This window comes from Glycine soja, chromosome 20 (assembly GCF_004193775.1).
Source record: "Glycine soja cultivar W05 chromosome 20, ASM419377v2, whole genome shotgun sequence".
Classification (NCBI taxonomy): Eukaryota; Viridiplantae; Streptophyta; class Magnoliopsida; order Fabales; family Fabaceae; genus Glycine; species Glycine soja.
The window spans coordinates 50,206,291-50,275,896 of NC_041021.1; the positions used below are offsets into that span (position 1 = coordinate 50,206,291).

Below are 69,606 nucleotides of genomic sequence, written 5' to 3' on the forward strand. Positions count from 1 at the left end.
AAGCTTGTAATCAACTCATTTTCTTGGGAGAACTCCTATGACTAGTTTAGGTGCAATTTTTTAGTTGGGATCGATTTTTAAAAATGACCTAAAAGAAATAAGTCGTGATAGGTGACACAAATTAAAATTAAAAGAAATAAGTCATAATAAGTGACAGAAATTAGAATTAGAAATAGTAACATATTTTCTATATTTTTTAATTAAAGTTATAAAATTGTTTATGATTAAATTATTTTTACAACTTTAAAGTTATAAGTAATTTTTTTTCTTTTACGACTCATATTTTTTTTTATTTTTTTTTTGTTTTACGACATTGAAGATGTAAAATCTTTTTCTAAAATTGTTTGATTTTAATTTTTTTAAATATAAAAGTTTATATCTTTTATGGTTTAATTTTTTTTCTAATTTTTTAAAATTATAAAAAATATTTAAATTTCAAATAAATAATTTTAGTTATCCTTATTAATAGTTTTTATTTAATATGATGTATATTTTTTATGTTTAAATTTTATATGTTATTAATTTATTTTAATATTTTATTATTTACAATATATTATATCTTTTTTATATTATTTTATTTAAATATTTTTATTTATTTAAAATTTAGATAATCTATTAATAAAAATATATAATAAAATTAAAAACAACATAATAAACTTTTACAATTTTAAAGTTGTAAAAAAAATTAACTCATAAATAATTTTATGACTTAAATTAAAAAAATAAAAAGTAATGAAATTGCTAACTCAGAAGTTGTATCACTTGTGCGACTTATTCTTCTTAGAAATTTTTTTTAAAATCGACCCCAATTACTCGTAAAATGAATCCATCTTGGTAAAAATGCCCTCCTATGATAGTACTAATAGGCAGCAAAGACAAACGGAAGAGGAGGCCATCTGTTGTATATATATTATGAAACAAACGTAAATAATTTTAATTCATGTAAAGCCATAAAGTAAAAAAAAATTCTATTATTCTGTTATTGAATGATCGAATTAGGTTTATTTTTATTAATTAATGAAAAATTAGCTTTTTAAATTGTAATCAAAATGAATCAAATTAATTTTAAAATCTGAAAATTATTTTAGTATACGTCAAAAATAAATAAAATTATTTGATTACAAATAAATCAAGGTTACAAATAGAATAATATATTATTAAATTGGTTAATTATTTCGTAATTGATTTGATTCTTATGTATTTTTTTAAACAAGTAGCATGCATATAAAATTAATTACACAATGAAAATAAATTTATATTTTGTTAGTACTTTTGAAAAAAAAAATAGAATGGAATATTGCGCTCACGTGATTAATGAATACATATTTTCTGTGAGGATGTCTATAATCTATCATTTATCTATTTATACTAATAAAATGATCAAAAGTCAAACAGAAAAATAGTTTAGGAATAAAGATTAGTCAAATTTCAATTCAAGGATTAAAAACAAATTTTTTAAATAATTGAAGGATTAAAAATATATTTTATTCTAAAAAATAAGGGACAGAAATGTTGTCTAGTCTAAGGTAAAACAAAAGTCTTTGACCTCAAAATATTTACAAATGTATTTACACTTTGCTCAGTCTAAAGAGACAAGTGAAATCAAGATGGAGTGTGTAATTGTAAATAGGAGAATACTTGAAAAACCTAGGTGATAATAAATTTTGCAATTGGAATTTAAGAGCCCAAAATTGCACAATCATAATTGAGAGATTAATATTAAATTTACTAATTCAAAAATAGATTTGAAGTCCACGTGACAAAATATTGTTGCTTTTCAAACGTTGGAAGTCACATATCTTCATTTGATGCTTTATAGATGTTTGGTTTCTACCAAATTCAAATTCAAGTATAATTAAAAGTGAATTATTAATAAGTTTATGATCATAACTTAAAGTTAATCAAACTTCCTAATGATCATAACTCAATAAATTGCAGTAGCGCAAATATATTAAATATTCAATCAGATTGTAATAAAAAGCATGCACCGCAAATATTAATATAGCTAAAGACCTAATTTTAAAACCAAAATGGCATACATTATTCAAGAGCTAACCTTTTGATAATCAGACGACGTAAAAGTAATTTCAGTTAATCCTTAGATCCTTTATTGTTCTTGAGAAAAACACTAGTAAGAACCATCTTTGATTGCAGAGAAGTCTTGAGCATATCGACACCCTGTTAAAAAAATAAAAAAGTAGTAGTATTATGACTATTATCAAATAAATAAATAAATACATCGTGCAAGATAGAAATTTTCACACACACAACTACACGCATTCGTGACAAATTCTTATTTATCCTAAGTACATATATATTAGCAGTAAAGCATGGTAAATCTACACTCTAAAGGACAGTTATAATGACATTTGCATATTTACATGCCCGAGTCATCCATAACTCAACCATCTTTTCTTGCAAGGCACCAACCTCTTTGATACTGAACTTGTTGAGTAAATTTATACTCGATATGCTTGACATGTGTAAGTTACAACCTCGTTCACAAACCCACTCTTATTGGGAAATACAACTTCTGCAGGAGGCTTGTTGCCAACATATATAATACTCCCGCACTCATCAGGACAAGGAGTCTGGTCCATGTGTTTCGACACTTTCATAAAGTCATCCATGCCATTCCTTTTTTAGAAACCTTTTGACACCCTCTTTTTGAATAGTAATTTTAAGGTGTGTTTGAAAGAAGAGGTAGCCATGTATGCTGAACAGAGAAGGTTACCCAAACAAACACTCAATATATAGATGTATACTACTCTGTGTTCTTTTAAAATAGTTGTGTACACTTATTCGCAGATTCAACGGTTTGTGGTTGGCACCCGGCAGTTGCAATATTAAATGGGAAACGTGGAAAGATTGTAGAAGTAAACTCATTTATGTTAAGCTTGGAATTTTGAAGGGCTAAAGCTATTGCTTTGATAGAGATTTTGTAATTTATCATTTAACTGTAGATCCTGCAATAATAGCTGCTTATTCTCGTCCATTGAATTAAAATATAACAGACAAAGTTGAAAACAAAAGGCAAGGAACTTCAATTTCGAATAACTTATTTACAAGTTTCAGAAATACCACAGGAAAAACAGAGATGAGAAGAACTAGAGTTATGACACGAAATTACAAACAAAACGGTTGAAGAATCTAATTCAAGTTCATCACAAGTAAATCAAACTCTTTCCTGTCTCAATATAAGCAAATTACAACTAACGGAGTCTTACATACTGATCCAATCATCAACATCATGGTTGCGAGTTTTTAATCTTCAAAAAGAGCATAGGTTCAAAATTCGTACAGATAATTGTAAAAAGCTTAGAAATGAAGATACTTGTAAAATTGGAGACAATTACAAATCCCTACTTCAACGTGATCATAGATAAATTGCAGCAGATCAAATACAATAAAATTGATTCAAAATATAATTGATAGAGCAAATAATATTATAGCCCTAGGCCTAAACTTCAAAACTAAAAGGGTTTAAAATATTTAAAGACAAACAACTCTAAATATTCGAAAATGCAAAGTAATTAAATCATTAAATTGCTGCATTGTTCTTGAGAAAAACCCTCGTAAGAACAGCCTTCGATTGCAGAGAAGCCTTAAGCAAATTGACACCCTGTTTAGTCAAGACAAAAATACACCTCAAAGAAAAAAAGTATTACTGAAATATATGGAAATAAAAGTGCAATATATAAACTTTTCACCAAGTTAAAAAGCATTCGTGACACACAGTGCAGTAACATATACTAGAAGTAAATCATACTATACGTCAATAAAAAATTAAAAGGAAGAGTAACATTTTGATAATTTATAATTAACAATGCATGACATATATACCTGAGTCATCCCCAACTCAACCGTCTTCTCTTGCAAGGCACCAACTTCTTTGACGTTGAACTTGTTCAGTGGAGAGATACTTGATATGGTTGACATTGGTTGAATGACTAAATCGTCCATGACCATGTAAGTTACAACTTCTTTCACAAACCCACTATCATTGGGAAACACATCTTCAACCTTTTTACCAACATAAGTTACTTTTTTATTCATAGCAGTCCGGCATTGAGGACAAGCAGTCTTATTATCACAAGTCACGTTATGACCACGGTGATGTGGACACGTGTAGAATGAAGCTTCCACGTTATGATTAGCAGAGTCATCACCATTGGCAGGGAGAAGGGCAGAGAATTGCTGGGAAGAAACGGGAGCTCTTGGCTTCAACAGTACATCCTTGTGTATGTCTGGTTGCATGTAAGTGTCATTCAGATTTTCAACACTTAGATAGAGATTGCCTAAGCTTCCAACCATGCCATACTTGTTTAGAAGCCTTATGACGGCACTCAGAGGCAAGCGAAGCAAGTTAAAGAGGAAGTCTACGACCTCCTTTGATGCTTCAGCGAACAACACTTTTTCACGCTTTGAGTCAATGAGCAATTTCACAGTCAGTTTGGTGGAAGCTGAGGAAGCCATATGTTGAAAAGAATCAGACACGTACTCAAGAGACTAGATAATTGCATAATACATTGTTGTATGAGGACTATATATACACACACAAGAGGCTTTTTTCACTTATTCGCATGGTGAAGGGGTTATGACGGTTGGCTGTTGCAATATTAAATGGGGAATTAATGCATGCATTTTGAAAGAATTCATATTTATGCTTATTAACTATTTTAACGTATCAACTTTAGACTTCCAGCAAGTGAAACGGCACGCCAGGGCAAGAAGAATCCCAGAGTTCAAAAAGAAAGAAAAAAAAACAACAACAACTAGTAGGTGAAGATAATGCAGAAACAAAAAGTTGAGTAAAACTAAAAACACCAAAAAAATATTTTCATTCTCTAACTCTTCGAAAATAATCACACATTAAACGCTGTACAGATCAAGAATATATTAAAGAATAAAAAAAACCACTCACTGACCCAAAATATTCTTGTCTAATGTCATATACTTTTTTTTACATAAATATCCTACTATACTTTTAAGAATTTAATGTCTATTACCATTACCACAAATAATATAATTAATATGATTTTAAATTTTCATTTAATTAAGGATCAACATTTACATTATTTAAAATTATTATTTTAAAAGTCAACAAATTTATTATATATATATATATATGATAAAATGAAATAATAATGAATATGTTTATAAAATTAACTAAAAATGAGTTGAAAGCTCATAGTTAGAAGTTAAAAAGTTAATTTATTAAATGTTAGGTCAAATTAACTTATGAAGTGATTGACAAGTATAAAATTTAAAAAATAATAAAATCATGGTTTATTAAAAAGGATAATCACACAATTTGAATATAAAAAGGATAATTCAAGGCAATTCATTACTCACGTTACTTAATTAGGTATATAGGAAAAATAAATAAATAAATAATAAATATTTTGAAATCGTAAAAAGATATCTCAATTTTTTCACCAAGATCTCATATTATTCTTGAGAGAAAACACTGATAAAGACCTGTTAAGAAGAGACAAAAATTAAGATATTCTTAATCAATTAAACCAATTAATAGACGGTGCAATATTATTGAAAGTTGAAAGTGGAGAAGAGAAATTTTTTCAAATATAAATATATGCATTCGTGACATTTTTCTATTGTAAGATTTCATTAATATTATGTGCCTATTTTAGAGAGGGGAAGGATGTTAGTTTTTTGTTTTCTTACTTTTAAAATTTTGTGATATTATTGTAACTAGTTTCAAATTTTAATTAGATTATAAACACTTTTCAGAAAACTTACGCACTATCAACCAGTCAAGAAACAAAGTATGACTTTTAATAGAGTTATTATAATTTTTTTTTTAAAAAAGTAGTTATTTTAATTTATTATGAAAGACAATAAATTCTTCTTCATACATGTTGATTTCTTGAATTGGTGTATACTGTTAGTACATAATCTATTAATTTTGGGTTTAATTTTATTTTTTATCTTAAACTTTTTAATTTTTGACAAATTTTATCCCAACAAATTAATTTGACACTTAAATTAAATAATCTTATTAAAGGACATAAGATGGTGCGCAACAGATAAACTATGTGCTCATCGATGGGTTTTTTTTTACTTACCAAAATTGTGAGTTTCACCAAACAAAAAATTGTTAGATTCACATAAGCAAGCATTCACAAGTCCATTAAATTTACGTTGCATGTAAAATGATTGTCATATCACTTAGATCTACTACTAATAAGACCGAAAAATCTAGAATCTTTCACGAGACAGCAGAAAAAAGATGAGAAAACCAAGATACGGTTCCAACTTTATGTTATTAACAGCTTTCTTATAGAACAAGCGCAAGCATTCACAAGTCCATTAAATTTACAATTAGAAACAGATCATAAACAAGTTAACAAGTATTATTTATTGAGTTCAACAATAACTTACAATGTGAATGTTGTAAATTCACCACAATTCACAAAGCTCTAACGTTCACTAACCCCAAGCTAGATAAACATGATAAGTTTATTGTTCAAAGCATGAGCCTGGACCAACAGGAGCAGTTCTTGCATTAAAATTATTGACAGGAGCAGTTCTTACATTAAAATTTCAATTTCAAATAACTTAATTACAAGTTTCAGAGTTTGTGATATGAAAAACGGGGATGCCAAGTAGAGTTCTGGCACAAAAAAACAAACAGAACGGTTGAAGAATTTGAGCCAATTTCATCACTGATGTAAATTGGCAACAATAATAAATCCCAACATCATCGTGTTCACAGATAAATTGCAGTAGAACAAAAACAATAATATAGATTCAAAATATAGACAGAGCAAATAATATTATAGCCCTAGGGCTAAACTTCAAAACTAAAAAAGACCTTAAGTTAACTAAAGACAAACAACATTAAATATAAGAAAATGCAAAATTGTATAAAACATTAGATTGCCGAAATGTTCTTGAGAAAAACACTCGTGAGAACGGCCTTCGATTGCAGAGAAGCCTTAAGCAAATCGACACCCTGTTCGGTCAAGACAAAAATACACATCAATGACAAATAGTATTACTGAAATATTGGGAAATAAAAGTGTTCACCATCTTAAAAAGCATTCGTGACACAATACTATTCAGTAACATATACTAGAAGTAAATCATGCTATACGTCTATGCTAAATTAAAAGGAAGTTGGAAAATTTATAAATAACAATGCATGACATATATACCTGAGTCATCCCCAACTCAACCACCTTCTCTTGCAAGGCACCAACTTCTTTGACGTTGAACTTGTTCAGTAGAGTGATACTTGAGATGGTTGACATTGGCTGAATGACTAAATCATCCATGACCATGTAAGTTACAACTTCTTTCACAAATCCACTATTATTGGGAAACACGTCTTCAGCAACCTTTTTACCAACATAAGTTATTTTACTAGTCATAACAAACCGGCAATGAGGACAAATAGTCTTGTTATCACAGGTCACATTATAAGCACCGGTGCAATGTTGATTAGAACACGTGTAGAATGAAGCTTCCACGTTATGATTATCAGAGTCATCACCATTGGCTGGGAGAAGGGCAGAGAATTGCTGGGAAGAAATGGGAGCTCTTGGCTTCAACAGGACATCCTTGTGTATGTCTGGTTGCATGTAAGTGTCGTTCAGATTTTCAACACTTAGATAGAGATTGCCTAAGCTGCCAACCATGCCATCCTTGTTTAGAAGCCTTATGACAGCACTCAGAGGCAAGCGAAGCAAGTTAAGGAGGAAGTCTATGACCTCCTTTGATGCTTCAGCGAACAATACTTTTTCACGCTTTGAGTCAATGAGCAATTTCACAGTCAGTTTGGTGGAAGCTGAGGAAGCCATATGTTGAAAAGAATCAGACACGTACTCAAGAGACTAGATAATTGCATAATACATTGTTGTATGAGGACTATATATACACACACAAGAGGCTTTTCAGTTATTCGCATGGTGAAGGGCTTATGGTTGGCTGCTGCAATATTAAATGGGGAATTAATGCATGCATTTTGAAAGAATTCATATTTATGCTTATTAACTATTTTAACGTATCAACTTTAGACTTCCAGCAAGTGAAACGGCACGCCCGGGCAAGAACAATCCCACTGAGTTCAAAAGAAAGAAAAAAAAAAACTCGTAAGTGAAGATAATGCAGAAACAAAAAGTTGAGTAAAACTAAAAGCACCAAAAAAATATTTTTATTCTCTAACTCTTCGAAAATAATCACACATTAAACGCTGTACAGAATCTACAGATCAAGACTATATTAAAAAAAAAAACCACTCACTGACCCGAAATATTCTTGTCTAATGTCATATACTTTTTTTCTTTACATAAATATCCTACTATACTTTTAAGAATTTAATGTCTATTACCATTACCACTAATAGTATAATTAATATAATTTTAAATTGTCATTTAATTACGGATCAACATTTACATTAATTTAAAACTATTATTTTAAAAGTCAATAATTTTATTATATATATGATAAAATGAAATAATAATGGTTTTCTCATCTTTTTTCTGCTGTCTCGTGAATGATTCTAGATTTTTCGGTCTTATTAGTAGTAGATATAAGTGATATGACAATCATTTTACAGCTTTCTTATAACATAAAGAAAATAGTCCATTAAATTTACAATTAGAAACAGATCATAAACAAGTGAACAAGTATTATTTATTGAATTCAACAATAACTTACAATGTGAATGTTGTAAATTCACCACAATTCACTAAGCTCTAACGTTCACTAACCCCAAGCTAGATAAACATGATAAGTTTATTGTTCAAAGCATGAGCCTGGACCAACAGGAGCAGTTCTTGCATTAAAATTATTGACAGGAGCAGCTGGAACCCCTCGTCTATTCAAGAGACATCTGAAGTAATGCAATCGCCGCAATGCAATTATGTTAGCATTTCCTGAAGTAGAATCTCTCTGACTCCACAAGCGTTCTGGGGAAAACAAGTAATTGTTAATTTTGCATGATCAGATCCAGCACCCTACATTTCCCAATCCCACCATCCTTTCCAGTTTTCCCTAAATTATATTTAATAATGGATAAATGATAAAGTGAAGTGAGGAAGTCAAAAGATTGACAGATTTTTAAGCATGCATACTCATGTATCAAGCAAGAGAGACAGAAGGAAACTTGTTTTTGCTTCAGAATTCAGATAGTGGTACATCAAGCAAGCAATATCGAATACATGAACCCTTCAAATGGCTTGCATATTTTACCTTCTATTTGAGTGAGACAGAAGGAAACTTTGTTTTTGCTTTTCTCTATTTTATTTTTATTTAAATAGAAGAGTGAAATGACACTCTCTACATGAACAATTGTACTCAAGGTAGGTTGGTCATTCCCAGTTAAGGAGGAAGCAATTAGTTATAGTTTATAAATAAGCCATTACATTTCAAAACAAAGTCTAGCTGTGCCAATTCCTTCATCCATCAGAACTAGCAATTGCAGTTAGGAAAACAGGTATTGCATATTCAATAGGCAAGGAATAGGCTTAAACAGTAAAACTAAGAAAATAATACAAGAATGGTGAACAACTTTGCATTAGTAAAGCAGCTAACCTGCTGCTGCCGCCGCTCGAGGCCATATTGTTTGCTGAATATCTGATGTATCAGCTGTCTCACCCCACATACAGACTTCTCCTCCAAGTACAAGTTTTTGTTCCGAAGCTTTCCGTATTCCTTCTAGCGGCTCAGCAGTATAGACATCATCCCAAGGTACATTTAGATAGTTAAGATACCATACACCTTGGTTACTGAAAATACACCTGAAACCTTTTGCAACAGCCTTTGGACAAACCCCAGGGCCCAACCTACAGTATTTAGTTGGAATACTTTATCCTGAAACTGAGATATTTGAGTTTCATACAAAAATACAACTACTTAGACAGAAATTCACCAGTTATGCACTACAGTCCGCGGATGGAGCTTAGTTGGAAAAGTATTGAAGGTTTCTTCCCTGAGAAGTTACATAAAAAATTCAAATCTAAAAAAGATGTCAACATTTTAAGAACATGATATAGTAAATAGAAATAATGTTTCATAGTTACTGTACTTTTCACAGTAGGAATAATATAGATATTGTCTTGTTTGTGAGCATGCAAGCTATTACTGGCATTTGAAATACTAGAAATCATCAAGGATCAATTAAGGGTATAAGTGAGTTTTTATGTTATGATGCTATACTTTTTTTTGGTTACAACGATGATGCTATATATGCATAGATCATACCAGTTTACTGGACTCCAATTTTTTGTAAGAGCTATGTTTTGAGCCTTCAGTACAAAATATTGATAGGCATCTTTAGCAGTCATGTTGTGATTCCGAAGCCTGCATCGGAGATATAATCATATCTGAACATTGGGCTTGATAGATTGACAATCAATCAAATTCATGGATCACGATGTTAATTTTCTGGAAATTGACTACCATCTTAATGCTCAAAACTAAAAATTTAGAGGCTGAAAAAAAAGGGAGGATAAATTTCTCTACTTGCTTCACAAGCAAATAATCCCAAAATTTCAGTTGATTCTGAAGTATGAAAACTGATGTGACTTGAATACAGCAGCAATCACAATCCCTTCCGAAATATCTTTTTCTCACCCTCAGATTCGAATAGTTAAATAAAAACAAATACTTGCCAAGTTGAATTTCATATTTTGAGTTGAGTTTCCATAGCATGATAACTCAATGCCTTTATCGCCCTAGGCAACTAAAATCATATAATGTAATGAATGAGTATAACAGGTTACGATTGGTACCATTTACTCACTGTAGAAGTATTACTCCAGCAATCTGTCAAAATAAATTGCAATTTCTAATCAGTTAGCATTGATACAAAATAGCTTAAAAATTACACTAAACTAAAATATACTTTTTATTATAGTAATTATTATAAATGTTGTGAAGTCAGTAGTCACTCACATGGGCATTGATACACATTTTAACAATATAATGGACAATATTAAGTGCAGTATCTTGTGTGCTTTTAGTGTTTTTCTCCAATTAAAATAGGAATTTTGCCCAGCAACCTATGCACTAAAACTCAATATTACAGGTTGGTGCCAGTTATCGACATAAAACATCAATTTTAATTAGAGAATACCACTATAAGCACCTACGGTACTATATCTAAGTTCTCTCCTATAACCATTAATCTGAAGTTGTGCTAACAATAAAAATGTTTCTCAGGCCATTGATTAATAACTTATTTAGGTCCAGCTGCAAGAAGAGAGACATGCATTACCTGTATTCACTTCATCACCACCCAAGTGAAATAGTTCAAATGGAAATATTTTTCTCATATCTGTAAAATTTAGAAAAGGCGAATGAAAAAAAGTTAATTATTAAGATCACTGCATACAGTAATAGAGAAAGATATGGGCATAACTAGGGATGGTCAGTAGGTGGTTTTAACAAACCCCATAATACTGATATTTTTGTAAGAGAGAGCAAGGGTCAAGGTAGAGGGGAAGAAGATATAAGCTAAATATATTGATGCATGTTTTATAGGAACTTAACCTGTTAGAATACCAGAAAGGACATCAAAAGTAAACTTCTTCGAAACATCTAGTGGCTCCTTACAGGAGGGTGATGGCCAAAGATTGGGATATCCAACCCCCCTAAACAGAAACGAAGAAAAGAGAAACCTTAATACATTTTTGGTCTACAATATGCGTCAGTAGAAATAGTAAATTGTTTCAGCAACCAATTTAACTACAAAATTTGTAAAATAAATGGATCAATGCTTAAATATTTTTTAAAAAGGTAGTGACTCACATCAAGGTCATAATCAGACCAAACAAATATGTAAGGGGGAAAATAATCAATTCCCAGCAGTAATAAACCAAATTGAAAAGCTAATTAATGTCAACGCATAGGAATCCATTGGGAGCAAAATTTGATAGCTAGCTACATTCAATCCGTAGCTAGAAAGCTTCAGCTTTCCTATGGTAAACATAAGTATTTCTTGAATGAAATATCTATACCAAATTTTAAAAGAAACTTTGTGGGTTTTCATCTACCAGATTATCATCTTAAGAAAAAATATGATCATGAGATACGCTTTACCATGATGCCGCATGACCAGGGATGTCCACTTCCGCCATCACATTTATGCCTGAGATAAACGATGCAGATACTCATCGTTTTGCATGATACTGAGAAAGATGGAAGGCATAAAAGGAACAGAAAAACCCCAAAAAATATAAAAGCATGGCCTAAAATGCAAAATGCTTCCAATAATATGAAACAAAAACTTCAAAAGGATTTTAAGACACCTCACCTCTCATTTTGGAAAAGCTTTATATCGAGGCAAAGTAAAACATGAAAAGAGAAACAAAGTATTAGTCCGGGTTAGATTTAGAAAGCCAAGTCAAAGATGGTAACTGGAAAGCAATAATGTAATAAAAGGCATGGATCAATTCATCACCATTCTATAATATTATTTTGGAATTACAATAATATATTTTCCACTCTCCTCCCTTTAACCAAGCTTCTAATACAATTATTTTTGTCTAAATTTTCCAGATCAAAACTTTTAAGGATTACAAAATTAGTGACAGATTTATAAATAGTTGCAATATTCTATGCAACTAGATAGTTTGAGGCGAAGATGAACATATCAAAGACTTGACAAGTAAGTTTTACTCTTTTCGACTTGTTTCCATTGGTAAATCCCCCTTGCCCATTATGAAGAAGTAGCCAATAAATTTCTTATGATTTAAAAAAAAAATGAAAGCTAATATATTGGTAGGAGATGGAATGGGGAGAGTCTTACTTGACAATTTCATATGCATCCTCTACTGTGTAACGTTCCCACTCTGTGTATGAACCTTTCCACAAATTTGGATAAGTAGGTACTTCAAGAGGAAATGACTGCTCGTCTATGATGTGCCAATGTAAAACATTCTATGGTGTACAATTTTTTTATGTAAGCATTACATGAAACAGAGTAGCATGGTGTGCTAGTTAGGAATTAGGATACACTTTATCTTACAAGTTTAGCGTAGGACATAGATTCAATTATCTGCTTAATTACGTCAACTGGTAAATAGTGCCTTGATGTATCTGCAAAATAAGTAAAAGACCAACACAAGTGTCAATAGAGCCTCAGAACATAGCACATGAACACTTGCAGAATGTAAATTTGTCTCATTTACAAAATCTTGACTCACCCAACATAAGCCCACGGTATGGAAATCTAGGTTTATCTCGGATGGACCAAGGTGCCTTGTATATTTGCACTGTTTTAGTTGTATAATCAAAAGAACACAACTGGCTGAATGTCTGGTGCATCACAAAAGAGGAAAAGAAATGAAGAATAGGTCATGCACAACATAACAAGTTTGCCAATCTTTCAGAAGGTAGTGATTCCTGTGCCCACAATGCATATTGAGAAACACAATGATAATAATAGTTCAGCTTTCATTTTGAAGGTGAAAAAATATATAATAAAATTAAGTTTAAGCAATTTACTGTGTATATACCAATAGTTATATATGTTAATGCTAGTTCATAATTTCACTGATAAGAGTGACAAGAACTGCATTCTTTCAAACTGTTGACATCTTACCCAATAGACATGAACAGAGCAGATTACAGATTTGGCCAATCGTATAGAGAAACACACAGACCTAAATTATGAAAAATGAGATTGCACACAAAATTTGAAAGTTATCTAAAAAAATAAAAAACAAAATTTATCCAGAAATAGCTAGTATGTACAACTCCTTTTATCCCTCCACTTCATGCTAAACAGCAAAGAGGACAAAGAGAATTTTGAGCTGACTGAGATGCAAATTCCATACATACCTCTAATCCACGCAATGCACCAAAAACAGTATTTGCCTACAATAAATAAAATCACAAAAAACTTAGATGAATAATGGCCAATTTGAAATGACTATTATTAAAGAAATAAAAAGATAAACCACATATTGCAATTTATTTGTTTCTGTCCATTAACCATAAGAAGGGAAGCACAACACCATAAGAGTCTTTATTCCAATTGCTACTATGTGGCATTTTAGAATGGTGTTGACGGATTGGTTGACTTGTTCATGGCACAGAAAATTACGGCATTAAACTAAGAAATACATATATAAAAGGAAATTAGTTCTAACTTAGGAAGGGAAAAGGACAGCATAACCTTCAGAGTTTAAGTATCCATTACCCAACAAACAACATAATCTCATTGAATATTCGAATCAAATAGCAAATAACACATAGTCATATAAAAACAAAACACACCTCAATTGTGACTTGCCCAGCACCAGAAAGCGCCTGGGCTCTTGAGACGAACAAATTGTAGCTTTCATCCACTCCAAGTTGAAGCTGCAACAGAAGTTCCCAATCTCAAAATCAAAACTTGATGAAAACAAAGAAAAGGAAAAACAAAACAAAATTTAAAAAGAAAAAAAGAAGAAAGAAAAGAGCCCACCTCCTCACTGTGGGAATGAACATTGATGCTCAATTTGGTAACATCATAGACAGGCCTCAGTGTTCTGAGAAAACTGAATCTGTCGCCATGCTTGAACAGGATCCCTTTGTATCTATCAAAAGCATCTCGAACAATGGCAGAGGCAGCACCATTGCCAGAGAGAGAAAGTGCAGGGTCAACAGAAAGAGAGTCATTGCCGAAGATGAATTTTGCAGGCAGAGGCCAAATGAACGGAAGAGACTTATGGGGTTGTGGTTGTGGGATTCTGGCCCCAAGAGCTTGAGAAACAAAGAATGCACAACAGATGAGGAACAATGTTTGAAGAACAACACTTGATGATGTTGGTATGCACAACAACCCCATGGCTCTGTGAAGACTTCGAGGAATGGTTGGGGTTTGAAGCGCTTAGAAGCACTAAAAGAGAACGTGAATGTATTAAACATGATTACTGGAGCAGTTAAGGTTAAGAAAAATTGAGGAATCTGACGCTGTAAGTAACAACCATAGTCATTAGCCAGGTAAGATAATGTAAGAATCATTAAATGTACACAACAGACAAGAAAATAATATAGACTATTTGAGATTCCAAAGAAGATTTCTCTTTGAGTGCATAAAATAAAATATGACTGTGTACGTTACTTCAATGTCATGGTATTGGCGTTGGTGTCACAGGTGTTTATTTGTGTCCGAACCACTTATTGTTCATGGTGTTCCTAGCCATATCGAAAACTAAAGTATAGTTGCTCGTACAATACATGAGGCAGCACATTGAACAAGGAGGCATAAGCAAGGGATGATGATAATATTATATGTGAAATAGCATATCATAATCTTTTGAAATAGCAAGGGATGATGATAATATTGGAAAAAATTATTATATTAAACATACAACAATAAACGGGACATACCCCACACCTAGAGAAAGGATGATGATAATATTATATGTACATAAAGATGAAGAGATAATTAAATAAGAAAAAACTGTCTTGGGTGTTGCTCTTTGGTCTTCACTACTCTCTAGTCTCTAGTGTGTTCTTCTTACACCTCCTACCTACTAAGAATACTCTCGGCTTTATTTTTCAAGTTTTATTTGTTCTTCTCTGCTTCCAAAATCAAAACCATTTTTTTTCATTCGTGTTGCTTAATTTATAGGCCATGCCTAATAATAAACTTATTTATTAATTATTGCAAATTATTACCCAGGAAATAATTTTCATCATTAGAATTTTGACTTTTCTAAACATGTCAATATGTATTTATTTCAATATTGTTATTTTTAATATTGCATGATTTTCTTTCAAGATTAGGTCAAATACCAAAACTAAAAATTAAATAATAATTTTGAAAAAAAATTTATAAATGAGATATTCATACCTTATTCAAATAGAACAAAAGGTCAAAAAGAAATTGAATTAATGTAGTCATAAGAGAGAAAAAAATGCAATCACAATAACTTATTTTTTAATTAAAAAAAACGTAATACTTAGAAGAAAAAAAAAAGACTTTTATATTTAAGGTGAAAATAAGAGTCAAAGAATCAATTATGAGTGAAATTTAATTATTATTGACTACGATTATTTATGATTATGATGAATGTATGTAAATCCAATAAATGAGTAATTAATATCTAAAAGAAATTGGGGAGAATAATGTGCAATTAATATTCAGTATTATTATATTGAAAATAATTTAAAATTTAAAATTAAAGAATACAAAATTATTCACAATCTATAAGTGATGAGACTTTAAAAAGTGTATCAGGTCATTGCAGGTAATAATAAACTTGGTTAAGTTCGAGTAAGAACACAAAGCAAAATGAGAAAAGTGTTGAGATTAGGTAGCAAAATGAGAAAAGCGTTGAGAATAGTGTTGAGATGATGAAAGCAAAGACATCTTTTTCCAAAAGTGGTAGCTCAATTAATTACTTCCATACTTCTGGTAGCTACAAATTACAATATTCATTACCCTTAAAGATGTCTGTGATATCACCTTAAAAAGTTGTCCTATTTAAGTTTCTAGCTAGATTTATAGTGTAATCATCTCAGTTTTTAAAATTTGCTCTGACATTCTCCATAAAATTTATAATTTCTGGATAAAATAATACATATATAATAAGCTTTTTTTTTTATTACTGCTTTCCATTATAAGTTCTCCAGAAGTTGGAATAAGGTACCCTTAATTTGTGAATTGTTACTCATCACGTGAATCAAACAGTGGGTCTATTTCTTTGATTTATTTATCTTATAATTAGTTCTCCACTCGCAGTTGTATCTTCGAATTGAACCGATCAAGTTTTCCCAATCCCGTGAACAACCTGCACATAGGTATAACTTTTAGACTTCATGCTATTTTTCTATCTTTAACCACTAGACTGGTGGCAATTGGCAAAACAAAGTTGATAATGATAATGATAGAATGTCATGTCATAATTTAAGCTTTTTACTTTGTTCACAAACTTCAGCACAGTAATGAACAAAAAAAAAACCTCATATGGTAGTAATTTATGATATCAAATAAATGTTTTTCTCACAATAATTAATAATTTGTTGTTGTTAATAAAAAGAAATAGAAAATTCATAAAAATACTTATTTTTTGTTTATATGAAAAATAAAGCCATAATCACACACGTTATCCAAATTATCATTAATTTCCACATGTCACAACTAAGAAATTAATAAAAACAAACCTACATGAGACCAAGTGGATTTCGACCTAAAAGAAAAGGACCATGTGAGATGTGACTCATTTAGCATTTTTCTCAAATCTCTTTCAGTGGCTGAATCTCAGCCGTCCAATAATGCCCTTTTATTTATAGTGTCCCTCTTCCATCCACTCATACCAATCATCATCCAATATAACTTTTTCCCGTGAACTCTTAGGCGTCTAAGTACTTGGATAATAATCGTAAATGGAATTACTTTTTGAAAATTACAAATTAATTTTATAAAATCCATTTTAAAGTGATATAATTTATGTATTGAGTTTTGTACTGAATTGAGTAACTTCTAAATTCTAAATTGTTGGTAATTAAGGTAATGATAATATGTTATTTTTTCAATATATTATTAATTATTAATATCGATTCATAAGATTTATTTTAATATTTTTTATTAAATCAAATTATATAAAATAAATAATTTGAATATATAAACCATCAATATTTATGAAACTTTCTTCTAGTCATCCCAACAATCCGATGACAAGGGATTTTTTTCTATTACCATAAATTTTATGGCTATTAGATGCCTTCCAGTACGAGACATTAAGACCTTTTGCACGAATTGTGAATATTCGTAAATTTTGTTTTTCTTATAAAGTCGTAATTCCATGTCTAGATAGTTACACGAGATGATAAGGAACAAAACGTAATAAAATGGACCGAAATATAATTTAGTAAAATAAAATTTTTATTTTAATATTTGGTTATTTTATGATGAAATAAAAAAAACATTTTCTTATTTTGATAATAAAAATAATGAAAGTAATTGTAAACACTAATATTTTTTTTATAACTTTGATAAAGTGAAATGTCTCATCCCTTTCTCTCCTTTTTACTGTTATTTAAGTAAAAAATAGTAGGCCTAAAAAAAGTAAAAAATAGTCCAAACACATGAAAGAAATTTATGTATAGATAAAGTCATGGATTTCTCAATCTTTCCATTTCATTTCTTCCATATTTTTTGATATAATATTTCTTACATATTTACTCATAGCTATCAAATACCAACTAGATCTTGCCTTAAAAAAGTAGCACTACCAAAATATGGTGAAACTATCAAAAGGGCAATTATTTTTGTAAGTTATCAAATGAGAATAAATTTTAAATTAATACTCACAGAGGAATAAGTCATAAGGTATTATATGACTGTTGAACAAAATCGTAAATTAATTCATAATTTTTTTTCTACTAAAATTGTAAAAAATAAATGACTTTTATTTTTTTTAATTATGATTTTGAAGTCAAATATTTTTTTTAAATAGTAAATAGAAATCATAAATTGATTTATGATTTTAAAGTCATATTTTTTTAAAATTAACTATTAACAAATTTAAATTAGTTTTATTTAATATTTTTTATATTTTTATATAATATTTTCTTTATTTTTGTATATTATTTTTTACCTAACGTTTTGTTTGACATAGCATATTTAGTTGCCTTATTTATTTATTTATTTATTTCACTTCTATTTATCGATCAAAATAATAAATATTTGGAATTAATATATATATATATATATATATATATATATATATATATATATTTGTCAAAATAATTTTACATTATCATCCAATTATATATTATCATTTGAATTATTTTAAAATTTAATCAACTTATCATATATGATTGATTATGATTTAACTGATTATATAAAATTTTTTACATACATAATCTTTTAATTAAGATAATTAATATTTTTAAGTATCTCTTGAAAATTTCAGTAAAAAAAAGTATCTCTTTAAACTTTTATAATCGTAAAAGATAAAACAAAAATTTAAATAAATAAGGTGCTTAAATAAAAAAAAATAGTAAATCTATAAAAACCAAATTGAAGATAAGTAGGTCATTCATTATCGCTGTTGATTATAAATAGCGAACCTGCACAGCTTCTCTTAGAAACTGGTAAGCCAAGTGGGAGTAGGTTCTAGAAGAGATGAAAGTGTTTGATCTGATTCTGCTCAAACTCAAAGTTGTCTGGGTTGAGGTAAAGTGTTGCTTCGTCTAAGTAATTAATGTTGCCTTCATTCATTCAATTTGAGTTACGATACGTGCATTACACTCAGAGGAAGCAACACTTGTACCTCAACTAATTAACTTAACTCTTGATGAGGAAATCAAATCACCCATTTGATTTTGCATTTGCTGTCATCTCTCTTCTATAAACTCTCACTCGCAGGTGCAGGTGAAGGTGCTTAAGTATTAATTTTTTTTTTTAGTATCATGCTATTCAATCTTATCTTATGCTGCAGTATTAATAATAATAATGTCGTCTACCTTTACCCTTTTTTTTACCTAACAGGTTCATTACTGGCAGAGGGTGAAACACTTATATCAAGTGTTAGATATGTTTGAAGGGTGGTGTTCTTTTCTGCAATAGCCAATTGAAATTCAGTTATGTTATATTATTGCAGGCATCCAAGTTTTTGGGCCAACAAGATGAAGGGAAGGTTAAAATCTGATGGAATAAGATAGGTGACGCAATGATGATGGTTTTTATCAACAAGCAAATGCTAGTTGTTAATTGTTAGTTCTCTCTTATTCTTTTACCACCAAACCAACCTAGTAACTTTGTGTCACTAGAATGTGATTAAGCAGATTGGCAGTTTGAAGGAAGGTACAGTTATGCTATGCAGTGCATGTAATCAGTAAAAGCAAATGGAGATATAGTGTTTGATTAAGATGATAATGTCAAATTGCTGTGTGGTGGATCTTATAATACTAGCATGGATGAGATGTTTAGTTTAAATGGGTTTGGTTAGGGAATGCTTGTCTAACGTGTCCAGTTATTGATGCTCAGAATGATGGTTGATAAACCTGTAAAATTGGTAGTGTTTTTGCAGGAAATATTAGTGATTGTAATTGTTACAGAAAAGTTGGAGGGATATTATAGGCTTAGGGTATGATGTAAGGGTTGAACTCTTTTATTATTATATTTCTCCTAGCTTGTACTACTTTGCTTTGCTTATGAGATCCATACAGCTAAATTATTTTCAAAAATTGATGAAGAAATCCAATCCAGATGCGATTCTCCTATTCGGTTCTGCATGTTAATGCAATATTGATGTCATTTTTTGCAAGAATTGTCATGCAATATTGTGGAATGTCATACCTAATAGAAGGACCTTAGAAACTGTAGTTGCCTAATCACTGATACTGTAGAATAAGATCTGATGGCTCTGCTCTCAAAATAATATTACCATATGATTGCTTTTGGCAGAACTCATATTTTCAAAGAACAATGAAAAATACAAGTTGTGTTCAGGGAGCTGTACAATTTATAAGATTCACATGCATCATTACAATTTAGTACTATATAATATATAATATGAGAAATTAATTAAATTACATATAACAAAACTCTTTTTTATTATTTTTTTCAAAAACAAAAAGGTGCCAATAGAGATGGATTTGACACTATATGCATTTTATTTGCAATAAAATCGCGTTTTTAATTTGAAAAAACATAACTAGTGTGGCTACAGTGATGGAGTAATGGACAGTTAATTTAAAAGAGCAATGAAGGTGGGCATTGTAGGCCCAGTCACCTTAACCCAGCAAGCCCATCATTCTTTTTGTCACAACCCATGGCAAAAATAGAAGGTAAGTAGAAAAGAATGAGGAAAAATGGACAAGAAAGGAGATTAGAATCACTAAAAAACACACAGAGGCAATGTAGATGTGGAAAAAATGAAAATTGATTGATGATAAAATTTTGAAAAAAATATATGTATGCGAAAAACTATAAATCTTGAAAGGAAAATAAAAGTGATACTAGTTAATTGAAATATAACTGTTATCATATTTAAAACCATGCTAAAAGTAAGATTATATTCAAGTTTAACATAATAATTTATCTCATGTAACAAAATATATATATATATAAGAATGGAACCTGAATGATATGTAAGAGTTAAGAAAAACTTTACTAGTGGAGATTTGACGTGACGTGTCATGTATTTTGTATTTTTGGAGAACTCCAAAAGAGTGTTTTGATTAATGCTCTAAAGGAATCTAGTCTTGAAAGAAATCAATAAATAAGGAAAATCATTTGTATTTCCTACAATGTTGAGCATTTTAAGCCCTCTAGTTTTTCGAAAGATTGGAAGGTGTCCTCTGATAATTTCTGGAAAAAAATAAATTGAGGCATGTCTATTTAAACTTTTTTTATAAAAAGTGATGATGATAATTTATTTTTGAAGTTTTGTATATTTTAAAAATTGTTTTTATTACAATTACAAATTTCTTTTATTTTAAAAGGTAGTTGTAATTATACTTTTTTCTCAAAAAAATAGTTTAAAACAATATCTCAAAATAAATAGAAATATATATATATATAAATTACATACAAAAATAATTTCTTTAAATTTTTTCAATGTAATTTGTTTCAAAATAAAATTAAAAAATGAAGAAAAATACTGAAAGAAATACTTGCTATTTTCAGAAGACCAAACCAGTGCTGCAGCGCTATATCTTCCGGACCATTCAGATCAACATAAACTTCGTGGGAATGATCGTGTTCAATAAATAAAAATTAAATTAAAAAATGCTCCAGTACTTTGGAAACTAACCAAAAATACTAGTGGGACTTTGAATAACCAAAAAACATATTCTGAAAATACCTATGTATTTATAAATACATATGTTTTTTTAATTAAGATAAAAACAAATATGCATTTAGTTATGCAATTTTCCGAAACATGTATTTTTCGTGCCTCCAGCTCTTGACCGTCTCTGTTATTGCTGCTTAATTTCAATAAACAAATTTAATTCCAAAAAAAGAACTTCACTAATATACATATATAATATAATGTAATGATATTATTGTATTCAATTTCTTAGAGAGAATATGTTGATGTGCTAGACACTGATAAAGAAAGCGAAGAAAAACAAACCTGTCCAGAAATTATTTGAAAAGGACGGAAAACAAGACTGATGTTACATTATTTATTATGTGAAAATATGCCTTCTTTAATTTAATTAATAGCACCTAGATAATACCAGTTTTATGACAAAAGACATGAAAATTTACCTTAACGGCTTAAGCCTTCAAATATCTAATTCATGGTCTTCCCATTTACCCTATCTTTCTCTCTCAAATTAAATTCCATTAAGTTTTAGATTCCATAATTTTTGGCTTATGTCTAATTTTATCGAGTTGTTTATCAGATTTTGAACATTTGATTGCACCATTTTGCTATTGATCACAATCCCCTTTGCAGACATCTGAATCTTCATCCTCCCTTCACTCTCCAAATTAAATAAACTCTTCCCACCATCTCATATTTGAAGCAGAGAAACGAGAGGGATCTTTTTCAAGTCAAAGATGTGAGAAGGTTCTAACTCTCATTATTACGAGTTCTTTTTCCTTAAGGCAGTAGTGGGTACTACCATTCGCATTATTTTGTTTCCATTTCAAATTCACAACTAACATGTTAACTTGGCACAAATTTGAGGTGGGAAAAACAATTTTGCATCAATCCTCTGCCATATGATCCATATATAATTCAATTGCAAATATGATCAATTTTACAACTATTCAACTTACTAGCTTCAAAGTTTTAACACTATAAATAATGAGCCCCGATATTCGTCCAACAAAAGAATGGGATGGATAGAAAAAAGATAGAGAGAAAAGAAAGAAAAAGAAAAAAGTAGAGAGCGAACATGATATATGTGATAAACAATAACAAATGCAGAAATTTTTATCAGTGGGATAAAAATTAATTCTAATATGGTTATAGAAAAAATAATTTTAAATTATTTTTATTCATTAGTGAATCTTGTTTTAGGTTCTTAATAATTTTTTTAATGGAGTTCTAATAAAATAAAATAAAATTAATCATTCTAATATATCTATTTTTTTCATTTTAATCTTTATAATTTTTTTCTATTAGTCCATAAATTTTACTTAATTTATTTGTTAGGTTCAATTTGATTAATTTATTTTTGAATGTTCATATTAGATCTTTTATTTTATGAAATGGATTCAATTTGATGTCATCTAGAATCAATTTTGATCTATTTTTTTTAGATAATCGAAAAAATAGAATCAATTTTTTTTAAAAAATGACCTAGTTATGCTTTTAAAAAGTGAAGCGGTCAAATTAAACCTAATAAATAAATTAAAGGATTAAATTAAACTTAAAAATAAATAAAATAGTGATTAAACCAAAAAAATTAAAAGGATAAAATGATAAATTTAATATTAATTTATTCTCTCTTTTTATTTTGTTTATTTTTTAAATTCATTTTAAAATAAATTATCTTATGAAGACAATATATATTTTTAATGAGGGCAAAAAAAATTAATACACATGTATAAATAAAAAAAAGATCTTGTGGGAACAATTGATCTCACACCTAAACACGTGCATCCGCCATTGGTAATAAATAGAGTGATAAAAGAAGAAGAGAGGTTTAGAGAGAAAAAATGAGATGGAAGTGGAATGGAAGAAAAAGTATATATATGAGTATCATTTTTCATTAAAAAAAAAAATTGTATGCTGAACTTCTTTCAAATATAAACCCAAACACTTGATATATCAAATTTCCTCTTGATTAAAAAAGAGAAAATTTGCAAAAGTGAGAAATGATCATTTATGCACATGTCAAAAGAGTTTTTACTAAGCGGTTGGAAGAGTTGTTACACGAAATGAACTACAAAACACGCACAAGCTTTTAAGAAAAATGGAAATTAAAGTAGGTAGGTCAACCTTTAACAATACAAGAGTGGTTGGAAATTAAAATAAGCTATAGCATTTTGACCTAAAAAAAGCGAGCATTTGTTGAATTATCAATAAAGTTTAATTTTTATTTATTGTGAATACAATTTTTTTATATTATCAACTATATAATTAAAAATCGCTTTAAATATAACTGAAAGAAAATTATTAGAAAAGTCGATAATCTTATTATTATAATAATATATAGATAGATGCGAATATAAAAATATTTTACATTTAGGTATTTTTTTTAAGTATTTTTTTATTAGTTTACATATTTAAGTATTTGATCAATCTATACTTTTTTACCGTCTCCCTTGTTGTCAAGGAACTCACTCTCTTCTCTTCTCATTTTGTCATATTAATTTAAATATTTTTGGAAAAGTTCTATTCCTTCAAAAATTTCTTGCATTGTTTGAGAGATATATATTATGGATAGATTATATTGCCTACTCAAGTTAATTTATGCAAAAAAGGGGTATCATCTTAAGTGCAATTTATATCTCATGTGTTTTGCTACTTCTTTGAGAAAGATATAATCATCACATGTTTCTATCTTGTTCAGTGACAAACAAGATGTGGAACGCAGTTTATGCATAATTTTTTTTTTATAGGGTTTTTCCTAATGAAAATTTTGCTCATATATCCAATTTAACGCTATATTATATATATTTTTGCTATTCCTTTGCGAAAGATAATGATCACATGTTTCTATGCGTCATGTTTGTCATTTTTATTTGAATGCAGTGTAATAATATTGTATTTCAGAATCTTTTATTTTATTTTATAAGTTGATAAAAGTTAAATTATAGACCTTATTTAAAGCCAAAGTTGAACAGTGCTCAAATATATTTTTTCTAAATGATATATTGAGAATGTAATTAATTTTTTAATACGTAAGAATCAATCATAAGTATTGAAGATTTAAAATAATTTACACATCATACTTAATTAATTGAACTAAATTTGATATCATAGAAAGTATTCTTATACTTTTTCACTTAAGAATGCTTTTCTTATAAATAAAAATTGAAGATGAATAGAAAATGATCTAAGAAGCCGCTGGACCAATGAGTGAATGGCATATGAAGGCATGGGCAGTTTTTGGATTCTGGTACGGATCGAAAAAGCATAGGTGTATAATTATCAAGGAGGGTATTGACTCTATATACACGCATTAATAATTAATCAGAAAGGGTTTATGTTTTGCGTATAGCAAGTGTGTGCCATCAAATATATATGGATCAATTTGAAGGGGGGTGTCCCACAAATCACGTGAAGGGGGCAATTGTACAAGACAAAGAATGGTCATTTACAATCTCCTCTAATCTTCTCCCATCCAATTATAATTTATCTCTCACGTGGGACTCTTGGTCCCACCCTTCTGCTCTTATTTCTTTCGTCTTCATACGGTCGATTTGTTGCATATATAAATATTTATTTAGTTAGTTTGCACTACTAACCATTTAATGCTAGCTAGCTAGTTAGTTATGGGAGACTCTTCTTCATCTTCTTGTCCTGCTTCATACATTCATATGGTAATATTATAGCTTTAAATTATTTCTTATTATAAGACCATCGTTTTGTTTTGACAAGTTTTCTACGAATTAATTGATATAGGTGCAGCATCTGATCGAGAAGTGTTTGATCTTTCACATGACCAAGGAAGAATGCATGGAAGCTCTCTCTAAACATGCAAATATTAATCCTATTATAACATCCACCGGTATGATCTTTACTCTCTATAAAGAGCTTAAACCAAAGAGCATGCACACGTGCAAGATCACAGTGTTCCTTGGCGTGTGCGAAATTCGGGAAATATGGATATGATCATCAAGATATTATATATATTTGAATAATATATACCTAGTCATGTCTCCCACAAGATAGCTAGCTCATGCTAGCTTTCTGATTTACAAACCCTATTTTAATTTTTGAATTTGATCAATTGGAATTTTATTGAGAATTTATCAAACAATGTTAGCTGCCAAGTAAGCTCCTTTTGATCGTGACGCACTTTGAAAGATATAGCAACTAATTGTTGAGTCTTTCCCCGCCGGTTCACGTTAGTAAAATTGATTTTTCATATGAAATATTTGAGAGCCAAGGTTTCCATTTGAAATCATTAGTTGAGTTATAATTTGGTTTTGCGAACTTATAATCTTCAATTCCTTGCTTCAAATACGAAGGAATCCTAAACGTCAAGTGACTTGCATGTTATATTAATGAGATATACAACGAGTTCAAAATCCTTATAGCTAATTTGATATAAACAAATAAAATCACGGTGCTACCAAAAACAATTTTCAATGACAAAATCATTTACGATTTTTAAAATTTTGTCACTAGTTCTTTTGCGACACCAGTATTAATAGTATAAAACAATTTTTTAACTAAATTTTGTTACTAATCCATTAGTTTCTCGTAGTGTCGGCATTTGTCTAATATCATATAGAAACCATACGTCAGTTTTTTTTTGAAAGAAACTATATTACCATTTACACTTAACTTAAGATCAGGAACGCCGAGGATTCAGACAGAGAAACCATCCAACTTGTGAAAATAACCTTTCAGTGTATCCATAATGTATTAAATAATATATTTCTTATCTATATTTGTTTTGTATGTTATTAAACTATTTGACAATGTAACAAAAAAAATACTAATAAAGAAGCCTTTTAATTTGTGATATTTTTTTAATGCTTCAAATTAGAAATTAGACATAATGGTTTGATGCAAGTTTTAAACTGGCCGCCGCATCTGGGTACACCAAAAAAAAAAAAATTAATGAGATGCTAGCTTACCTTAGATGATAACTTCTTTGTTTAAATTATTTTGTGTGAAACTAAAAGAGATGGACAAATTAAGAAGATAATAGGTAGGATATATAGTTAGTGTCTAACTTCAAGGACTCAATAAAAAATTTGAATTTTCAATTTTCAGTATGTGTTTCCTCATCATGCTTCCCAAACAAAACATGATTGTATATTATGCTTCATATCGGATATATAGCTTCCACTACCAACCTACCAACCAAAACAGAAGCATGCACGTGCATATGTTGAAAGCATACGATGATTTTATGAAACATGAATATAATACGTATGGATACGTGCTTCAGTGTGGAAGGAGCTAGAGAAGGAAAACAAGGAATTCTTTGAGGCTTACATGAAGTCGAAGGCTAAAGACGACAGAATGTCTCAGGAAGAGACAAATCAGATAATACAGAAGATGATCTCAGAGTCAGATTCCTCTAAAAGATGACTAAACAGCTATATAGCAAATAACACAATGCCATGTCAGCTATGTAATTTTATCTCAGATAGTATATAATTAGTATCAGTATGCATGCATATTATCACATATATGTGTGTATGGGATTAAAACCACACGTCTTTTGTGGTTGTGACTTAGTTTGGTTGTACCCAACAACAGGAATATATATTGTCTCATTTAAAATATTTACATGCATGGCTGCATATTTTGTGAAAATAAGAGACGTAGATATACAAAGACTATAGTTTTGTAATTTCATGATTGTTTTTTTCTAAAGGACACCTATTTCATATGGTTTGTACCGATAATTCTATATCTTAATTAACTTTTGTTATATCAGGACTTGTTTACTTCAGATTTTAACATTTAATATCTGTCATGACCATAAACATATTTTATGCATGAATATATCATATGTTACACTTCAGATCTTAATTAGCTTTTCTGTCGATCCCAATCATTTCACTCTAATTCTTTTTTATTACACTACATTAATATATCATATGTTACACTTATATGCCTTTCTTTTATCTTTTTTGGTCTCTCTAGTGTTAAATAATATTGAAGTGTTCATGGATTATTTTCCATCTCTTATTTCTATATGTTTACTATTGTGTTCAGTGATCGAGGCTACGAGAAAGTAAAAAAATAAAATAAAATGAAGAATCTCCTTCATTCAAATTTTGTGGAAATTAGCAAAAAGCACAACCAAGCACAGAATAATTAGAAGAAACTAGCAACCATAACTCAACAACAGAGCAGCAAGTGATTGAGTGTGCAACAAATTTTTAAAACTAGTGGGGTTCAGCAAACATTGATAAAGCACACAAAACTTGACTCATAAGTATGTTCTGATTATCTAAAAGAACATGGCATTCCTCTTTGGCGCATTTAAGCACATAATAATAATCATAATTTAATTAGGGATTAGTAGAGCAAATCAATGAAGGGTAAACTCACTGCGAGTCAACGAATGGAGTCGGCGATGGTGAGAACTGAGAAAAGTGGAGAGCGAGTTGAAGCCACACAAACTCAGAAACCCTACCAGTGTCTGTGAGAATCAAAAGGCAGAGAGACGCAAATTAATGTGTTTGTTGGGTTGGGGCCACGCGACATTTCCCGCGCGTGCCGGAGTTCAAATCAATACCATATGATAATGAGATATCGGTCGATTTTTTTTTCTAGGCGCCACGTCAATGGCGCGCAGAACACGGGGAATTTTATTCATTATTTTATCAAATATAATTATAAGGTATAGTAGATCATTTTAGTAGTAAGGTGAGTCATTATGTGATAAAGAGTTTAATAAGTTTATATTATTAATATAAATAATTTTACATTCAATTATCAATCAAAGAATAAATTTTAATAATGTAGAAACTACAAAGTCTTAGTACTTTTTTACTCATATAACAAAAAATACTCTCTTTGAGATATCCCCACTATGTGAAGTCTAACTTACGATTTCGTGGTGTTGAATGCTGGTTGATATGCCCACTGTGTGAAGTCCAAGTGGAAGATTCGTTCCATACTTTTGTATCGTGCCCGAGAAATACATGTTGCTGGGAGAAGCTACGTATATGGCACCAATTGTTGAGGAGATTATCCCTGCGGTAGAATCGTAATCGAGTTTCATGTTTAAGCTTTTTGCGATTCTGAATTTTTGCAGCAAAGGAGGAGAGTGGCAATGACGCTCTGGAGCATTTGGACAAGAAGAAACGATAAGCTTTGGAGTAATATCACTGTGAATGATTCCTCGGTTATCCATAGAGCAGATGAATTCTACCAAGTCTGGTTTGATGCAAAGGAGATGCATGGGAGCTCTGCAAGGGACACTACTGTTTCTAATACTGGAAGATGGAGTCCTCCCCGCCTAGGCTTCACGAAAAGTAACGTGGATGCTAGCTTCAAACATAACTGGAGGAGGGATGTGTATGAGGGATCATCATGGTAAAACTTTTGTTTTTAGAACTGATTTTATGGAGCCTTGTTTGTCAGTACCAGAAGGAGAGGCATGGGCGCTTGCAGCAGCAACTAGATTCATAGCTGAAAGAGGGTATCAAAACGTTATGTTTGAGGTTGGCTCCAAGAGTATAGTGGATAAAATCAATAGAGTGCAGTGGATAATTCTGAGTTGGATCACAAGATCCAACAATGAAGGAGTTTGCTTCTTAATAATCTAGATCGATCATATGTCATTGGATCTGTCAAGAGATAAGTAATTGGTGTTGTTCATGAACTTGTAAGGGTGACACTGTTTTTATCCTATAATCATAGGATTGATTGTATTGAATAATTAATTTTGAAAATGATATAAGTATCTTTCAGTAACAAAAAAAAAAAAAAGACATTAGTTAGTGTCATTTGAATTTTTTTATATCTTAAAAAAATTATATTTTCTAACCACTCTTAATCATATTCATTAGAAATGGTGCTCACATTTGAGTTAACTTAAGGTAACTTAAGGGTATAGTTTAGTCCACTAAACTTGGGCATTTTATATGTGAGTTTACAGGAGTACATTGTTGATCCATGCTATATATAAATTATATAACTTTAATAGTTAAAATAAATAAATTATGTTAAATTGAAATATTTTAGCATTATGTTTGCAAGTTCTCGAATGGCAAAATCATCACTCCATTCTGCAACAATGAATTTCATGTTTGTAAGTTTTCGAATGACAAAATCCTAACTTCATTCATCAACAATGATTTGTTTATTCATAATTGATAGTTGATACGTGGTGTTTCTTGTATTTTTGATAAAGCTTTTTCAATAGTTACAAATTTGTCCATATCTCAGGCAGACAATCGATAGAACGGACACGAATTCTCTCCAGTTGAAAAAACTTGGGTGTCCAGTTTAAGATCCTCACCATTAATACATTTTTTTATTCTTTATAAATTAAATTTATCTAACATTAAAAGTAAGCTTGACATTTCATCCAGTTTTTTTCTTAATTTGAGAGGATCTTTTTCCGACATTAAAATCTAAAACACTATGTACTACTAGTGACAACTGTTGTCACATCACCAATAAAAACACCAACAAACTACATGTTTATTCATTATTAAAAGGGTAACAATACTCTTAAACATCATGAGTTCGCCATCCTATTCTTAACCAGGTTCAGTCACAGTACATCACATATCTGATGTTCAGATGCCTCATAATTTAGAATTACTTCAAGCATTCACCTTAGGCGCCCATCCAGCAATAACATATTCCTCCTTTGGAGGCTTTGTTTTCTCAAATGACTCTCGGGAGAACAGCAGCTGTAACAGAAAAATAATTGTCCATTAACCAACTAATTCGTCTACAGCTATACTACTCAAATTTCAAACCAGCAATTACATCTTTTTCTTTACCAATTGCAAAAAGATTTCAGTTGTAGGAGTTGAAAATTCACAAAGCACCCAAGAAGTTAATGAGATGGATTTAGAATACATAATTTTCAGATCCATTCAACCAGAAAAAGAAGAAAAAAAAAAAACTGACCAGAGAACCAGGTAGTGGAAAACCATTAGAATTGGTCCAAAGCCAGTTAAAACTATAATTCAACTAAGTAGACATATAATATGATCATTAGTTAGCAAGGGCAGAAAAAAAAAAAACTCCATGAAAGATGCTATTTCCATCTACACAGTTAGAAGAACCATGTAAATAGTAGAAGTAATTTTCTTTGTTCACAATAGAATGCAGATTGACAGACAACATAATTCTCCAAAAATAGCCACACAGAACGCCCAAATGATAAAAATCATCAAATTCAGGAAATTAATTGACTTAGGTTATATGAATTTATAACATTTTATCATGTAAGAAAGGTTCTTTACTCCCTGACTGACCAAGGAAATCAGGTGAATTCACACGGCTTTAGTAACTTTATAAGTTTTTCAAACTTGGAAGCATATATGTAGTTTATTTTCACTTTATAGCATGCTCCATATTGGCCAATTTAAAATAGTGAGGGGATGTGTAGTAATATCTGAAATTAGACAAAGATGCACTTCAAATTTTATATACAGATGAAAATAACAAAAGAGGCCATGGGGAATTAATCTTTGGGCACCAACTATTTCATGACAGTTCTCAAGCAGATCCTCGATTTGATCTGTTGAATTTTTTGCTTATCAATTTTGTTTCTTGAAAGATTGGTGGCATCAAATTGATCCAATAATTAAATTTGTCATTGAGTGACATCAATTAGGTTTGAAGAAATAGTAATTTTTGGACTATTGTGATATAAACATTAATCATTCAATAATTAAATTGATGTAATAATCTTTTAAGGACCAAATTGATGTTCCAAATATAATTTGAGGAGAAAATTAGAGATTTACTCAACTCAATGCAGGATCAATTCACAATAGATAAATAGATTGCTTTTTATGCACTGTAGGCTGTAGCATAGTATTTATGTGCATGAAACCCTTTTTGCTTAAAATTACTGTGCACAATCAGGACTAGACTCGTTTATAAGTAAACAAGTAATTTTTTTCTTAAACCATTGACCTATCTTTTCCAATTGCGTTTACTTCTTTACTTTAGTCTCTCTTTTTAGCATTTTATTGTGACTACAAGACATAAAATTAGTATATATTAAATAATAGATTACTTCAGTCATTTTGTAGGAATTTTAAGCATATTGGCATGACAAGTTTGACCACAGAAAATTCTCATCACCAAATGCCAATCAATGTCACCGTTCAATGGAAATACAAAAGACACAACTAAATAGCTTCAAAAGAGCACATCCATTGCAGAAAACAACTGCATACCTTAGTGTAATTGTGCACATGTACCAAACTTTCTGGAATATTCCAATTCTTGAAGTGGCCCAGTGCTACCACAAGATGGTACAGTTTTGGTGCCAAACTCAGATCAACAGCAGTGACTTTCTCCCCAGCAATGTATGGACCCTGACCATGCCTCCAGCATATTAGCATTGACGATTTAAAGATTACAAATGGGTAACTAATTAACAAATAAAAAAAAAAAAACTGTTTCAGTATAAAAAAATTCACTTGCATACATGGGTCTTGAGATGTTCATCCAAGGCACTCAATTCAGCAACCAATGCTTGCTCAGTTCCATCGTTTGTATCCTTGCTCTTCAGAAAACTCACAAAAGACCCAAATATCTTTGATCCCCTGCAAATGTAAACATATTGTGTACACTCAAATTCAGTCCTTAAGAACAACTCTCAATTCAAATAATATTTTCTAAAAAAATTAGAACGCCGCAATGCATAAGCCAAGTATATTTTTCTCCTCAACCACCATTCACATAACCCAAATCAAAGCCCCCTCACCAACCATAAAAACAAACTAGAAAAGGACTATGGCTATTATAAATAGTGCATCGAATAAACCTGAATATATAAGTCAACATTCTCTTGAAAACCATTTCCCAAAGTGAAGTGATATCACCAACAACAGTGACAACATTTTCACAACAGGAATCAATTCCCCAAAAGGGTCAACTATTAAAATCAGTTCTAATTAACATTGAAACAGACACACACAAAAGTCAACACAAAAGAAACACCATAAAAAATATTCCAGACAGCAAAAAAGGTAAAGTTTGAAATAAGAAGAAGAAAGAAAGGGTGACGGATGAGTCATACACGGAGGCAAATTCAGGAGGAGTGATTAGAGAGGGTTCTGGGTACTTTTCCTCTAGTATCCCCACAATTACATCAGAATCAGCCACCCATTTGCCATCAAAAAGAACCACTGGCACCTTCCCTTCAGGATTCACACCCAAAAACCTAACAATAACCAAAAACAAAATTGATATTACAGTGAGGAGTGAGGAAGAAGAGACACACAATGGCACGTTAAAGTTCAACAATAATATACCATTCGGGTTTGTTACTGAGATCGATGAGGTGGAGTTTGTAAGGAATTTTCTTCTCCTCCAAAGTTAAGAGGACCCTTTGGGAAAATGGACCTAGAAACAAAATCAAGCCCAAAAATAATCAAAATCCAGAAACATTATTTCTATGGCAGAAAAAGTGGAAGGAAGAAACATACAATCTCCGAGAACATTTGGAGCCCCAACAGCAGCCTTAACAGCAACCTCGAGAGCCATTTCCGATGAATGATGCAAATATAGAGAGAGTGAGAGACACAGAGCGAACAACAACGTGGAACGAACTGCGCTTATGATCTGCTGTCGTCGGAGCGTATTATTATAGAAATCCGTACTTTGTCATCTTCCGATAATTAAATACGTTTCGTGTTTTTTTATATATATATATATTATATGCATTTCTTATTTTATTCAAGGCTTGTGTGATTTTTGTCTATAAAAAAATAAAGTCATTTTTTTATTTTGGTGCTCTAAAATATTTTGTTTTAATTTTGTTCCTTATAAAATTTAATATTTTTAATTTTAGTATATGAGGTGAGGTAACAGTGACGTAAGATACTCACAATTATTTCACTATTTATTTCCATTAAAAAGAGTGAATATATTGGATTTCCATGAGAATAATGGTTATTTTATACAATTACTATAGTATCCCACATCATTATTTCACATTTTTTAATTTTATTTTTAATTAAATAATTTTTTTTAATTTACTGGTGTTAAACAAACATGTTCATTTAATAATATTCACATTCCCTAGAATAAATTTGCATAGCTTTGAAACATACTCGTGCCCTTGTTCTTATATGTTTTTTTAAAAAATATGTGATTTTAATTTTTTTTATTTTTTAATTGAAATATATTATTTTTTATTTTTAAAAAATTTACAATTTTAATTTTTATGATTAATTTTAAACATTAATCATGTATTTCATTAATTGTTGATTAACACATGTCTACTTATTAGTCACATGATGATTTTTTTATTATTTAATTTTTTTAAGACTTTTATTTAATTGCTGATACGCTTAATAATAAAAAATAAAATTAAAAAATATACAATCAATATTTAAAATTGATCATAATGATTAAAATTATAAATTTTTTAAAAATTAAAAATAAAATATCTTAATTAAGAAATAAAATACTAAAATTACATATAGAAAAATAAAAGAAACTAAAATTACATTTTATCCATTCATTTATGTTGAGTAAGAGAGTGACATTAATTATTAATAGTAACGCTTTTTTTTAAAAGAAAAAGTAATGCTATCTTTTTATTCATCCCAACAAAAAGGATGAATATATGTTTAGAAAAAAAAAAAAAGAGATGAATATGGTCGTAAATTTGGCCACATTCATATTATAGCTCACATTTGCATTTTTTTAGGAGTCACGTTTGCATTAATTAGATTAGTAACTGTTACAGTGTTTGAATTTCTGTGAAAAAAAGGTGAAAAGGTATTTTTAATTTAATCATTTTTTTGAAATTGAGGCTTTTTAGAATATTGTTTTGCAAATTTAAATCAAAAGTTTTGTTACTTATCTTATTTTACTAGATTGAAAGTATTCAGATGTTAATGAAATGTATAAATATTAATGGTCTTAAGAATCTTGATAGCAATAAGCCAATAAGCTAATTAGATTCCTCTCATTAACATAACAACGAGTTTCACATTTTATCATGCGGGACAACTATAAGTTAAAATATTGAAATAAAAAAAAGGAAAGATTCTTTCGTTCTGATAAAGATAAAGGTCCTTTAATGTAAAAAGATGTGTTAACGAAGATGAGTCCAAAGCTCCACCACACGTTGGGAAATTATCACATTACCAGGTTGATTCTTTTGCCTTTAATTTCATTTTTTGGATATGTATATTCAATTATTCATATATTCTCTTTTTTTTATACATAAAGGTAGTGTTGTGGAGACCTGTACTGGTTTGCTCTTTTCTTTTCCAATGGTTGGACGGTTGACACTTTAAATTGCATTTAAGTTAGTACCTACCCTACCATAAAAAAAGCCAACCCACACACAGTACTCTGCATATATATGTCAGGATATATATTATTGTACTGAAATGATTATTAACACCATCCCTACCTACAAAAAAGCATCTACTTACTCAGCATTCATTGATAAATCAGATTCATGACCATACCACAATCTGCATTCTCATAATTCACAAGGGAATAAGGGTATCTTGGTTTAAAAGAATGGAAGAGATATAAAAGTAAAAAAAAAAATGAGATTAAAAATATTTAAATTATAGTAAAATCTAAAAGTGTGAGACTCATATTAATTTTTAATTTTTTTATCTCATATATATCTAAAATGAAAGTAATCAAATACTACCTGAGGCTGTGCACCTGCAACCTGTCCAAAAGATGCCAATAGCAAAGACAACAATACATGTAACACGACACGGGAAATACAATCTCCTTTAAATATAAAGTATATAGTATATGACTGGTGGTTGTCTGGTTATTCTCCCAGAACAAATTAACGTGCAAATCTTTAAAATAAATAAATAAAATAATTAATTAACTTACAATCGATATGAAAATAAACACCAAAATTTGTATAACATGAAAAATACTAACAAAAAAATATTACTAACAGATCTTAGTGTGTTTGGAAATGGATCGTGTATATAGTTTTTTACATCCGAGTAAACCGGTAGTAGTGTATGTTGTAAAAATTCTAAGGAATATTAGATTAACAAGAAAATCAACACAATTTTGAAATAATGTGTTTCTCTCATGTATTTTGATTTTTTAAAAGATAATAGAAATAAGATTTCACTTCCTTACTTTATTATTTTTTTTGTCCCACTAAATATGTGATGACTAGATATTCTAAAAAATATTTGTGGATAAAATGAGTATTAACTCCCTTTTATAATCACGATTTTCTATTAGTTATATCTAAAAAATTCTTCTATTTAACCTAATTAGAATTTAGTCCTTAATTATTATTATTATTTATTAGTCCTAAATCATATGTTTAGAAGTTGGTTTCAAGTTTGTGATATGAAAGCTATGATTATTAATTTTTTGAATTTTCACTAATGGATTGGAAATATAATTTTTCATATAAAAGTAAACGTTACTAGTTGTAGTGTGTTTGAAAACTAGTTAAGAATGGAGGAGTTACATTTGTGATATGAAAGTTATGATTATTAATTCTATGTTGCAAAGTGTGTTTCCAAACATGTGACCAAAGAAAATAAACGTCAAAGTTAGAATTAGAATAATCTCTTGCCAAGTAGGACATAGGTTTGCAACCACATCATATGCAAGTCAATTACATGAAAAATAGAAATAATAAATATAAAACACGTACGAAAAATGTGAAGAATCACTAGCGTTTTCCAAGGCCTCCCTAGAAATGCAATAGAAAATCAAAGTTAAAAACTAAAAACCAATATGAACAAATTAAAAGGAATTGATTGAAATATTTTATAGTTAAATAATACTATACATAACTAGTAATATTCCCCGTCTCATACAAGATTTAAAATAAAGAATTTTAATATATATATATATATATATATATATATATATATATATATATATATATATATATATATACACGAGAGAGAGAGAGAGAAAATGTCACCATTAGTAAATTTTTAAATAATATTGTGAGTGTGATTCGTCTAATTAACTTTTTTAAAGCTTAATTTCTCTCTGAGAGGTGAAGCTTATACAAAAAAGGTCTTAAAAAAGTAAGTAACTTATTTCAATAGAACAAAATTTGAAAACAAACCTAATGTGCAAGCAATGTATGCAACGCCCAAAAGCCTGATTAAATTTATCAGTCACGAAGAATTTGCAGAAAAATAAAGAAGCTGAATTGAACCGATTGGAGAGAAATCCTAACAATTGAAAAGATTAAGAAAAAAGAATAAAACTGTGAAAGAGATAGCAAATGCATGAAATGAAGATATGTTATTGTTAAAATTTAGAGAGAAATCAGAACTTTAGAAAAGTATGGTGATAAAATCTCTGTAGCGTGAGAATTTGGAGAATCAATTTTCGAATTATAGATACATAGTCTCAATCAGATGAGGAAGGTGTGGGATAGAGATGAAGGAGAGGTGAGAAATAAAAAAAGGATACTTTTGAAATTTACAATGTTGAAAATAACTTGGAAGTAGCAACCATGGTTAACACAAGAAATAAGGATGTGTGTTTTTTTAACCAAATAATTCAAGGGTGGATTCAAATCTTAGCTTTGGGGATGAAATAAACTCTGTTGGAAGAAAAACAACTACTATGGTATACTCACGGTTTCTAACAAATATTAATCACTATTTCTTGTAAGGACTATTTGGTATCAATCAATATCATAGTGAAGCAAAATAACAGCTGTGATGTGTGAAGAGTAAAAGGGTAGAAATAGAATGGATTCTGGTTTCGGACATTTAAGCCCGTTGGACAGGCCCAATAGAATCCGATAAAAATATAAATCCAAACCCTGTGAGGTGTAGTTTTGTTCTTGGACTTCATCGATAAACCCTTCCTTCCTACTATCTTCACTACCATGACGTTCACAGCGGAGGTAGCATGCAGCTTCTTCGGCCTCGCTTATCGCAATCGCAAACCCTTCACTCTCTCACTCCAAACCACTCTCCTCCCTCTTCTACGCAGAACAACCACTCACTCCCATTCCCAATCGTTAACATTCCCTCTTAGACCCTCTCGCCGCTTCTCCGTCCCCGCCACCACCACTGCGCCGCCTCAATCCGAGGATTCCGACGTTTCCACCCTCATCCCTCCCGACAATCGTATTCCGGCAACCATCATCACCGGCTTTCTCGGCTCCGGCAAGGTATCCATTTCTATTTCCCCTTTTTTTCTCATTCAAAGATAATTCGCAGTGTCTGAACTCCGAAATGGTTTTCATGTTGCCTTCAATTGATTATCTGACCAGACGACACTGCTGAACCATATTCTCACCGCGGAGCATGGAAAACGAATTGCGGTTATTGAGAACGAGGTATTATATATGTTTTGGAATTCGCGCAATTACGTGGCTATGTGAATTTGAATGTCATTGTTTCGGTCAATGTGTTGCTTAGTGTTTACTGTCTGCATTTTTTGTAGTTTGGTGAAATTGACATAGATGGTTCTTTGGTCGCGGCGAAAGCTGCTGGTGCTGAAGATATTATGATGTTGAACAATGGCTGTCTTTGCTGTACTGTGAGGGGTGATCTTGTTCGAATGATTTCCGAATTAGTCGCTAAGAAGAAAGGAAAATTTGACCATATTGTTATAGAGACTACAGGTAACTGGCAGAGTTTATTCTTGTTTAATATAAGATTTGGTAGACCTCCTTGTTAGTTGTTATGGTCGTGCTTAGTATGACTGACTTGTTCCCATGTTTGTACTTTGACAGGTTTGGCAAATCCAGCACCAATAATCCAGACCTTTTATGCAGAGGAAAACATTTTTAATGAAGTCAAATTGGATGGTGTTGTTACTCTGGTTGACGCAAAGCATGCTGGTTTTCATCTTGATGAGGTTAAGCCAAAAGGTGTGGTCAATGAGGCTGTGGAACAGATTGCGTATGCAGATCGTATAATTGTAAATAAGGTATTCACTGATTTGATCTTGTGGTAGAATGACTTTAGTTCTGCTGCGTAAATGAAACATTTGGATTATTTAAGGCTTGGTAACTAGCCAGCCAACTGATGGATAGATTATTTTTATTGTAGTATGGTCAGCCTTGTCTTTCCATGCATTCAATGTTGACTTATTCATAAAATTCTACATTCCAGTTTATGAAATGAATACTTCCTTTATACCTAAAACAGTAGGCTAATATTCTTTTGTCTATCTTGCACCAGACTGACCTAGTAGGTGAATCAGACATTGCTTCTTTGGTCCAGCGGATAAGGGTTGGTGTCTTTGTCTTCCTATTCTATCTAAGAGTTATTATTTTAATTTTATTTCATTATTTTGAGCTCCATATGAACGTGGCTGTGTTTTTAATTCAGAAAATAAACAGCTTGGCCAACTTAAAGCGGACAGAGTATGGAAAAGTTAACTTGGATTATGTTCTTGGCATTGGGGGCTTTGATTTGGAGAGGTAGTATTTTTGTTTTTGTTTCCTATTTCCTGAATTTGAATTCTTTAAGAAAAAGGCAATCTAACTTTGGGCTTTCCTCTTCTCTGTGCAAGGAGTTTCTTGTTGATCATATACCCCTTTCATATATAAACTGCCCTAATATGTCTTGGTCTTTTATAATGAAATTATCCTCATTTTTGTAGTTGACTGTTTATACTGAAATTATTTTTATCTGTCTACTATTCATAGGCCATAGAAATATATCTTTGAGAACTGTTGGTATTAATTATTGTCCTCTATGGTGACAATGTTCTTAGTAGTAGTACTCACTTTCCTTTACCCTTGTCAAATTTCTTGCTTCAGTGCTTTGTAATCCAATAACCTTACATGGATATTTCAAATTTTCTGCTTCAATAACCTTATATGGATATTTCAAATTTTCTGCTTCAATTATCATTATCTTTCCAAATCTTCATATATAAATTATGGGCTTTCTTGATCTTCTACAAGGATTGAGAATGCCATTAATGATGAAGGTGCAAAAGAAGATCATGACCACAGCCATGACCACGAGCATGAGCACCATGACCATGATCATCACCACCATGACCATGCTCATTCCCATGACCACAAGCATGGTACCTATTATTTTGCCTTGAGTCATAGCTTTTTAAATGCCATTTTGATTTTGTTTGTAGCACTAGTCACAATGCACTGGTTGCTTCTCAATTCATTCTGTCGTTGGCAATAAAAATCATTTTGTTTTGTGTACAGAACACCATGATCACCACTCTCATGATCATAGTCACGATCCTGGTGTTTCATCTGTCAGCATAGTTTGTGAAGGAAGCTTAGACCTTGAGAAGGTTAGACATTGGCGTATGCTTAATGCTAAGTTTATCAATTTCTCTTTACCATTTGGATGCTTCGGGAATGGCTTTTATTCCAGATGTTTATGTACATGTAAAATTTCAATATTGGCATTTGCATACTAAAAGGTTACATTTTTCAGGCTAACATGTGGCTTGGTACCTTGTTGCTGGATCATAGCGAAGACATTTATAGGATGAAGGGACTTCTGTCTGTTCAAGGAATGAATGAAAGATTTGTCTTTCAGGTAAGTCTATATTCCTTTACCATGGGGTTGCCACACGGATCTTTAAAGAATTCCCTAAAAAAATTTCATGTCTCGGCAATTTGTTGTTGTTATTAGCCCACATCAACTCTGACTACCATTGTTTATGTTCAGTTTCGCGGAATTAAACATAGTTTTTTATGTAACAGGGAGTTCATGACATGTTTCAAGGTTCACCTGAAAGGTTGTGGGGGCCAGATGAACCAAGGATAAACAAAATTGTATTCATAGGGAAAAAATTGGATGCTAAGGAATTGGAAAAGGGATTCAAGGCCTGTTTACTATGATACTAAGAAGTTCACTGCAGTGCTTTAATTATCTCTCTTTCGGCCAAATGATACACGTTGAAGATAGAGTGTGCCTATATACCATGTAGAACTCTGTACTACTGACGGATCCAATATTATAGTGAAAAATGTTCCATTTCTAGAATACCTTCAGTCTTTGATGTGGCTTCAAATGTGATTGCATTAGTTTTAACGATTTTTCTTGGTTTTTTCAAACAGTCAAGTGTTGTTTTAAGAGCTTGAACTATGTTAAGAAAATTCAACCGAGAACATCGAACATCGAACATGTACAAATCAAAGGACCCTATACTTTTCGATGTCATGACTATAAAAGTTCCCTTCTAATTATCTAGTCTTCTACTTTTAAACACCATGCAAAATTTCGTACACCAATCAATCATTCACAAGCAAACTAACACTACAGTGAAATTTATGGTGTCGAGTTCATCTGTGGTACGCTGGTCCTCCTTCAGAAGGGTCTCAAGTACAACTTATCCCCTAGCATATCAGTTCCACCAATTACTGCAACTTTGGAGTGTGGTGACACATTCAGCATTGATTTTTATTTTATTTTTAATAATTCTGTACTTTTAGGTACTTCTAAGTTCTAAGATCTGACTAAGATACACATCCAAGAAGAAGAACTTTGTCACTTTTCTCTTTTGTCCTAGATCCTACTCTGTTCATAAACTCAAATGCAGCATAGCCTTTTTTTTAACAAAAAAATGCAGCATAGCCATTCGCACCATAGTTCTCTCCCATGCCCTTCAGTAACGGCAACATATGACTCAAGAACATCAGTCCTGTATGTTTGGTTTAAGTAATGTGAAATACAATAGCTAGTTCATACTCATTAATGGATAATCATTTGTTTAAGATATGGTAGGTTCTCTTTTTTTACTGAATTAAGATATAATATACTAAACACCAAAAAATGAAAATTAAACTAAGTGTAATTTCAGTTTAATATAATATTAAGTTATTAATTAAATTAGCTCCTAAAAAATATAAAATTGTCATCAATTTTTTTTTATATAAAAACTAAAGTAATAAGATAAATATAATTAAAATTTTATTTATATAAGAGATCAATTTAACGGAAAAAAAAAAAAAAAAACCTTAATGCCTAACCCTCAACTCACTGAACTTGATTCATTTTTCATTTTCAACTTGGTGTGCCCTAACTCTGGTCTCTATCGCAGTCCCCAAATCGCCATTCCCAATCACCGAAAAACTGAAAAGGTAAATAATTTTCCTGGCATATCTGAAACATTGAGTTGAGGAAATATATTCTGAGCTAACCTACAGTGATATATATTGTAATTGCAAAACAGATTGCACCTGTTTCATCAGAATGTGAAAAATGCATGTTCTCTGGAATAATCTATCAGTAACAATTTTACGTGAACAATTATACGTGCAAGAATCTTGAAGTGTGTCCTAATTCTGAAAATTTTCAAATTGTGATGTGCTACATAGATGCATCCATGAAGAAATTTTTGTGAGTGCCATCAATGTTAGAAGCGACTTTTAACTTAAGTTACCTCTAAGTCAATTATGTCACTTCATTCTAAATTTTTAATAAATTTTATGCATTGTTTCAGTTTTAATGTTTTAGACTTCAGACATTGTACATTATGGTGAAATGTGAATGAATGCTGAGTGTTCTTTTCTTGTTTCCTTCTACTATGGACAGTGAGGATATAGACTAAATGGTTATGTATTTGGCTATTTATTGTGTTGCTAATTCATTATGGATTGAATGGTTTTCACGGAATGCACTTTTGCTTTATGGTGTGTTTGTGATAGAGACAAGAGAAATAATATTAGAGAGAAATTTAATATTTTTTTTATAAAACTCATATCTTTTACCCTCTATTTTAATTTAAAATTTTATCTTTTGTTTTATGTTTTTTATGTCTATCATTCAAATCAAACACCCTTAATTGGTATTTGTGTTGTGTAGGATTGTCCGGTTGGAGAGAATGCAGTTTGTTAGTCTTTAAGGATACAGCTGAAAATTCTTTCCTAACATGGATTAAATTAGGATATTTTAATTTAACTTCATACAAATAACAATAACAAATAATTTAGTTTAAACAATAAAATATAATAAAGTGATAAAACTTATTTATTCTGTATAATGTATGTGTTTTTCAGTTTAGTTTTTAATATTTTATTTGTATCTATCAATTTTTTATTTTAATATCTGACAATAGAGTAATTTTATTAAATAATGCGTGATTAACAGAAAGTAAAGAAAAAACTTTAATATTTCATAATCAACCGAGACAAAATAAAAAATGTTCTAATATAGAAAAATCTCGATAAAATTTTAAATTTTAGAAATACTAAAATATTAGGGAAACAAACTGAATGATAATCAAAATAAAAATTTAGTAGAGAAAAAAAGAAATAAGAAAATTTTAAGAATACTAAAAAAAAAGTACTTTGTCTCATTTAAGCCAAAATAACAGTGAAGAGAGCCAAATGAAAGGAAAGCCCAGGTAGGGTTTTGTTATTCCCGGTCTGCTCACTGACACTGATAACGAGTCTCTCTTCAGTCTTCATTCACCCTCTGTCAGTGAATGTTCAATTGATACAACAAAACCCCAACCTATACCCAACCACCGCCATGTATCTCTACAGTCTTACTCTGCAGCGCCCCACCGGCATCATCTGCGCCATAAACGGCAACTTCTCCGGCGGCAAGAGCCAGGAAATCGTGGTGGCCCGCGGTAAGGTTCTCGATCTCCTCCGCCCCGACGACAATGGTCGGATCCAAACCATTCTCTCCGTCGAAATCTTTGGCGCCATCCGCTCCCTCGCCCAGTTCCGCCTCATGGGCGCCCAGAAGGACTACATCGTCGTCGGCTCCGACTCCGGCCGCATCGTCATCCTTGAATACAACAAGGAGAAGAACGTCTTCGACAAAATCCACCAAGAAACCTTCGGCAAATCCGGTTGCCGCCGAATTGTCCCCGGTCAGTACCTCGCCATCGATCCCAAAGGTAGGGCCGTTATGATTGGCGCCTGCGAGAAGCAGAAACTCGTTTATGTTTTGAATAGGGACACTGCTGCTAGGTTAACCATTTCTTCCCCTTTAGAGGCTCATAAATCCCACACTTTAGTTTACTCAATTTGTGGCGTTGATTGTGGCTTTGAGAACCCTATTTTTGCTGCCATTGAATTGGATTACTCTGAGGCTGACCAGGATTCCACTGGCCTGGCTGCTTCTGAGGCTCAGAAGCATTTGACCTTTTACGAGCTTGATCTTGGCCTTAACCATGTTTCCAGAAAGTGGTCCGAGCAGGTTGATAATGGGGCCAATTTGCTTGTTACTGTTCCTGGAGGTGGTGATGGCCCCAGTGGTGTGCTTGTTTGTGCTGAGAATTTTGTTATTTATAAGAATCAGGCACATCCGGAGGTCAGGGCTGTGATTCCTCGGCGGACCGACTTGCCGGCCGAGCGCGGCGTGCTTATTGTGTCAGCTGCTATGCATAAATTGAAGAACATGTTCTTCTTCCTCCTGCAGACAGAGTATGGGGATATTTTTAAGGTCACCTTGGAGCATAATAATGATCGTGTCTCGGAGTTGAAGATTAAGTATTTTGATACCATTCCTGTTACAGCTTCGATGTGTGTGCTGAAGTCGGGGTTCTTGTTTGCGGCATCGGAGTTTGGGAACCATGCTCTGTATCAGTTTAAGTCTATAGGGGATGAGGATGATGTGGAGGCGTCGTCTGCCACGTTGATGGAAACTGAGCAAGGTTTTCAGCCTGTGTTTTTCCAGCCCAGGAGGCTGAAGAACCTTGTTAGGATTGACCAGGTTGAGAGTTTGATGCCGATAATGGATATGAAGGTCAGTAATCTTTTTGAAGAGGAAACTCCTCAGATTTATACTCTCTGTGGGCGTGGTCCTCGATCCTCTTTGAGGATCCTGAGAACTGGTTTAGCAGTTAGTGAGATGGCCGTGTCCAAGCTTCCTGGTATACCTAGCGCTGTTTGGACTGTGAAGAAGAATGCTATTGATGAGTTTGATGCATACATTGTTGTGTCATTCACAAATGCTACACTTGTGCTTTCCATTGGTGAGACTGTTGAAGAAGTCAGTGACAGTGGGTTTCTTGACACTACACCCTCCCTTGCTGTTTCTTTGATAGGAGATGATTCTCTCATGCAGGTTCACCCAAATGGTATTAGGCATATTAGGGAGGATGGCCGTATTAATGAATGGAGAACTCCTGGAAAGAGGACTATTTCAAAAGTTGGATCAAATAGACTTCAAGTGGTTATTGCACTGAGTGGAGGGGAGCTTATATATTTTGAAGTGGATGTAACTGGTCAGTTGATGGAGGTGGAGAAGCATGAAATGTCTGGGGATGTTGCTTGTTTGGACATTGCTCCAGTGCCTGAAGGCAGACAAAGATCTCGGTTTCTTGCAGTTGGGTCATATGACAAGACCATCCGCATCTTATCGCTTGATCCCGATGATTGTATGCAGGCTCTAAGTGTACAAAGTGTTTCTTCAGCTCCAGAATCTCTTCTTTTTCTCGAAGTTCAAGCATCTGTTGGGGGTGAGGATGGTGCCGATCATCCTGCTAGCCTTTTCTTGAATGCTGGCTTACAGAATGGTGTCATGTTTAGAACTGTGGTGGATATGGTTACAGGTCAGCTTTCTGATTCACGTTCCCGATTCTTGGGATTGAGAGCCCCAAAATTGTTTCCCATTATTGTGAGAGGCAAGCGTGCTATGCTTTGCTTGTCAAGTCGACCTTGGCTTGGTTATATTCACCAAGGACATTTCCTTTTAACGCCCCTGTCATATGAAACCCTTGAATATGCTGCCTCATTTTCATCTGACCAATGTGTGGAAGGTGTAGTTGCTGTTGCTGGTGAGGCCTTGAGGATTTTTACCATTGAAAGATTAGGAGAGACATTTAATGAAACTGTAATTCCATTAAGGTACACACCAAGGAAATTTGTGCTGCAACCCAAACGGAAACTTCTGGTGATGATTGAGAGTGATCAAGGAGCATTAACTGCAGAAGAGCGTGAAGCTGCAAGGAAAGAGTGTTTTGAGTCTGCTCAAGCTGGGGAAAATGGCACTGAAAGTGCAGACCAAATGGAGAATGGTGGTGAGGATGAAGATAAAGATGATCCACTTTCAGATGAGCATTATGGTTATCCAAAAGCTGAATCAGATAAATGGGCTTCCTGCATCAGAGTTCTTGATCCAAGGACAGGAAATACTACTTGTCTTTTGGAGCTTCAGGAAAATGAAGCTGCTTTCAGCATTTGCACCATAAATTTCCATGATAAGGAATACGGAACTCTTTTAGCTGTTGGCACTGCGAAGGGACTGCAATTTTTGCCCAAAAGGACCATAACTGCTGGATTCATTCATATTTATAGGTTCGTAGAGGATGGAAGATCTCTTGAACTTCTTCACAAAACTCAGGTTGAAGGTGTTCCTCTTGCTCTATGTCAATTTCAAGGAAGATTACTTGCAGGGATAGGACCTGTGCTCAGGTTGTATGATTTGGGAAAAAGAAGATTGTTAAGAAAATGTGAGAATAAGCTATTCCCCAACACAATTGTCTCCATTCATGCATATCGCGATCGGATTTATGTTGGTGATGTCCAAGAGGTATGTTTCTATTTTATATCTATACCTGTTGAATATCCAGGTATTTGAGTTGAGCATTCTGGCAATGACTTTTTGTCATGACTTCTGGTAGCATTTGGTTGATATCACGTCACTTTAATATGTCTGTGTCCTGCAAATTTTCATGTTCTAATTTTACTGATTTGGTTTTTATTACAAAATTCAGGGGATTGGAATTGTTCTATTTTGGAAAGACTTGACTGAGGCTTTTCTGTTGTGAATTTATATTTGTTTAATTTTGCAAATATTCAGCATACTATTTTCTCTGATTCAATGTGCTGCTGCTCTACATGTGTTCTTTGAATAAAATCTTCAGCTAACTGTGTTCTTTCCCTTCTCTCCAGTCCTTCCATTATTGCAAGTATAGGCGTGATGAAAACCAACTTTACATATTTGCTGATGATTGTGTTCCAAGGTGGCTTACTGCATCATACCACATAGATTTTGACACCATGGCAGGTGCAGACAAGTTTGGAAATATCTATTTTGTGCGGTTGCCACAGGATGTTTCAGATGAGATAGAAGAAGATCCTACTGGTGGGAGGATCAAGTGGGAGCAGGGAAAGCTGAATGGAGCTCCCAATAAGGTGGAAGAAATTGTACAGTTTCACATTGGTGATGTCGTCACATGCTTGCAAAAGGCTTCTCTTATACCAGGTGGTGGAGAGTGCATTGTATTTGGAACAGTTATGGGAAGTGTTGGGGCATTACATGCCTTTACTTCACGAGATGATGTTGATTTCTTTTCTCATTTGGAGATGCATATGAGGCAGGATCACCCACCTTTGTGTGGAAGAGACCACATGGCATATAGATCTGCCTATTTTCCTGTTAAGGTATACCTAGTCAATATTATGTTGTTTGTTCTTTCTATTCAGTTATTGGAAAGCATTATTTGCTATCTATATGATAAGAGCATCTTCCCTGTTATATTTTCGTTGCTGTTTTCTGACAAGCGCCTTTTATCTTCTGTCTGTGATAAAATAACCTTGACATATTAGATTGTTCTTTTTATTTATTGTGTTTTTTAGCCATAGCTTTAAATTTTGATCATTTTCTGAGAGTTCTGCATTATTGTGTAGGATGTTATTGATGGGGATCTATGCGAGCAATACCCAACATTGCCAATGGATTTGCAGAGAAAAATTGCCGATGAATTGGACAGAACCCCTGGAGAGATACTGAAGAAACTTGAGGAAGTGCGAAATAAGATTATTTAAGAAATGGTAGCCTGAGAGGTATGATTCCCTATTTCTGTTTATTTTTTATTCTACTGTTTTCATTATAGAAGGATTATTATAAGCAATACTTGAGATGTAATTCTATGTCTAAAAGAACTTCGATAACAAATATTACATACCAACAGATAATATGCATAAATATGGGGAAGGGGAAAATCCTTTGCTTGTCCAATATTTGTATGGTCTGATATTTTCAATGCAGTTGCAAAACATGGTATAAATCAAATGGGTGGTTTACCCTTTTCTCCCCTTTAAGAGTGGATCTGGAATTATAGGGTAGATAAGGAGAAAGAGAAACCTTCACTTAGTAGTTAGTAGTATTTAGTTGATAAAAGGGGAAGATGTTCTTTAGATTAAAATCTATGTAGCAGCAAATGCTGCTCTGCTTAAGATTTAAATAGATCATCACTGTTCCACTTAAACTACTGCCATCTGTTGCTATGTAGGTCCCGAGATGATGACAGTGATAGTTAGTTAATCTTGAATAAATTTGTAGTTGCTTTACTGTTATTGGGAATTTTGATTTGATGAATGTTTTATACTGTGTTTTGGTTTTGTGTGCAGGTCATAGTGGAAATGTGCTTTTCTGGTAGGTCATTTGCCCACAGTTAGGTCACTACTAACAAAGTGAAGCAAGCTTGTGTATCTCATTCATACGGGAACGGTGATTTCTTGTCCTATTGAAACGGGGTGAAGGACCGGACGGTGACTTTGTACTCTATTGAAGTGAAACCCATAAGCCTCAGTTGGTAATTTACGTTGTAATTACTAATAGTAGCAATTAACTGTTATCACGCGTTGTAGATGTGATAACATGCTCCATCTCTCTTCTACGACTCTCCCACTCAGCATCCTGTCTTGTACTCAATGAAATGTTTGATTTAACTTGATTTGAAATTTATAGTCTAGAATATCACCGTTTAACTACCATTTTAACGAAACCTAGGTTAGGTTCTAGTTCTACTGAGTTATCGTAGAGCAGTTTTTCAAAATTTAACACATGTAGTATACCCTATCAAAATACATCAACATTATGCATGAAAGAGTTGTTTGAGGCTAAATATTTATTTTATTGTTGTGCAAATGTAATGTTAACCGATAGATGATTCGGGTTTTGGTACTGAATTTGTGGTACCTGCTTTTTCCACGGTTTGTTATTGATTGCGACTACTGTTGAAATGAGTCTAGAAGCAGACTTTTCCTTTTCTGATTAGCTAATTCCTACAGTTAACACTATCATTTTTTAATTTCCATTTTGTTTAAGATCTGCAAAAGTAACTGAAAGGTGCACGTCTTGGAATGATTTCTTGCTGATAAGGGTTACGAAAAATTCATGCGATCCCTTATAATACCTGCTTGACCTTAATTGAATAATTTGGTATTCAACCCTGCCCTGTTTGGCGCAGACAGAAAAACGGAAAGGCGAGTTCTCCAAGTGACGACTCAAGCAGAGAATGTACCTTATGTACGGTCATGTGTTATCTGGGAAAATTATTGTGTGGCTTCTATTATGATCATGGTCAATCCTTACGTAAAACACAGTCGAGTTTTTTTTACTATAAAATAAAAAAACTTGGTTGTGTTGGAGAAATTGACTAGGAATATAAATGTGGTAGTCTTGAATCATACAACAATTCACCAATTACACATATTAGGTATTATTAACAAGTCAAATAAGAAATTGAGCCAATAATATAACCAAAGCAGGTGTTCCTTTATAAATTGACTTCAACTGTACACGGGCTTTAATGGGCATAGAAGAAAAAAAATACTTTTAAGTTATTTGTTCAGAACTTGGAGAGTAAACGAAATTGGGTTTCGGGACATACACGAGACGAGGTTATATAACAACCTTACCAGTCCATGTCGTCATGTCGTGCACACTGACTAGGCCTATTTATTCTTCCACTTGTTTTTCCAAAAACCTCCAAGGAAGACAAATTTCTTTGGTGGAGAAAAGCAAGTGGCTAGAGATCAGACTTGACCAAATGTTCGTGTTCTTCTTTTAGCTCTCTCTCCAATCTTGAATTTCCATGGTGAGTTTTCTGCTCTATCCAACCAATAATATCCGAGAATACAATCTGCAAATTTTCTGGTGGCTCTCCATACAATAGACCGTGCCACATCTTTGGATAAAACTTTAGTGTCTTATCTGAGCTTGCCGCCACATCATATAGTTGTTTGCTAACTGCTTTATCAGTCACTTGATCTTCCTCACCATGTAAAACTAGAAAAGGTAGTGATACCTAACCAAAATGGACATGGTTCGGTTCATCATCAGTTTTGCATTAAATTCATGACACTGAAGAGAGGGGAGTATTAGAAAATTAATTTGACAAACCTCATGCAGACTTTGCTCAATTTCTGTACTGACCCTCATAAGTTCGTAGGCTGTTCTCAAACGAGGGTTTCCTTTGTAGCAATATTGGTTGGCTCTAATCTGCAATACAAGAATAATAGATTTATCTTCTACCACAAATTGTAATCTATGGATCGTACTTTTTAGTTAATTAGTTACTTTAGTGTCTAGTATGTGCTACTAATTATATAGACACATGAATGATCAATTGTTTCAAATAGTTAGTAGTTAAACAAAATGACATTTGTCTTTGTTTTTTTTTAATGTGTAGTAATTAAAAATTTTAAATAACTTATTCATCGTCTTCAACTAATTAATTGAGTTTCACCTATTTAAGTAAACAAGTATCCATAAACTTGAACAAATAAAGTGTAACTATATATCTGTCTCCACGTGTATTTCAAAGTGATCCAGAAGTTCATTTTAATTAGCCATTATTAGTTCTGTGGAATAAAGTATGCTCAAACACCTCTTCTCTGACTTCAGGCACTTTAAAGGCGACATCAATGATATCTGGGATGGGAACTATTCTCCACGAGGGAACAACTTTGCTGAGTGCACTCAATACACTAACCACCACTGTGTTGGGTCTCATTTCTTCTGAAATCTGCATAACATTTACATATACTTCAATTACAAATAAATTACTTTATAGTAACGGTCTTGAAAATCAATCAAAATATTATTTTAATTGTTTGACAGAATAAAAAAAATTATACTATTAAAAAATAATTATTTTTCATTAAATTTAGGTAGAAGAGGGGGAAAAAATTCACCGTGGCAGTTGTATGCACCCAAATAAATCAATTCAGCATCGACAAAAGGTAATAACAAATCAGTTTAGAGGACGCATAAGTATTCTTGATTGGGTTTTACCTAAAAACATACATGTACCAAAAAATCAAGAAAAAATTATTAGAAATCAAATGCAATATTCAGAAAATTTTCAGGAATTAAAAACATATTAAAGTCTATTTGTAATTATATTTCATTCAAAATAATTTTTATTTGTTATTTAAAATTATTGTTTGAATTAATTGATTATAATTAAATTGTTTATATAAGTCAGGCTATGTATTCTACATGTGACGCAATAGGTGGGGACGGGACGACTATTATAACGGTTTAGCTTAGAAAATTCAACGGATCTAAATGGTCAGACGCCTTCGATGTCAAATAGTAGTATCGGTCAAACGGATCCACTGATTTTTTTTTTTTTATGCACTGAATTATTTTGCTTTAACGAATCAACTAAAATATAGTATATAAAAATAGCTCTACTTCATATTTAAGCATGACGTAAGATTAAGGTTTAAGAACATTTTCTATTTTTAGTATTTTTATTTGAATTATATTGTCAAATAATCATATAACGAAATTTAAATTATCCATTTATCAATAGTTAAAACAAAAAACTATATGTATTTCTTGAGATATATTTTCCGATTCTATATTATAGAGAAAAAATAATGATTGATGATAAAATATTGATGCACACAATTCAATAAAAAAGGATTTTGATGCACCTCATCTAGATAGAGTAATACACAAAATAAACACTTCATAAATCGTGACCCACGGTAATTTTCTTTTTTGTAACGCTTACGTGATCGTCTCGCAAACAATTTTGTGCACAAAGGAATTGTGATGCCTATAATTTTTTTTTTATCTTTCTGTATATCTTACGTGATTGACTCGCAAACAATTAATATAGAATATCTCTTGATTATTTCAAAAAACATTGTGTTGTAAAATAAACTTGAAGATGTGCTGAAGTTAAGCCAATCTTGAAGCAGTAAATGCAGTTGCAGATATATACGTATATCACACGTTGGATACGGTATTGTCAACTAATATGCCATTAGATAAGAGTATCAACAACAGTCCATCAAACCGACCATTTATAAAATATAAATTGTGATATTTTTTCTTTTAAAAAGATATTATGCTTGTATAATATATGCAGTTTACAACAGACACTTCAGATTGTTAATAATATTATATTATTATGTTAACAGATAATCACAGGATGGAAATAGACATTTTAGATAACATGTTCAAAGACATGGATTTTTTTTTTTTGGTGGGGGAGTAGGTAAAGACATGGATATTGAAGATGTGCATGTGCCCAAGAAGAAAGAATATATGTATTCTATCAAAAACAAATCTGACTTATGATACACCAGTTATTGCAAATTTCTTTATATTGTCTTTCATATTCTCAGAGATAAATAAAAATATATATTCTTTAAAATCAAAGAGATAAATAAAAGGGAAAAGAAAAAAAACTATATGTCAATATCTACTTAATTTTCTCCAAAAATAAAAAAAAAATATCTACTTAATTTGATTGGGCCCAAATATGCTGGCACTGAACATCACGGAATGCGCGCACCAATGACCAATAAACAACACCCAAAAGGAGAAATAAAAAAGAGTGACGATGCAATATTTTTATTTTCTAATTAAAATAAGATTTTAATAACTACGTAAAAAAAATTATACTATTAACCTGTTACCTGTCAAAACTCAATAAAATTATTATATACTTGTGATTGAATAATTATATTAACTTTTTTATATCAATAAAAAAAATTAGAAGTGATTGATTTTGTATAAAAAAAATAAATTCAAGAAATAAATAAATATATAGCAATAAAAAGAAGAGTGTGTAACGTATGAAGCACGTGTGTTAAATTTGATAGAATGAGAACAAAAATAATTGGAGAAAGGAATGGAACCTTGCACATGGGTGCAACCAAAATTGCCCCATCCCAGTATTGTGGCTTTTTCCTGTGCAAAAGTAGAGCCACAGCTCCTCCCATGGATTCCCCCATCAAGTACCTCATCTTTTTCTTGTTCTCTGCTTTCTCTGCAAATCAAAACATTCACCGATAAACAAATAGGCCACGTAATGGGGTTGGAAAATGTGTCCTTAGTTGCAGGCAACAAAAAATAGAGAAAGAAAATGCTGACCACAAATTGTGGTGAAATGTTCGGAGCAATCGTCGATTACAAAATCAAAATTCATAACAAGGCCTGGAACCCCTTCTGATTTTCCATGCCCTTCGTAATCAATCCCATACACTGCATAACCCGCTTTTGCGAGCCTTGTTGCTGTGCCTGTTTCAATATTTCATATTCATATCAATTATCATCACTATGAAAAATCTATATGACTATATGCAGTTTAATTAATTCTGATTGAAAATGAAGGAATTGAGAGGCCAATAAATTAATTACTTTTCATGGTGATGCTGCATTCCATGGCGTAGCCATGGCAGAGGAAGATTAACGCTTTTGGACTTCCATTCGCTGGAAGCCATCGGCATGCAAAAAGCTTCAAGCCTCGAGAATTCCAAACGTATTCCTTCAAAATTGTAAAGAAAATATGATTATATATATATATATATATAACCAAGTTAAGATTCTATTAGTTTTTTCTTTTCTCTTCATTGAATTAAGATAAGATATTGATGTTAATTGTTACCTCATCATATTTGATCTCAGCTTCACTCGCCTGCACACCATAGCACAAAGGAAACCCAAAACAAAATTAATAACGAATTAAGATGCATGATACTTAGAGAGAGAGAGAGAGAGAGAGAGAGAGAGGGAGAGAGAGAGAGACCATGAAGAATTATTAAGGTTGAACTCCAAAGTTTGTTTCGGACGGGGGTATTTTTCTTGTGAGAAGAGAGAAAAACAGAGTTGTTTGAAGAGTGAAGTGGGAGAGAGATTTTAGTGCATGAAAATTAGGAAATGAAAACACGTAAGTGTGGGGATAAGAATGACATTTAGCTTCCTCGTTTAATTTATTGACTAGCCAGATACAGAGAAAGGCGTGTTTTATTCAATCAAACAACGTTTCTACCTCTAGAGGCTTTGTCCACTCACAAATGCTTCTAATAACATTGTTCGCCTATTTTGATATTAATTACTAATTCTTAGTTAATACATAACTAATGATAATTATATACCAAGATTTTGGTTATTTTCTTTTCTTTTCCTTTGCATTTGATTGAATAAGATAAGATATTGATGTTAATTGTTACCTCTTCGTATTCGATCTCAGCTTCACTCGCCTGCACACGGAAAAGCAAAGGAAAATTAATTACGAATTAGGATGTGAAAATGATAATTATAAACAGATACAGAGAAAAAGAGAGACCATGAAGAAGGGTGTATTTTTGTTGAGAAAAAAAGAGGTTTGATTGGTGAAGTGGGAGAGAGAGAAATTAGAAAATGAAAACACTTTAAGAGTGGGGATAGGAATGACATTAGCTTCTCTTCATTTATATACTATGAAACAACGTTTCTCCCTCGAGGCTTGGTCCACTCACAAATGCTTCTTCTAAGATTGTTGACGTATTGATAACTAATAGTTATTTAACATAATTATTATGTACCATTATTTCGTTGATTATCGGGTTGGAAGAATTGGTTCAATTTTTTAATTCATAGAAGATTTGGTAAACAAAGAAAAATAAACCCAAATAAAAGTGGTTGAATGGATCAATAGAACAGGCAAAGAAGGTTGCATAGATTATATTTATATACTGTACGTTGATCCTTGACTTGAATCGCTCACGTTTTTGTGTATTCACATTCACAAGCAACTTGCCCTTAGTTTATTCAACTTTTCTTCGCGGGGGCGTTTCTTTTGACTCCTTTGTAACTATCAATTAAAGAGGGGACTTTGAGACACTACCGATTAAAGAGTTTATCACTTTAATTTTTTCACAATATGTGATTAGTGAGCTAAACTCCGAATAAATAATTTACACTTATGATATGATTAAAAGATATATTTTAAAAAAATAATATTGTGATTAAGTTTTCAAATGGTCATTTAATAGAGAAGTTACAAAGTATTATTTCTCATTTTTATGATTTGAAAAATGGAAATGCAAAGGGATTCCCAAAAGACACGCAAAGTTGCCCCATCTCCCATAACCGAGAGTAAGTCCAGAAGAAGCAACATGTTGAGGACAGTAGCATGACGGTATCCCAGCTTCTTGTAGTAGTACTTTATATTTTAGTTACCCTCCAATCACAAACACCACAGTGCAAAATATGATCCAGTTTCCCGTCACAGCTAATAAAAACATTTGAATCAGATTTAGAAGACAGCCATTTAGTTGCATACATAAATCACAAAATTTAAAATATATGATATGATTCCCCTTCGTGTTTCTCGAAGACGTCGAGTTCGTTCTCTTGCTTCTATCCATAAATCACACTATCACATTAAAAAAAATGCTAATTGAAAAACATTTGCGTCTTTTTTATTTAAACTTATTTCAGAGAAATAATTCTCTATAGTTATTAATTTTTTAAAAGTTATTTCTTCTAAAATAAATACTACGTACTAAACAACCCGTATTAAATGTTGCCATGTACTTCTTACTTGCATATTGTCATCTAATAATTAAAAAATTAAGAAAATTTCTAAAAAGATTTATATAACTCAACATGTGTCACGTCCAACAAAATCCAAGGAACTGAAACCCATAAAAACAAGGGAAAGAGATCATCACATTTGGTTAACTAAAGCCTGCTTCGTGTTTTACTTAACTAGTTTACTTTTCCCGGCCTCAAGCATTTGTAGCCTTAAGCCTTAACTATTCACATGAAAAAAGAAGGAGAAAAGGATGTGTATGTTTAGAAACAGGTTAGCCAGTTCCTTTGCACACTAGTTAAATTGCTGTACACCCAGTATAAGATTGACAATTCCAATATCGTTCTTTTCTAAAGTTGATATGGATTTATAATCAATAAGAATAAGCTTATGGATTCGCAATTAATTTTCATCTTATTATAATTAATTTTGATCTAATGATGTATTTTTTTTACATATATAAATTTTAAATAAAAATTTATATATGTAAACAAATTAATTATTACATCAAAATTAATTATCACAAAATTTATTATGTAAATTTACATGTGCATTAAATATATATTAAAAATTTTAGTGTTATATATAACGACATTAATTATTTTATAGCATAATTAGTCTATTATCTCAGTTGATTAAAGCGTTGGGTTAATAACCAAAATGCTCTTTGAGCATTTCACCTCATCCTTTCCTATCTTGTTACTCTTTTCTATTTTTCTTTCTTTATTTCTTTTATCCTTTCCTATGTCTCTTTCTTCATTCATTCATTTTTTCCTCCCTTCTCTTCGCTCATTCATGCATTCATGATTTTTCCAACCATTTCATGGCTGATGAGATATGAAAGCCTTGTTTTTGTTATTGAATAATTTTTTTGATTGTTTTGGGTTTGTAAGGAGTGCAATGATTTGTTAAATTAGGCTCAATGTCTGGAAAAGAACACGAGTTTGTGAGTGTGATTCAAAAGTCAAAAGTAAGTAAAGAAACATATGTTATATTAGGTTGCAAAAAGGGGGGGAAAAGTACAAACAATACAAAGACAAATTAGGATACAAGTCCACTAGAACCATAAATTGTAGGTATCCTTTTAAATTAAAAGGATTATCATTCATATATTAGTCATTTAAGCCCTAAAGAAAAAAAAACTATGGTTAACCAATTGACTAAAAACATGATAAAGCTAGGTCAAATTTTGTTAAAAATCAAAGATTAAGACCAAACAAATGTTGGCACCATCAAAACCCAATGAACGTCAAAATTATCATCGCAAACAAATGATACCAAGAACAAAAATACAACATCTGATGAAGTTTATAGAACACGACAAATATGTTTATTGGCTTGCACAACTAGACAATGAAGATGTCATCAAAGATATATTGTGGACAAATTCAAATTCCATCAAACTACTAAATTCATTTCCAATAGTATTGATTTGTGATACAACTTACAAGACAAACAAATATTGTCTTCTGTTGTTGAAAATTGTTGGTATCGCTCCAACAAGCATGACTTTTGTTGTTGCCTTAGCTTATTTAAGTTATGAGAGAACATATAATTTCGAATGAGCTTTAAGCAAACTGGAAGGATTGTTGGTGAAAGATAACGTTTTACCTCTGGTTATTGTCGGTGACAGGATCTTACTTTCATAAATGCATTGGAGACTGTGTTTCATTCTTCAACCAACTTGTTATGTGTGTTCCACGTTACAAAGAATGTCTATGCAAAATGAAAAATCATCGTGGATAAGGTTGAAGAGTGGAAAAATATCATGGATGCCTAGAAACTATTGTTGTAGTCTTTGGATGAAGAACCGTATAATGAACGCTTGAAAAACTTTACAAATCGGTCGCACGTTATAACGTATTTGTTGATTGTGTCCAAAATACATGGTTGACGTCTTTTAAGGAGACGTTTGCACAAGCATGGGCTAATCGAGTGATTCATCTTGAAAACACAACAACAAATAGGTATATAAATTATTTGACATTGATTTTTTTTAACGTTTCATTTTGTTAAATTTTTTTTTTTACATTTTATTTTGTTACATAATAGGGTTGAAGGCACACATGCGAGATCGAAGAGGTCACATCATGATAGCATGGGAGATTTGTGTAGTTGTTGAGATGCAATGAATAATATGCATGTCTTGCAACATATGGTGATTAAATGCATGTTTGGTTTGGTGTTAGGGAATTGATTATGAGTTCATAATTGAATTTGGATACATTTTCACATGTTTGATTTTATGATGATGAAGAATTCATAATTGATTATGGGTGAAGCAATTTTGAGTAGCTTTCGAGTTGGATCTAAAATGTTGTACTGAATTTTACTCTTAACTTTATTTTTGTATAAAACATCCAAACATAAACTACACCACTTCAAAATAAATTTTAACCAAAATTAAAATTTCATTCAAAATCAATTTTGTCAACGCTCATTCAAATACACACTAAGGGTTCATTTCATAAAAACACAAATGTGGTAGAGCACATGTTTAATTCCTTGCTATATAACAAGTTACGTGGCTTTGTATCAAGAGAAGCACAAGACATCCTTTTCCATGAATTACAACGGATTGACACCATAGGTATTGACTGTTTTCCTTGTGACTGCACACTTAAAGTTAATCACGGTTTACCATGTACTTGTGAACTTAAACAATTGATTAGTATATATGGTTCTATTTCCTTGATGTCTAGTCATGTACATTGAAAGATGTTATCCATTTGTAGTTCAAAAGACACAGGTGACTCTTGGGTGAACTTAATCCTAACACATGAGGTTGATGCATTGCTAAAGAGATTTTCACAATTAGACGTTTACGATAAAATTACCTTAAAGAGTAAAGTCTGTCAACTTGCATTTTCAAATATCACTTCAATGTGTCCCCTCCAGAGAAAGTTAAACAATGGTGCATCAAAGTCTGTGAAATCTGCTAGACGCAAACCTTCAATGTTGGATCATTGTCCCGGTAAGTTGCAACAGTACATTATGAACGCTAAAGATGTCATACTGGATGAAAATTATTGTTATAGGACAGTTACATCTTTGTTAGGCCAGGGTGACGAGTCTTGGTCCACTTATCTAGGCTTGAAGTTGGACCTTCTTTCCACTTAGGAGACCCATGTCAGCTGTATCTTGTCTTATTGCAATTGAATTTGTCAATGGAAATCACTTTCTGCATGTATACAATATTAAATAAAGATAACATTTACTTTTGTAAGTTAATATTGATTTATTCGTTAACTTAGACTTTTGTATGATAATGTACATTTTTTTAAGGGATGATTGTCCCTTGTCTTTTGTTGTACCACAATGGAAAAAATATTACACACCCAAAACCTGTTCATGGCAAAAGTATTACATGAAACACGTTTAAGTTTCAACTTAATAAAATTTCAATCAACTAAAGGATCTCAATATGTACTTGACGTTTATAAGGATTAAAATAATTTTAAACATTTAATATGTATCTAATTAATTTTATGAATGTGTATTTCAATACGCAGTAGACATTTATATGAAATTTTATTTATACATGAGTTTTTTCTTTTTGTGAAACCTATTTTGTGTAACCATTAGAAAAACAAACAAAAAAATGAAATCACAATTCCATTATGTAATTTTTTTATTTTCTGTAAAAAAAATTGCAACAGAAGTATGATTCCACTATACACTGTGCAACAAAATCACACTTCTGTTGTACATGTCATACATAGCTCTCTTATACAATAGAATCATATCCGTTGTGTATTTTAGGTGAGGGTAAACTTGGAATTTTTGAATGATGGTAGGGGCCCCTTGTATATTAAGATCTTGATTTATGCATCTCTCCATTCAAAAAATAAAAATAAAAGAATTGAACCGTTTTTTGTACTTTTTAAAAAAAAATTTGTTAAATGTTAGTTGATCATGTATTTTATTATAGTTTGATGATTTAGAATATGATTTCTTATTTGATGCATTTGAATTCCATATTTGAGTTGTAATAGAAAAATAACCGTTGATGTCACAATGAAAGAAATCATTGTAAAAGTAAGAAAAAAATCATATATAATAGTTTATGATTGGATGATATTGTAAATCTCTTTTACATTATTACTACATAACCTATTTTTTCATTGGAAAATTTATAAATAAAAAAACGAAATAAGATGTATAAATAAAAAGAGAGGACACAAAAAGGAATCCCCTTTGCAATTTGACGTTGGAGCCCAATTTAACGAAGTGAGCCTTTTCAACCCAAAGGTGAGATCCTAAATCCAACCCAAGAAAAAAAAAAACATAGGTGTTATTCAAACCGGGCCGAATCGAAACAGAACTCTATATAAATAAAAAAACCTAAAACTGAGGTTCGTCCCTTATTTAACTCTAGGGTTTACAGAGAAGCTAAGAGGCGCAGCCGTAGCAAAAGCTCGTGGAATTGCTAGCAATGGGTAATTTCTGAAACCGTTGTTCTGTGTTCGTTCGTTCATTGTTGTTGTGATGAATTGGTGTAAATGATAAAAGGCATTGTTTTTGTTGTGCAGCGAGGATCAAGGTTTACGAGCTGAGGCAGAAGACGAAGGCTGATCTGCTGAATCAACTGAAGGACCTGAAGGCGGAGCTTGCCTTGCTTCGTGTTGCTAAGGTCACCGGTGGTGCCCCTAACAAGCTTTCCAAGATGTAATAACCTAATCTAAATAAATTTTTGTTTGTTTTGCCTATGAGGTGTTTGTGTTAATTACTTATTTTGAAATTGGGGTTTGCAGAAAGGTGGTGAGGTTGAACATTGCCCAGGTTTTGACGGTGATTTCTCAGAAGCAGAAGGCTGCGTTGAGGGATGCCTACAAGAATAAGAAGTACTTGCCTCTCGATCTCCGCCCTAAGAAGACCAGGGCTATTCGCAGGAGGCTTACTAAGCACCAGGTATTGTTGTTATCATTATTGTCGCTACTGTTATTCTTCTTTATTTGAGTGATTATCTGATTTAGTTTTGTGTAATATGCCTTGAATGTGTGTCATCTTTAATATGCTGCTCCAGAGAAACTTTTATCGGTTATTTATTTAAGTTATCTATCCATTCTACTCGGATCAATTTGTGTGCTTGTTTCTGTGCGTTTTACGAAATACTTGTTTCTTGTTCAAATTCCAATTTAATATTCCCCAGTGCCCTTCTGCACTGTTTGGTTAGAGTGAAGGTGAGAGGCCAAAAGTACCTTCCATCTAATATTGGGGGTTGGTTTTGCATCCTTCCCCTCATTTGAAGCAAATAGTTTTGAATTATTATTCTTTTATCAACAAAAATAGTTTTATATTATTTTAATAATTTGGATATACATTGGCAGCTTCTAAGTACTAATTTCAGTCATAGCCCTAACTTTGTTCCAGGAATACCATTTAGTTTACCTGGTCCTGTTTGAACAACCTTAGTTAATCTTGTCTTTCTTTATTAAATTCAGTACGATCTTCATAAGGTTCTTATTAATGAAATTTGATGGGATCCGTAGAAGAAACTTGTCTTCCGTTTATCAATAGGATTCCAAGTACTTGGATCAACCAACAGCTTGATTCTAGCTGAGCTTCTCATTTTCTTAAGTTCACAAAAAAATATTCAATTTGAATTAATTTTTTAATATAATATAATCCATAACAATTTCTTCATTCCGACCACAAATGCTTGAAATTTTGAGTTTCATTAACTGCTATACCCGCAATCTTTGAAGGAGCTGTTATGTGGGTGCTGAAGACCTGAGTTCAAAATGTATTATAAAGTGTGTAAAGGGTAGCAGCAGTTCTCCATTCACGTTACCTAATCTATATGGAATAAATATCATGGTTGGGAATTATTATTTTCAGATGGATATAAATGTTTCTTTGTACTATTAATTTTAAATTAAGAAAAATAACCTTGATTAGGATTTGTACAAAGTCTTTTGAATTTTTATGGAAACAAACAAATCCTAAATTTCCTCATGCACTATTTTAAACAGGAAAATACAACTAGTTGTTCTGCTCTTTATTGTTAATTTTTATAAATAGTAATTTATATGTTACGGTTGTAGGATGTGCCTTATTCTTTTGTAATTGTCTTGCTTCTATATTTGTTGCTCATAAGCTTTTGCATTTCTTGTTATTCAGGCATCATTGAAGACAGAGAGGGAGAAGAAGAAAGAGTTATATTTCCCACTAAGGAAATATGCTATCAAGGTGTAACTTTAGAGCAATCTTATCGGTTAATTGGACATTTACCTCCTTTATACTCGACAAGTTTTGATATATCTCGTTTTGTAGTTTCATGTTTATTGCTTATTGGCTGTGTTAAACTTCATGTCTTCTTTAGACCTGGGGTTTCTTGAAGCTACCAGGATTTATGGGTATCGTTAGTTTCCGTTTAATATTGATGAATCCGTTGCATTTTTGTCATTTGTTTTTATCAGCATTTCCATCTGCATACATTTAGGTATAATGTCTCCACACATTTTTTACGTTTCACGATAGTACCTAAATTCCGCTCTACCAAGCATCTTCATATGGGTTATTTTCAATAATCATCTCTATTCGGTTAATTGAAAAACAAATAGTGTTCCAAGTAGGAAGTAGAAAAATAATATATTATAGGTTAAAATATGTTTTTCTTTCTTGTAACATAATAAAGTTTTTTTCCATTCTTCCATTTTTTTTTCCCATTCTTTGTCCTTGCAAAATTTCAAGAGTTTAATGTCTGATGGTGTGAAATAGTTTTAAATTTGTCACTTAATTATAAATTATTATTTAAATTATTTTGAATGTTAATAAACTTATTATACTATACATCATATGGTTGTTTGTTTGGAACACATTAAAAAATTTTATCCTGTTAGAGTGTGTAATTTTTTTTCACAAATTTTAATTTACTTTTTGGCATTTTTGATGGCTGTATTTTTTAATACAAAACGATCACTTCGCACCACCATCTCTTCCCTAAACACCACTGCACAGTAAATCCATCACTTCGACAATTTTGTCACCTCCTTCCTCGTGCGCACTGCCTTGACTTTGAGCCTCGCGTGACCCACCCACCATCACTGCCATCGCGCACAGCAACCCAAATCACCCAATATTTTTTTAGATGGTTTCAGAATTTTCAATTGTATGTACAATTAGATGGTGGACATCTGTTTCTGTTGTATGTAGTGGATCAGTTTCAAGACGAAACCCACAAAAGAACCAGGGGATCAAACAACTCAAAGAATAGGTCAACGACAAAGAAAGGAGATGGAGCTGCAGTAGTAACATGTTACAGGGGGTAATTTCAGTTTCATATAAAAGGTAAAATATTGTTTCGAATGGTGCTGCATAGGGATGGTGGGCGCCAATACTCCCTCAAATTTGGGATAAGTTTGTTTTTAGTCTTTCAAATTTAAAATAGATATTTTTAGTCCAGCAATATAAGAAATGTGTTTTAGTTCATTTACTTAAAAAAAAGGGTTATACACTTATAGTAAATTTTTTTTACATCGCCATTCAATTAAAATTAATATGTGGTAAGGTTATTAAATTTTATGATAAATTGATAATTACATTAAAAATCATATTAACAATATGTGATTAAATGATAATGTAAATGTGTTTTAGTTTGTTAACGTATGACCATTAAACTTTTACTCAATCATCTTTAAAGATTTTATATTTTTATTATTAAACACTTTATCACATGTATATACTTTTCTTTCAAATTTCATTTTGACGACGTTAAAGTAAAGGGGCATAGGCAAATAGAATGAAACAAGTTTGTTTTTAAATAACAGGACTAAAAAAGTCAATTTTAAATTTTGAAGGTCGAAAATAACTTATTCTAAATGAACAACTAAAAATATATTCTATCGCTTTTCATATAATGTGAACTTATAAATTTTTAACTTTTTTATTCTTAATATCTTATTTTCAATTTATTCTCTACTATTCTAGTGTTTAAAAACGTTTAATACTTACTCATTAAATATTATTTCTTTATAATATTAAATTAATAAAAATTTACATTATCTCATTTCATTTTATAAAAATATTTTAAAATGAGAATAAAATTAAAATATTCATTTCTTAATTTTTAAAGATGGTAACTTATTTGAATACACCCCCCAAATTTCAAGTCCTAGCATCATAATTTATTTACACTTATTATTGCTAGTTCAATAGCTAGTTTTACAATCAATTAATTAGCTTATAAAGTTTTAATTTCTAACTAATTTTGTGCTTTCAACTAGACAAAAACGCTCTTAATGTATCCTTTTGAAATCATCAACATAGATAAAGTGACCTTATTTTCATACTTCACAGACTTGCGTAAACAATCAAAGCCAAGGAATTTAACAATGTAAATTTATACGAGGTATATATAATTCTCTTGCTCGATCACCACCTCTAAATACTGCTAAAATAAAATTATTAAAAGAGGCTTGCCAGACCTCAAAAATTAGCTAAATATTTCAAACTTGAATAATCTGACAATGGAAATTATGATTGGGGACAGATATAAATACCAAAATGGAAAAGTGTCAGAACCACAAAATTGACTATGTTTACAGAATACAATAAATATGCTAGTACTACTCGAATTAAAATAACGGACAAAGTGAACCTTCAATCTTAAATGTGCTTGATGTAATGTCAATGGTTCCCACATAAACCAGAAGGTGTAGTCCTGCAATGCAATGAACCTTATTGAAGGACCATATTATCTACTGGCCTACAAATGGATTGCCAACCTGTACATAACAGGAGGACCTCTCTGAGAGAATGTCCAGCTGCTTCCATAGTCCATGTTGGGTAATATTCGCTAGGATGAAACATGGACTCTTCTCTGTTTTCTGTAAGCAAGCTTGGCTCAGCACCATTCAGAAACATGTCTCCTTCTGATATTATGAAGCCAGACTTCTGCTCCTCTTTATCTACCGCCTAAGGAAACATTTTCATCACAACCATTAGTAGCCATTGGGGGGGATACAGTGCTGCCCAATATGGCTGAACTGAAGAGTAAAAACTAAATGTTTATTGGCATTATTTGAGGCACAGCCTTATCACACAACTGTGTATTTGCCAAAACAAATATATATAATCAAATTGAATATTTCAAGAAGCAAGCCCAATTATTTACATATTACATATCGGGAACCATAACTAAGAAACATATTCATGACTCAAAAACTGAGTTATGTTATAACAACAATAATCTTATCTCACTAGGTGAGGTTCATTGTATGAAACACACCATGCCATTGAGTTCAGTTAAAAACCAAATTAGAGCTTCACCTCATATATTATGCTGACTTTAAATGTCAGCCTTTATTGCATGACTTATAAAGATGAAACTCTAATCTGAATTGAAGAACACTGAAAACACCTAAGGAATTGCATTTTAGCATTGTTCTCAGAGTAAATTTGAGAACATGATAGGCCATGAGCTGATGAACCTAACCAATTACAATAAAATGAAGAGAATTATTTTACCTTCTCAGTATAAAATTCAAAAGTCTTTTTCTTAGTTCCTGCTTCATATACATTACACTGAGAGTATATCTGTAAAATGATTTTCAAGAAATCAATTAGTCTCCTAAATCTTGCACATCAGTTAGCATGCAAAGAAAATTTTAAAAAAAGATCTAAGGATGATAGCAGCACACTCACCTGGGATTCCACACTGGCACAAACAGCATATATCCCCCAGTTTCTGGTGTAATTGTTGTACAGATGAACTTTTCCAAATCTCACACGAGGCTGTCTTTGCCGTGTTCCATCAAAGAAACAATGGTGAATGGTCACCCGGATGCATCTATCACCAATGTGAGTCGGGTCAGCTCCAATGAGCATGGTCTTGTCATGCTGCCCAAAGCAACACCTGGTGCCACAAAGCCAACTAAGTAACCCATTACAATAATGCACATTTGACCAACAGATTCAGATCCTCTAAAATAAACTGAGCAGCTCTCTTGAAAGGATAAAGTAAGAAATCTCAATGCGTGTTTGAAAATACACCAGTGATCCACATTTCACTAAATTATCACGTCAAAACACACTAAAAGCAACTAATGGCATTAGAGTTGTGTGGATGGGGATCCAAACACACTGTAAGTCATTGATGAAAAAATCAATTATTGATAGTATAACAAATCAAGCATTAATTTTGTCATCAACAACTGAGATTGCATACGTTACCCTTACTCACTTAATAGGAGTCGAATATGTGACAAACCACTATTGTAATACAATTGAAAATGGAGAAAATAAGCCCACCTAGATACAGTGATATCGGTGCTTTGTCTTGTAATGTCTATGAGGCCATCATCGTAATCACGAAGGGTGCATCGATCAATCCATATATGCCTAGAATTTGGTTTGATTTGAATGCCGTCTACATCATGACCCCTGCCACCCTCAAACTCAAGGTTGCATATGATTATGTGTTCACATTCTTTGAGCCTCAAACCCTTCCCAGTCAATTTGACCCTCTGCCCTCGGCCATCTATTGTCTTATATGAGGACACACTGAGGTACGATGAAAGATGAATCGTACCCGAAACCTCAAACACAATCCACAACGGTTCCTTTCTACGACAACCTTCGCGAAGGGACCCAGGGCCATCATCTGAATGAGTGATCACAATTCACAAACTATAATTCAACATATTGTTCACATTACACCATTGTCATTATTAATCTTCTATTCAATTGATTGATTAAAGGAAGATAACATATATAGATGCAATTGATTAAGGTCGTAAGTACTAATTAGGATTGTCATGCATACAATTAAATAAAACGCAGAAAAGAAAAGAGCATAAGGTGACCTGAAAGAGTGGTGACGAAATAGAGAGGACCGTGGAGGCCACCAATGGCGAGGCGGCCGAAACCCTCGGCGCGACCGGCCAAGGCCCTCAAACTGGAATCAACGTCGCCGTATGGCAGCTTCTGCATCCCCGCCATTTTACATAAGAAATTGTTTCTACGAATTTAATATAGCCCTCACAAAAATGAATTTAATATAGCATTTTATGCCACGTAATTTTACTGTCCACAGGCATGAATAAAGTTGGGTTTTTCACCAAAATGGTGCAATTTTCTAAATTAATTATTAGAATGAGTTTATTTTAAAAAATACTTTAAACATATTTTTAATCCTGATCAATATCTTTTTTAGTCCTTCCGTCATAGTATTGTTAATGAAATCTATCATATTTTATAGTTTAATCTTTAAATATAATTTCTAGTGACTAAAAATAGTTAAAATATGTCAAAATACAAAAACAATTTAACTCTCTCTCCCTCCCCATCGTGGTATAGTTCTTCTTTTACTTTTTAGTTAAGAATAAAAAAAAGCCCAAATTCCAAACCCTATTTCTCTCTCTATCCATTGTATTTAGATATTTTCTAACAGGTAAAAATTGTCAAAAATCGTATTGAATATTAAACTATAAAATATCACAAATTTTGTGAATGACACTTTAATGGAATAAAAAATATATTGATCAATTTTAAGAAACTAAAAAAATAACTTTTAATTTGAGGAACTAAAAAAATTACATATTTAAAAGATTAAAAATATATTTAAACCTTAAAAAAATAAGATGATAAGTAAGTCATATTTTAAAATACACTTTCATATAAAGAAGTAGTGCACTCAATGAGTTGACTACATATATTAAGTTTGTAAAAAAGAACCTATTTTAATCTCCATAAAATAAACTCTCGAGAAGAAACGAAAAACTTTAAGTGTGACTTAATCCTATATTAAGGATTTGTCTCATCGGCCTAAAGAAACAAAACTTGTGGAGATAACTCAAATCCCATAAGAAAGTAGTATTTTAAAACACCAATTTTCATTTAAGTTTTTTTTTTTAAATTGTGAGGGTTAAAAGCTATCAAAAATTGTTTCTTAGCTGCCACAAAATGGAAACTTATGTTTTTTTTTCTTAGTGAAGCAATTTGTGATAACTTTGTGCCCTCACAATTATTTTTAAAAAAAATTGAAAAGAAAAGTCGTGTTTGACTTCATATATAAAAAAATGTTTTGAATTTTTTAAAAAAATATGATTGTCCATGTTTAAAAGATTTCAAATTTAAGCACATAAACTTATTTTATTTAGGGTTTTTTTTAAAAATTAAATGTAGGTATAATTTTTTCTTTTTGGACTATTCGTGCATAGAATATTTTCTCTAAAACAAAAACACCGGAAGTTTTTTTTTCCTTTTTATATTAAATGCATGTCATCCTTAGATTAACACACAACCATTAAAATCATTAAATTTGACAATTTAATCAATAGATTTATGCCTTAACATTAGTGGTCATTAAGATGATAAAATAGATTCAAACTTTATGGGTATTCATAAAAATATCTATAAGTGGAAAGAATAATTATCGGTAATATAATTAAAATATGTTACTTAAGTAAATAATTTACATTATACATATACTTTTCTATAAAAAATAATTATATTTTCATAATTTTATGATTAATTGTAACAACCTAACAAATAATTATGTATAAATTTGTTTTACATTCTATTTAAGAATATTTAATTATTATTTACTTTTATGTATGAATTTATGAATTTAAAAATTTATGAATTTATTCACATGTTTTTTTAAGATTGTCTTCCCATTGTGAGCTCATATTTTTTATAGTTTAGTGCTTCAAATTATTGAATGACTTAGCTTTTTGATGTTATTTATTTATGATTTATGTTTGTACAAATTAATATTATGTTTGTTTGTTTTTATTACCACATTCGGTCTTATATATAAGAAATAAAAATATTTTCTTGATTCTAATTATAAGAAACATAAAATTATTTTATTGTTAAATTTCCTTTTTATCCCAAATTAATTATGAGATCTGTTGATTGTATGCACTCATTTCTACACGAAGGTGGATGCAGTGTTTGAGCTATCAACAAAATAATATTATATGTGGATAAAATTATGTTTGAAAATAATTATATGCACTCATTAAAAAATTGTTTGAAAATAATCACCTCTTAAATCATTTAATATCAGGGTAGTCTTGGAATAAAATTAAAATTTATGACAAATTGACCAATCTAACCACTTATATTGGTGTTGATGAATTAGATAATTATTTCTTATATATATAGGACCAAATATAATACTATATGTGAATACTTTCAATATTATGTTTAGATTATTTAAGAATAAACTTTCAATCTACTTGTAGTAATTTTTCTTATTAGTGTTTTTTATTAATTTATTAATTATATATATAAGTAAAGTGCAAGTCATAGGTATGAGTTTGGTATGAGCATATAGTTATCCAAGGAATAGAGATATGAGAATAAAGTTGCCACCCATACGGATATGAGATTGGGTATGGATAATTTTTTAGATGCAAGTATGAAAACAAATACTATATAATTCTATTTAAACCTTACCCATTATCATTCCTAGTAGTCATATTTGACAAGTTTTAGTAATATTTAGTTAGATAATTGAAAATAACAATCAAATTGATTAAAATAAAAACAAATTAGTACTTAGCAGAAAGACCCACTCTACCTAATTTGGTTGACCTAACAACTTAAATTCAATACGCCAATAAAATTATTGTACTAGAAAAATATCTTAAAACAAAGAAGAGAACTTGTATATTTATATTATTTGTAAGTAATGATAAAAATAATATATATGTAAGTACATTTTAAATATGTAATTTTTTTTAACATTTTTATTAATTTGTAGTTTTGTAAACACACACATTAGATATTTTTAAAAATACTAGAGGTATTCACGAGTCGGTTTTGACCAAATTTAAGATTCAATTCAATCAATTAAATTTGATCGCTTTTGTTTGATTTTTACATTTTTTAAACCCAACATAATCCAACACATTCATGAACAATTTGGGTCAATTCGGACTAAGAGTTACTTATTATAATTTGATTTTTTTTCTTAGAACTACTATTTTATATAATGATTTATCCAAACATTCAATACAATTAATACAATATTATCAAATGTTTGAAAGCAGTAAAATTGATTCATTTAATAATATTAACATAATATTATAAAATAGACTAATACAAATTAAAACAAAATATTCTTCAATGACATTTATTATAATAATATGAATCACAACTATTTCCTATAAACTAATAGTATGAGTCACAATCGATGTTACTCTTTCTTTTTAAAAAAATTACCAGCGTGTCAGATGCTAATTAATGATTTTCAAAAAACCATTTTTTATTATTAGTGTCGAGTCCAATAATTTTTCATTTGTGCACAAAATCGAGAATGTACTCTTTCCCACCTCCCTTGCCAATTCTGAAATTGAAACCTCAGCAGCCTTCCTTTTCCCTCGCTTTTTGAATTTGATATTTTTCTGATTGCTCTTGAGTGCGGGTTCGACAATGAAGCTGAGGA

At 31.4% G+C, this 69,606-nt stretch overlaps 10 protein-coding genes and 1 long non-coding RNA gene across 15 annotated transcripts; 5 read left to right on the forward strand and 6 right to left on the reverse strand.

Annotated features, from left to right (window-relative positions):
* Positions 1-3,230: 3,230 nt before the first annotated feature.
* LOC114401595 lies at positions 3,231-4,559 on the reverse strand. Its single transcript, XM_028364144.1, has 2 exons — positions 3,844-4,559; positions 3,231-3,622 (listed from the first exon to the last, which is right to left on the reverse strand). Exons 1-2 carry the CDS (start codon positions 4,474-4,476, stop codon positions 3,542-3,544), a joined length of 714 nt encoding a protein of 237 aa, XP_028219945.1. The 5' UTR covers positions 4,477-4,559; the 3' UTR covers positions 3,231-3,541.
* A 1,802-nt stretch (positions 4,560-6,361) lies between these two features.
* On the reverse strand, positions 6,362-14,981 carry LOC114401546 (beta-hexosaminidase 1-like). Of its 4 annotated transcripts, none has more exons than XM_028364067.1 (16): positions 14,441-14,981; positions 14,251-14,334; positions 13,813-13,848; positions 13,176-13,287; positions 12,998-13,068; positions 12,779-12,909; positions 12,284-12,300; positions 12,070-12,118; positions 11,521-11,621; positions 11,246-11,305; positions 10,761-10,794; positions 10,231-10,329; positions 9,899-9,958; positions 9,562-9,812; positions 8,790-8,936; positions 6,362-6,509 (listed from the first exon to the last, which is right to left on the reverse strand). In XM_028364067.1, the coding sequence occupies exons 1-16, from the start codon at positions 14,801-14,803 to the stop codon at positions 6,484-6,486; spliced, it is 1,641 nt and encodes a 546-aa protein (XP_028219868.1). In that variant the 5' UTR covers positions 14,804-14,981; the 3' UTR covers positions 6,362-6,483. The 4 variants fall into 4 exon arrangements, 2 of the variants coding, with proteins under 2 accessions (XP_028219868.1, XP_028219867.1); XR_003664298.1 differs by lacking the exon at positions 6,362-6,509 and adding an exon at positions 7,796-7,813 and having other exon boundaries at positions 8,686-8,936; positions 14,441-14,977; XR_003664297.1 differs by lacking the exon at positions 6,362-6,509 and adding an exon at positions 7,948-8,086 and having other exon boundaries at positions 8,686-8,936; positions 14,441-14,977.
* Positions 6,733-7,826, reverse strand: LOC114401547. The gene is made up of 2 exons (XM_028364069.1): positions 7,182-7,826; positions 6,733-6,979 (listed from the first exon to the last, which is right to left on the reverse strand). Exons 1-2 carry the CDS (start codon positions 7,824-7,826, stop codon positions 6,899-6,901), a joined length of 726 nt encoding a protein of 241 aa, XP_028219870.1. The 3' UTR covers positions 6,733-6,898.
* A 4,043-nt stretch (positions 14,982-19,024) lies between the features above and the next one.
* Positions 19,025-20,304, forward strand: LOC114401357. The gene is made up of 2 exons (XR_003664257.1): positions 19,025-19,348; positions 19,460-20,304. It is a non-coding gene; the product is annotated as an uncharacterized LOC114401357 (long non-coding RNA).
* Positions 20,305-25,347: 5,043 nt separating this feature from the next.
* LOC114401347 lies at positions 25,348-27,497 on the forward strand. Its single transcript, XM_028363853.1, has 3 exons — positions 25,348-25,420; positions 25,503-25,608; positions 27,004-27,497. The coding sequence occupies exons 1-3, from the start codon at positions 25,373-25,375 to the stop codon at positions 27,144-27,146; spliced, it is 297 nt and encodes a 98-aa protein (XP_028219654.1). The 5' UTR covers positions 25,348-25,372; the 3' UTR covers positions 27,147-27,497.
* A 2,685-nt stretch (positions 27,498-30,182) lies between these two features.
* Positions 30,183-33,371, reverse strand: LOC114403797 (glutathione S-transferase DHAR2-like). The gene is made up of 6 exons (XM_028366958.1): positions 33,200-33,371; positions 33,026-33,116; positions 32,791-32,934; positions 32,197-32,314; positions 31,943-32,083; positions 30,183-30,436 (listed from the first exon to the last, which is right to left on the reverse strand). The coding sequence occupies exons 1-6, from the start codon at positions 33,255-33,257 to the stop codon at positions 30,347-30,349; spliced, it is 642 nt and encodes a 213-aa protein (XP_028222759.1). The 5' UTR covers positions 33,258-33,371; the 3' UTR covers positions 30,183-30,346.
* A 4,176-nt stretch (positions 33,372-37,547) lies between these two features.
* Positions 37,548-40,771, forward strand: LOC114401526 (P-loop guanosine triphosphatase YjiA-like). The gene is made up of 10 exons (XM_028364046.1): positions 37,548-37,875; positions 37,978-38,043; positions 38,151-38,331; positions 38,443-38,639; positions 38,894-38,944; positions 39,044-39,135; positions 39,625-39,752; positions 39,889-39,980; positions 40,127-40,231; positions 40,399-40,771. The coding sequence occupies exons 1-10, from the start codon at positions 37,588-37,590 to the stop codon at positions 40,534-40,536; spliced, it is 1,338 nt and encodes a 445-aa protein (XP_028219847.1). The 5' UTR covers positions 37,548-37,587; the 3' UTR covers positions 40,537-40,771.
* Positions 40,772-43,171: 2,400 nt separating this feature from the next.
* LOC114403382 (spliceosome-associated protein 130 A-like) lies at positions 43,172-48,554 on the forward strand. Its single transcript, XM_028366314.1, has 4 exons — positions 43,172-46,186; positions 46,549-47,040; positions 47,287-47,442; positions 48,010-48,554. Exons 1-3 carry the CDS (start codon positions 43,172-43,174, stop codon positions 47,422-47,424), a joined length of 3,645 nt encoding a protein of 1,214 aa, XP_028222115.1. The 3' UTR covers positions 47,425-47,442; positions 48,010-48,554.
* A 509-nt stretch (positions 48,555-49,063) lies between these two features.
* On the reverse strand, positions 49,064-54,095 carry LOC114403383 (caffeoylshikimate esterase-like). 2 transcript variants are annotated; one of them, XM_028366315.1, is made up of 9 exons: positions 53,976-54,095; positions 53,860-53,889; positions 53,295-53,324; positions 53,048-53,174; positions 52,781-52,927; positions 52,546-52,676; positions 50,274-50,411; positions 49,787-49,885; positions 49,064-49,691 (listed from the first exon to the last, which is right to left on the reverse strand). In XM_028366315.1, the coding sequence occupies exons 1-9, from the start codon at positions 53,976-53,978 to the stop codon at positions 49,413-49,415; spliced, it is 984 nt and encodes a 327-aa protein (XP_028222116.1). In that variant the 5' UTR covers positions 53,979-54,095; the 3' UTR covers positions 49,064-49,412. The 2 variants fall into 2 exon arrangements, with proteins under 2 accessions (XP_028222116.1, XP_028222117.1); XM_028366316.1 differs by lacking the exons at positions 53,860-53,889; positions 53,976-54,095 and adding an exon at positions 53,436-53,619.
* Positions 54,096-59,502: 5,407 nt separating this feature from the next.
* LOC114403514 (60S ribosomal protein L35-like) lies at positions 59,503-61,613 on the forward strand. The gene is made up of 4 exons (XM_028366530.1): positions 59,503-59,644; positions 59,738-59,873; positions 59,960-60,116; positions 61,329-61,613. Exons 1-4 carry the CDS (start codon positions 59,641-59,643, stop codon positions 61,401-61,403), a joined length of 372 nt encoding a protein of 123 aa, XP_028222331.1. The 5' UTR covers positions 59,503-59,640; the 3' UTR covers positions 61,404-61,613.
* A 1,982-nt stretch (positions 61,614-63,595) lies between these two features.
* LOC114403513 (probable pectate lyase 4) lies at positions 63,596-66,171 on the reverse strand. The gene is made up of 5 exons (XM_028366529.1): positions 66,014-66,171; positions 65,460-65,811; positions 64,854-65,064; positions 64,677-64,745; positions 63,596-64,124 (listed from the first exon to the last, which is right to left on the reverse strand). The coding sequence occupies exons 1-5, from the start codon at positions 66,147-66,149 to the stop codon at positions 63,888-63,890; spliced, it is 1,005 nt and encodes a 334-aa protein (XP_028222330.1). The 5' UTR covers positions 66,150-66,171; the 3' UTR covers positions 63,596-63,887.
* Positions 66,172-69,606: the final 3,435 nt, after the last annotated feature.

Excerpts from the sequence above, each read along its gene's own strand:
- LOC114403514 (XM_028366530.1), top strand. Across the intron at positions 59,874-59,959 it reads CCTAACAAGCTTTCCAAGAT|AAAGGTGGTGAGGTTGAACA; the intron begins GTAATAACCTAA and ends TGGGGTTTGCAG. Across the intron at positions 60,117-61,328 it reads GGAGGCTTACTAAGCACCAG|GCATCATTGAAGACAGAGAG; the intron begins GTATTGTTGTTA and ends CTTGTTATTCAG.
- LOC114401347 (XM_028363853.1), top strand. The coding sequence starts at position 25,373 with ATGGGAGACTCTTCTTCATCTTCTTGTCCTGCTTCATACATTCATATG. Across the intron at positions 25,421-25,502 it reads CTGCTTCATACATTCATATG|GTGCAGCATCTGATCGAGAA; the intron begins GTAATATTATAG and ends TAATTGATATAG. Across the intron at positions 25,609-27,003 it reads TCCTATTATAACATCCACCG|TGTGGAAGGAGCTAGAGAAG; the intron begins GTATGATCTTTA and ends TACGTGCTTCAG.
- LOC114403383 (XM_028366315.1), bottom strand. Across the intron at positions 52,928-53,047 it reads ATGCAGCATCACCATGAAAA|GCACAGCAACAAGGCTCGCA; the intron begins GTAATTAATTTA and ends ATATTGAAACAG. Across the intron at positions 52,677-52,780 it reads ACATTTCACCACAATTTGTG|AGAAAGCAGAGAACAAGAAA; the intron begins GTCAGCATTTTC and ends TTTGATTTGCAG.
- LOC114403382 (XM_028366314.1), top strand. The coding sequence starts at position 43,172 with ATGTATCTCTACAGTCTTACTCTGCAGCGCCCCACCGGCATCATCTGC. Across the intron at positions 46,187-46,548 it reads ATGTTGGTGATGTCCAAGAG|TCCTTCCATTATTGCAAGTA; the intron begins GTATGTTTCTAT and ends CCTTCTCTCCAG. Across the intron at positions 47,041-47,286 it reads CTGCCTATTTTCCTGTTAAG|GATGTTATTGATGGGGATCT; the intron begins GTATACCTAGTC and ends ATTATTGTGTAG.
- LOC114401546 (XM_028364067.1), bottom strand. The coding sequence starts at position 14,803 with ATGGGGTTGTTGTGCATACCAACATCATCAAGTGTTGTTCTTCAAACA. Across the intron at positions 10,330-10,760 it reads ACTTCTACAGTGAGTAAATG|GCTTCGGAATCACAACATGA; the intron begins GTACCAATCGTA and ends TCTCCGATGCAG. Across the intron at positions 6,510-8,789 it reads TGCAAGAACTGCTCCTGTTG|GTCCAGGCTCATGCTTTGAA; the intron begins GTCCAGGCTCAT and ends CTGCTCCTGTTG.
- LOC114401595 (XM_028364144.1), bottom strand. The coding sequence starts at position 4,476 with ATGGCTTCCTCAGCTTCCACCAAACTGACTGTGAAATTGCTCATTGAC. Across the intron at positions 3,623-3,843 it reads TTGAGTTGGGGATGACTCAG|GGTGTCAATTTGCTTAAGGC; the intron begins GTATATATGTCA and ends TTGACTAAACAG.
- LOC114401526 (XM_028364046.1), top strand. The coding sequence starts at position 37,588 with ATGACGTTCACAGCGGAGGTAGCATGCAGCTTCTTCGGCCTCGCTTAT. Across the intron at positions 38,640-38,893 it reads ATCGTATAATTGTAAATAAG|ACTGACCTAGTAGGTGAATC; the intron begins GTATTCACTGAT and ends ATCTTGCACCAG. Across the intron at positions 38,945-39,043 it reads CTTTGGTCCAGCGGATAAGG|AAAATAAACAGCTTGGCCAA; the intron begins GTTGGTGTCTTT and ends TTTTTAATTCAG.
- LOC114403797 (XM_028366958.1), bottom strand. The coding sequence starts at position 33,257 with ATGGCTCTCGAGGTTGCTGTTAAGGCTGCTGTTGGGGCTCCAAATGTT. Across the intron at positions 32,935-33,025 it reads CTCAGTAACAAACCCGAATG|GTTTTTGGGTGTGAATCCTG; the intron begins GTATATTATTGT and ends GGTTATTGTTAG. Across the intron at positions 30,437-31,942 it reads ATGTGCACAATTACACTAAG|CTGCTGTTCTCCCGAGAGTC; the intron begins GTATGCAGTTGT and ends TTTCTGTTACAG.
- LOC114403513 (XM_028366529.1), bottom strand. The coding sequence starts at position 66,149 with ATGGCGGGGATGCAGAAGCTGCCATACGGCGACGTTGATTCCAGTTTG. Across the intron at positions 65,065-65,459 it reads ACCGATATCACTGTATCTAG|GTGTTGCTTTGGGCAGCATG; the intron begins GTGGGCTTATTT and ends TTGTGGCACCAG. Across the intron at positions 64,125-64,676 it reads TTGAATTTTATACTGAGAAG|GCGGTAGATAAAGAGGAGCA; the intron begins GTAAAATAATTC and ends ATGTTTCCTTAG.
- LOC114401547 (XM_028364069.1), bottom strand. The coding sequence starts at position 7,826 with ATGGCTTCCTCAGCTTCCACCAAACTGACTGTGAAATTGCTCATTGAC. Across the intron at positions 6,980-7,181 it reads TTGAGTTGGGGATGACTCAG|GGTGTCGATTTGCTTAAGGC; the intron begins GTATATATGTCA and ends TTGACCGAACAG.